The sequence below is a fragment of the Labeo rohita genome, chromosome 20, assembly GCF_022985175.1.
Source record: "Labeo rohita strain BAU-BD-2019 chromosome 20, IGBB_LRoh.1.0, whole genome shotgun sequence".
Lineage (NCBI taxonomy): Eukaryota > Metazoa > Chordata > Actinopteri > Cypriniformes > Cyprinidae > Labeo > Labeo rohita.
Window position 1 is genome coordinate 18,763,389 of NC_066888.1, and position 72,089 is coordinate 18,835,477.

General features: G+C 36.3%; 1 protein-coding gene across 2 annotated transcripts; it reads right to left on the reverse strand.

Annotated features, from left to right (window-relative positions):
* Positions 1-276: 276 nt before the first annotated feature.
* thbs1b (thrombospondin 1b) lies at positions 277-11,809 on the reverse strand. Of its 2 annotated transcripts, none has more exons than XM_051138718.1 (23): positions 11,635-11,809; positions 11,470-11,552; positions 10,516-11,075; positions 10,357-10,432; positions 9,929-10,015; positions 9,726-9,835; positions 9,492-9,617; positions 8,833-8,929; positions 7,559-7,732; positions 7,295-7,471; positions 7,037-7,210; positions 6,827-6,954; positions 6,578-6,730; positions 6,277-6,495; positions 6,070-6,177; positions 5,499-5,658; positions 5,050-5,168; positions 4,215-4,449; positions 3,906-4,133; positions 2,452-2,723; positions 2,264-2,361; positions 2,043-2,182; positions 277-1,947 (listed from the first exon to the last, which is right to left on the reverse strand). In XM_051138718.1, exons 2-23 carry the CDS (start codon positions 11,531-11,533, stop codon positions 1,940-1,942), a joined length of 3,513 nt encoding a protein of 1,170 aa, XP_050994675.1. In that variant the 5' UTR covers positions 11,534-11,552; positions 11,635-11,809; the 3' UTR covers positions 277-1,939. The 2 variants fall into 2 exon arrangements, with proteins under 2 accessions (XP_050994675.1, XP_050994674.1); XM_051138717.1 differs by having other exon boundaries at positions 9,929-10,018; positions 11,635-11,808.
* Positions 11,810-72,089: the final 60,280 nt, after the last annotated feature.

Sequence of the window (72,089 nt, forward strand, 5' to 3'; positions counted from 1 at the left end):
GTCCTGAAGACATGCGTGCCTGTCTTTAGAAAAAGAAGTGGACTTGTCTCAGCCTTTAACTTGGAACTAACATTGACCTTGGTCTAGAATATCTATTTTTAGTGTCTTTTAAGGCATTTATGCTATGTAGCAGTTTGCTTTCAAGCACATGTTGGGGAACGTTTTATAATTGCTTTGACCTTTCGTGCCACGCACTGAAAATTTCAGTCATTTAGACTTGCCGTTGCACAACAACAAATCTCAGCGGTAATAAAAAGCAACCAAAGCCAGTAAACATCAGTTCTATCATCTGTTTATTATTCTGAAGTATGTACCAAAATAATCGCTATACGTAAAAATAGCATTTGCATTGTGGAGCTAAGTAAAAATGTTTACAGTCAAGCATCACTAAATGTACAAAAATAACAACACAATAAAGATACAAACAATTAAGAACAGAACATCCTCACGTCAGTGTGCAAACTGTTTATACAGATGGAAATGCCTCAGGTGGCACTCCATGATAAATTATTTAAATAGCATTTATCTACACACACATATGAAACAGTCTTAGACAACAAATAAAGCAATAATTTATCAAGTTTAAAAAAAAAAAAAAAAGTACTGGACATTTGAGGCACTGGCAAATGTATTCCTTAAAAAAACAAAAAACAAAAACGTGTCGTTTACTCTATCCATTGGGATTTGGGGCTGGCTGTTCGTTCTATATACTATTTACAACTTGTGCTACAGTAGCAATAAAGCGACCAATTTGTTTTCTTGAAGCAAAGGAAAAAGTACTTAAAAGCTTTGCTTGATCAAATTACAAAACAGCAATGAGGTAATATTTGTACATTAAAGTTTCCTTTATCTCTCTCTCTCTACAGAAAAGGCAAACAGGTCAGAAGATCATCTCCTTTTGGAAATGACGGATGAACGGTTTGTGACTGAAAAGGTTTGGATGAGTAGTACTAGACAGAACCTTGCTTACAGAAGATTAGTTAAACATTAAAATGTTTTTAGTGAGGGCGATCTTTAGAAACACCCTCCTGAGGCAAAATCCCAGACTCAAAAAGTGTTTTGTAAGTGCTACATATATAGAAAACACTAAAAACTCGACTTTCCCTTAAAAATTAGCATTTGAAATAAAACCTCACACTAGAGTACTTGGTAATCTAGTATCCGCATGTGGCTAAGTCTGTCTAATTCCTCTTCATACAACCTTTCATTTTGCCATTTCTAATGAATATGTTAGAATGGTTTAACCATCTAGCCCTGAGAAAACTATGCCCGCTAAACCAAAGTTATCTCCCGCCAGAACTTAATGGATGTTTGTGATACTTAAGATGCGAAAACCGAAATTTAGATAAAAGTCAATACATGACGGATTTGTCTTAAAATCACCTGCTTAGACTGTCAGCAAAAACGTTGTTGTTGCTTTGATATCTTAAACATTCACAATGCGTTGTTTCTAGTCAAGAAAACGTTTTGATAGGTTTTAATAAAATACTGAATATTATAAAAGCAATCTTATAAAAGGGTTGCGCTCTCTCTAATGTAGCCATAACTTGGACATCTTGTCAGGAAGAGAGCGTGAAAACACACGAGAGAGAGTAAAGGTTTTGAAGTGCATAGCTGTCTGTTGGGAGCTCTTCCCACACAGAGCCGAATGAGGTTTTTCAGAGAGAGATCTCAGTCTTCCCAATGAAGCAAAGCGAGGGAGACTTTTCTTCTGCTCTACCTGCTAATGGCGGAGGAGTCCAGATTGTGAATCGGAAGCCACTTGGTTTCTATCCCAACCGGTTTGGCTGTTACATTGAAATTGACTACCTGCTTTCTCACTCCACCAGCGTGTGAGCGGCAGCAGAAAAAAGTAGCGTCAAATCTGTCCCTGGACTTTGCCTGGAATACATATTTATATGGAAAGGTGCATTCTTTGATCAGCATCCTGCCTGTGCAATTATCCATCTGAAAAAAAGAACAGAAAGACGGAAAGTGTTAATGCTGAATGTGAATAATAGCAGGAAGGCTTTTTATTTGGATGCCTATGTGTTGACGCTCACCTCTGCATTCATATTTGAGGTCTGAGAAGTACACCATCTCTTGTGAGAAGACAAAGAGACCCAGTCTTCCTCCTGCGTATGTTTTGTCATAAATTCTTCCAGAATCCGCCATGATCTTTTTGCCTTCATACATGACCACTCTGAAACATACACATATATGAATGATTACTAAAATACGTATAAATAAGTATTCTTTTTTAGAATGATCGTTTTGGTCATACCTTATGTGTCCAGTTCTTGGTCTATGAGTCAAGTGCCATCTGTAAGCAGTGAAGTCCTTCCATCCCACGTTCTTTGGGTCGTGCCACAGTGTGCGCACCTAAAACGGATCACGTACAGAAATGTTGGTATTTGTATGAAGAGTTTCAAACCTGATTTTATCACAGTGGCCTTGGTGAAACATTGGTACCTGTCCTGGAGTGTCTCCGGTGTGCCAGAGGGCGTTCCTCAGATGTTCGCCAGGCCCTGTGGTGGAGTTAACCACTTTGATTGACAGCCCTGAGTAACCCTGTGCCTTGGTAGGTGTGCTGGACCAGTAGGTCTGTGTGATCTGCTTCCACATGACCACGTAGAAGCGAGAGCTGGACTGGTATCCGAAAACGAAGCCGGCGTAGTCGTCGTCTCTGTCCGTGTTGATGAAGAACGTTCCGCTGAAGTCGACTGAATTGAACTCATCGAAACCTTTAAAGAAATTAGGCAAAAAAGTCAGAATTTATGTAAGTATACATATTTTAAATTAATTGCCTATACTAGTTTTGTTTTTATGACAGCGTTTAAGTGCCAAGTTTACGATATTAAAGTTGTAATATTTCAAGAATAAAGTCGAAATATTTTGAGAATAAAGTCAACATTACGAGAATAAAATCGAAATCATGAGAATAAAGTCTAAATGGTTCGAGGACAAAGTCGAAATATTTCAAGAATAAAGACAAAATATTTCAAGAATAAAGTAAAAAAAATTGAGAATAAAGTCGAAATTACGAGAATATAACGAGAATCTCATAATTTCGACCTTATTCCTGAAACATTTCAACTTTACTCTCATAATTTTGACTTTATTCTCGTGATTTCAACTTTATTCTTAAAACATTTGTACTTTATTCTTGAAATTCTCTGAATTTCGACTTTATTCTTGAAAAATTTCGATTTTATTCTCAACATTTCGACTTTATTCTCAGAATTTCAACTTTATTCTCAGAATTTCGACTTTACTCTTGAAACATTTCGACTTTCCTCTCGAAATATTTCGACTTTATCATTGAAATTCTCATAATTTCGACTTTATTCTTGAAAAATGACTTTATTCTGTAAATATTTAGTCTTTATTCTCAAAACCTTTTATGACTATTCTCTTAAATTTGACTTTATTCTTGAAACATATCAACTTTATTCTTGAAACATTTCGACTATTCTCTTAAATTCGACTTGATTCTTCAAATATTTCAACTTTAATCTTGTTATTTTCAAAACAATTCAACTTTATTTTTTTGGAATTCTTGAAATATTTTGGAAATATTTTTCTCGTATTAGTTTAAGTTTTTTCCATGTTATATTAATTTGTATTTTTATGACCAAAAAGTTGTATTAAATATTGTCTGTTTCTGCAAGCTAAGGTATTGGGCAGGATTTCCTACTTACTTTATGATATTAATTAATATTTTACCCACTACTTAGTATTTTTACATGTGTGCAAAGTATTTCTGCCCTGTTGAAAAAAACCAGCATATGCTAGCTAGGTATGATTTAAAGCATGGAGGCTGGTTTGAGCTGGTTTAAGCTGGTCCTGAGCAGGAGCTAAAAAAGGGTTTTTTTCTTGCTTAGGTGAAACTTAATTCTCAGGGTTTTTTTAAAGATTGAACTTACCAACAGCAATGCCAGGGTCGCAGTTGACTGTCTGAACCAGTTCCTTTCCTTGGTGACGAACCACCCAGTTGGGGTCGATCTGAGAAGTGCCCTTGGGATCCAGAGGAACCATCTGGAACTTGCGGAAGTCTGTTTCACTAATGTCAAAGTTCTCAGGACAGACGTCATAGATATCTAGAACATTATCCTGGTCGAAGTCATCTTTACAGGCATCTCCACGTCCATCGCCTACAAATGGAAGAATTTAAACCGGTAAGTATAAATCTTTACATTAATGAGTGCAATAGAACATTCAGATGTAAAACTGACCATCAGAATCCAGTTGATCCGCATTGGGAACCAATCTGCAGTTGTCTTTGTCATCAGGAATGCCATCATTGTCGTCATCATAGTCGCAAGCATCCCCTTTACCATCCTTGTCGTGATCAGCCTGGTTAGCATTAGGGATGTACGGGCAGTTGTCCAGGTTGTTCTGGTGACCGTCCTCATCGATATCCTGGTTGCTGTCACATTTGTCTCCGACACGGTCAGAATCAGAGTCAAGCTGTTGAAGAGAAAGTGTAGAATCAGTGAAGTAAATCAAAAGTCTTTGGCTTTCTTAATTAAAATATTCCCTCTAGTATGGGTCTTGTTCGAAAAGGCACAAACTTCTGTTCTAGTTGGCCTATCCGTGCAGGCTTTTACAGAAAGCAATCTCATGTTCCTGAAGCTTGGCACTACCACAGTCACATTTCAGCGTCTAATGAGGAAAGGAGGGGTGCATTCCTTCTCTTCAGTTAACCATGGCACAGGTGTGATCCGCAGGGATTGAGTGCCGACAGGGCATGCATAAACCCACCGGCAAATCTCTCGCTCCTCACTAATAACCATTCTTTACCTCTACATATCCTCTGGGTTAATTGAACACTAGTGAGTGTCCCTGAAAAGCCTCCTAGTGCTTTATTGTGTGGCTTTGGCTTCGAGGTGAAGAGGATTTACTCCTCCCATACATAGCTTAGTAAAGACTCTGACTACCCTCTGGGTATTTTTTTTAGCAAATAGCTTTGCAACTGAACTGAACAGCTCATAGATCTCAGTGGATTGTATAATGGTTTGAAAACACCTGCGGTATTCACTCGCTCGTTTAAGGCTAACATTTACATACCTGGTCAGGGTTGTGCTCCAGAGGGCAGTTGTCACACTGGTCACCAACTCCATCGAAATCAGTGTCTTTCTGGTCAACGTTGTACAGATACGGGCAGTTGTCGTTCTCATTCAAAATACCTGTCAAAAGTAATGACATAATGGTGAAGACTGATTGAAAACAGACTGGGAAGAGTCAAGGTGATTCTCACGAAACCTGTCAAGAAAATATCCAGGTCATAATTTACTTCACAATCAAAATAAAATGATTACAAATGTAAAATAATGAGAGTATTAACAGTATCATAGTACTGAGAAAATGTGGTAATGCCAAAAAAGCTTCTTTTTCTTTATACAAAATAAAATTTCACATATTTCTTTTGATTATAGAGTAAAATATGGATATTTTCTTGGCAGGTTTATCAAGAAATGGCCCATGTATGGATAAACAAACTTCGCACAACTTCGTACCATCTCCATCAATGTCCACAGCACAGGCGTCACCTTCCCCATTGTTGTCAGTGTCGGTCTGGTCTGGGTTGCTGTTGTACGGACAGTTATCGCAGCGGTCTCCCACATCATCGCGATCATAGTCGTACTGTCTTGGGTTGAAGATGAGTGGGCAGTTGTCCTATTTTAAATCAGACCACAGTTCAGATGTAGAAACATATGGCAAATAACAGTCAAGCAAATCTCTACAGGGCCCGCTCACATGAAGGTTATTACTTTTAGATGTTAGGCTTGTAATTTGGCTGCGGCTCTGTAGGTCTATTTAGAGGAACGCGACGATAAAAGCGAGCCTTATTTTAGGAATTGGACCAAGGATAATATTGGATTAGCGAGATACACTGCAGGTCTTTCAGAAAGGTACTTCTTTGGTGGAATTTGAGGTTTGTCTCCAAGAGAAACTGAGTTTATTTACACAGCACACCACAAAATTTGGGCGGCGTTACTTTCTTCATTCATAAGTGCTGTGAAATGTACAAAAAGTCACTTGACTGGAATGAGCACCTGTGTAGACTGTAATGTAACTACATTTTACCCTGTCATCAGGAATGCCATCGTCGTCATCATCATCATCACAAGCATCGCCGATTCCGTCCTTGTCATAGTCCTCTTGCCCAGAGTTGGGAAGATTGGGGCAGTTGTCCTTAAAATAAAAAAAGACACGTAGTTGTATATTAATACAAACAATAGCCACAAATACGTTATTTGTATTTTAGAATGAATAAACCCAATGTATGCCAACCTTCTTGCAGTGATAGGTTGCGTTCTCGACACACACAAGATCAGCATTGGGCCAGCCATCAAGATCAGTGTCTTCTCCACAGATGTGGCCATTTCCAGCAAAGCCAGGTCTGCACTCACAGCGGTACATGGGGTCTGCGAAATGACCCAGGTAGTTGCAGCGAGCGTTCTTATTGCAGTCGTGGCTTCCGTCGAGACAGGGATTGCGAGGCGTGCACACCTGCACCGAAAGACAAATCAGTCAGCGCACAATGGTTTGTGAACAAGTGCACGCTGGTAATCTGTCAGTGTTCTTTATTTACCTGTTTCTTAGAAGCTGCGTCTTCCACTCCTCGACCGAACGGCTGTGGGCCTGTGTAGCGAGAGGGGCATGGCAGACAGTTGTAGCCTGGCACTGTGTTCTCACACCTGTGGACTCCATTAAATTCAAAGCAGGCATCTGGGACCTCCTTACACTGTAATAGAAAAAAACAGATTTTTAAAAATAATTATTGTCAGTATCATCCAGGGTTTTAATATCAGTTCATTCTTAAAAAAGCAGTACACTGCACCTCATTGATATCCTTGCAGTTGATTCCATTGCCAGTGTATCCTGTAGGGCATTTTCCACATTTCCAAGAGCCATCTGGAAAGCTTGTACACTGGGCGCCCTCAAAGCATGGGTTTGAAAGGCATCCATCTGCGAAAAAAACGAAAATAAGTGAATGATTTATTTCAGAAACACAGACTCATCTGAAGGGTTGAGTGATATTATAACTCACCGATTGGACAGGCTTGTTTGTTGCAAAGCTGGCTGGCTTTTGCGTCTCCCACACAGTCTTTGCCGCCATGCATGGGTACTGGATTGTTACAAAGACGTTTGCGGTTTTGGATGCCACCGCCGCATGTAACAGAGCAAGCATCCCAAGGTGACCATGGTCCCCAGCCACCATTGACTGAAAAAGTACACAAAAAAATTAAAATTGCACATTTTCATAAAACAAAAGAAAAATGGATGAATGCATAGGGTGTTCACTTACTCGGACATGGTGATTTCTGACACCTCTCAGTTTGCCGACCTTCGCCCTGGCAGTCTTTTCCTTCCATTTGAGGTGTTGGGGAGTTGCAGAGACGGATGCGCGTAATAACGCCAGCACCGCAGGTGACCGAACAGGAAGACCAGGGTGACCAGTGACTCCAGCTGCCATCCTGCTTAACTGTAAAACAATAGATGCAGGTTGTTACTTTTCTCCTCTAGTGTGATGAGAAACCATATACACTTTTCTCCATTGGGCATCACTTACAGCGCTTGTCGCACTCCTGAAGGTAGCAGTCTCTGGTCTGCACCGATGTGCCCTCGCAGTTGTTATTGATGCGGTCGCAGGAGCGGCCGCGCTGCTGAATGCCCCTTCCACAGGACACAGAACAATGAGTCCATTCAGACCAGGGGGACCAGCCATCCTCAGCGGAGTCGCTCGCTGTCGAGAGAGCAAAATGAGACAATGGCAGGGCTATTCCTTCTTTCTAAAGCAGCAAAATGGAGAAAAGCTTTTAATACTGGGTCTTAATGGACTCAATTTAGCCTGGGCAGCTCGAGACAGAGCACTCCAGGGAACCCTGGCATGAACCAAGCACTTGGAATGCCCGGGAAATGTCAGTGTTTAATGCACAAGGATACCTTTCTCCAAATGGTATTTGTAAACACCCTTGTTTATGCCATAAATTCAAACACATGAGGTTGATATTAATTGAAATCCTTGCTATGCATGGCGACTCCTCAAAACGTGAGGAGCCTGCTGTTTTGCTTTTGAGTCTCTGCCAAACAGCACCAATTTTCCACCTCCCTTTAACTAGTTTAGACAATTATGGCCATTTAGCGATTCAGTGATGCACAAAGCTCTAGTGTTCCTTTCATTAGTTAAACTTCAGTTGAAGTCTATTGTGTGATGCAGGAATGACTGGATGTTTGGACAGCGTTTTCAACACAAAAGCTTTTAAAAGTCAAAATGTTGCCTGGATAACAATTTAAGTTGACACTAAAGTATTTTTTCACTTGTACATTTGCTATTAGTCTGTGGGTGAGTCTCTAAAGTTCACCAAGGCTGATCAAAAATACGGTATAAAGAGTGATATTGTGAAAAATTATTACAATTTTTAAAAAGTGTTTTTATTTTTAAATGTAATCCATTTTGGTAATGGCAAAGCTGAATTTTCAGAATCCATTACTGTTGTCTTTAGTGACACATGATCCTTCAGAAATCATTCTAATATGCTGATTTGGTGCTATCAGTGTTGATAAATTGTTGACGATATTCAAGATTCTTTGATAAATACAAACCACCATATTTATTTGAAATAGAAATCTTTTGCAACATTATAAATTTCTCTAATGTCACTTTTGATCAATTTAATGTAAAGATTTTAATTGAAAACTAATTTTACCAACCCCAAACTTGTGTATATATAACATATAGTGTATAAAGAACAAATATATAAATTGTTCTTAAAAAATGATTACAATGACTCTAAGTGTCTAAACTTCTAAGTTTACAGTATACAGTTGTTTAGTTGCACTTACGGGTTCCACATCGGGGGCAGCACTCCCCATCAGGCACTGTGGCGTTTGCGCATGGGATTATGGGACATGAAATCTTGCGGCACACCGTTGCAGAGTTCTGCGGTTAACACAATGACTCTCATTAAACATTTGTTAAAGGACATGCCATGACTGGTGCATTTGTTATGAAAAACCATAGCCTCTTGATGTGGTGTAACACCACATTCAAAATTACAGTCTTCATTCAAGTAATCTTTGAAACTCTGAATGCTGTGAAATTAAATATCCTTGTGGTGTTTAAGTCTGTGTAATAAGGCTTGTAAATATTTCTCATTATTGATATGATGTGGCACGTTAAAGAAAATAGGCTGGAGGCATTTACTGTATGCATTCTAACACAGATACCATAGATTTTGTTTAAAAGGTTTGGGTTAGTTGATTGTATTCTCGAGTTACCTCCATTTCACACTTTTAATTAGAGGCTAGGTAGTTTAGGGAAATGGATACACTCTGGCTTAAGTCTGCCACAATGGACAAGAATAAGAGCAGCACTGTGTATCATAGCACCTACATGACATGGCTCCCGTCTCGCTAGCACACAAATTAGTGACTTAATGACAGAGCAGGCTGCTCTTAGAGTCTAACAGGTACATGTCTGCAGGTTATTTGGTTCTTCTTACCTGGCAAGTGCACTCCGTGCAATCGTCCACTGTCCACTCCTCCTTGTTTTTGTGCATAATTCCATTGTGAAGACAGACACCACCATGAATGCCCATGCGACTCATGAACACGTTTTTCTCGTCCGTCTAGAAAACAGAGCAAAAGTTAATTTTTGATTATGTGGATGGAGTGTGTTAAGCTGCAGTACATGCCCACTACACAAGCATGTTTATGTGCTACAACTTTTTGCTCACCACTTTGCGGAGTTCATTGGACAGCTCTTGCACCACCACACCAAGACCTTTCAGTTCTTTGAACATGGCAGCCAGGTCCTCACACGAAAAGCCACAAATCATCTGCAGATCTACATAGAAGAAATATACAGTTTGTAAATTGTATTTGCATGCTCAGCATATGTATATTTTATTTGTAAGGATCACTGAAAACGAAGAATTACCTTTTGTTTTGTGTCCAGTGTAATCAGTCCTGATTGCAGGTCTGGATCCATTCATGGGATTGTCAAGGGTGATGATATCAGTCATAGCTGCTGCAAAAGGAAAGGGCATTCAGATGACTTAAAGTTTATTATGAAAATGATTGAGCTAAAGGAAAAGTTAAGTGAAAAAGGCTGATGACAGTTTAAAATTTTGCAGTTCATTCGATGGCACAGAAGTGATGCTCTTTTCTATTTTATGCGATTTAAAATACAATTAACTCAGACTCTTGGAAAAAACAATGCAATTAGTACTTATTTAAAAAATTGTGAAGAATAAAAAAGTTTATCCATTGAATCAAAAACAGTGCGGCATAATCAAAATGCAAGAAGCAATTTTGTCATCATCTTTTCTTATTTGGTCATAAGCATGTGTTCTGCATTACACTTACAGTTTTGGCATCCTTTGTTCCTCAGAATTGCTTCCAGTGTGGTTCCGAACACAAATCGCACGTTTTGCAACACCCCCTACAAAAAACCCACAAGTGATTAATGTTTCTCACTGTATTTGGCATGGAACAGCATTCATAGACAGCGAACCGGTCACTCACCATGAACCTGTCCTTCACTGCGCCCTTGCCAATCCTCAGGTTCGCCACACCGGGGGTCTCCTGAGTGAGGATAGTCTGGATAGAAGCATCGAGCTCCGCTGTATTCACCTCCTCACATCCCACATAGAACTGAACCCTGTCCTCCTGCACGAAAAGAGTGATGTTTTTCCAGTGTCCCACCGCCAAATCCGCCTCCTCGATGGAGACGATCTGCTGCTTGTTTTCGGTGGAAAAAACAATGTCCAGAGTGTTGGCTTTCCCGTTCGAAGTGATTTCGAAAATGGGTCCTGAGCCATCTTTCTTTTCTACGGTCAGAAGGCTTCCCCTCGTGTGTTTGAACTGCTTGAAATTGACCAGGAGCAGAAATCCTCGCTCAGCGTGAATGGAATCGATTAGGTCCCTGAAGGCGTTCTCGGGAACCGGGGGGATCAGGTCGGGGTTCAGGATCTTGTAGGCGGGGCTGTACGGGTCGTCGCCTTTCACCAGAGTCACCCCGTGGTTTTTCCTCGGCACTTGGACGAGCTCAAACAGATCGTAAACGCTGTTGTCGTCTCGACTTTCTGCCAGGAATTCAGAAGTTAAAGAAAACTCATTATGATGCACTAAATATTAACGGAGCGTTTGAATGTATTCCACTGCGTTCTAGAATACTTGATTTTGATTGGTCAAATCAGCGGTTGATTCTGTTAATAAATTGAATGAAGCTAAAATTATAGATTTTTGATAACACTGTAATAAGTGGAATAATGCACGGAAAGCCAGTTATTATTGCAAAATAAACCCATTCATAAACCCTTCACCTTTCTGCAGTTTATTTTGCGGTAATTACCAAATGACTGTCAAGTAGTCCTATAATATTTAACATCTAGTTACACTTTAAACCACAACAGCATTCATTCACAAAGGCTGAACGCCATCAGTTACATATTAGTTCGTTCAAGTATCATCGCTCACCTGCGACTCTGGCGCTCTCGCAGTTCCAAAGCATCAGTAGCAAAAAGATTGCAGTTGACTTCATTTTATCACTTATTCTTTACCTATTGGAGATCACAAATAAACGTGTAAGTAATTGAAAATTCATGCAGAACTTAACCTTATTCAACAATGAGAAAAACGCACCTTCCAAGCGTTTAAAACAGCAGCAAATCCAGGGAAGAGTGATATAATTCCTAAAATGAGTCAATCAAAGGTAGTTTCAAAACAAAGAAATTATTTTTCTCTTTAACCGCGGTCTACAGCACTCGGTGTTTCTTTGCTGTAGTTACAGTGCCCAATCTAACTTTTACCAAAGAGAACAAAGTGCTATTTAAATAGTTTCATGACATTCCTGAGCGCTCGTCTCCTCCAATCAGATGCTGGAAGGGAAAAGGGACGAGCTTGCGTTACCTCACAGAGCGTTTGTCTGGGTTACACACGAGCGGAAAAACGCACCAAATTCCAACGAACACATTCCATAAACATACTTTTGCTTTTCATGACCACGGCTTCCGTTTAGTGCCTTTTTATTTGCCGCGCTCCTGATTAATTTGTGTATCCACGTACTGCTGTTGTGTTGTCATTTAGTGATTCTAGCTATTTCTCGTCTCTGAAGTCTCTACCTTGCCTTTCCGTGTACATACTGTTTTATTTCACTATATCTTTAATGAAAGGCTAAAACGTTTTCACGTTTTCTAAGCGGCTGCTTTAGAGTAAGTGTTTTCTTTTAACGAGTACGCTTTATTTGGGTGCTCGGTGCCATCCACAGCATCTTACGGGATGCTGGTGAAGAAAGTGTAGCAGTGACACGTCTCTCCGCTAGAGGCCGTTCTGTGGTTATTTGAACACCTGGGTCTCCGAAATGATTTCTAATGTTGATTTTTGTAACTCATAAGCTACTTTATAGCAGCTTATAAATTTATTAACAAAAATTCACATTAAGCCAACGTGCTAGGTTGCCATAAAGCACTACACTTTGAATGCTGGGTTAAAACAACCCAGCACTGTGTGAAATATGGACAGAACTCAAAATATATGACCTTGGGGCACAAAACCAGTGATAAGGGTCATTTTTTTAAAATTGAGATTTTGAAAGCTAAATGAATAATGTTTTTGTTGATGTATGGTTTGTTAAGATAGGACAATATTTGGCCGAGATACAACTATTTGAAAATCTGGAATCTGAGGGTGCAAAGAAAACAAAATATTGAGAAAATCGACTTTAAAGTTGTCCAAATGAAGTTCTTAGCAATGCATATTACTAATCAAAAATTAAGTTTTGATTATTTATTTTGAAATTTACAAAATGTCTTCTTGGAACATGATCTTTACTTAACATTTTAATCATTTTTGGCATAAAAGAAAAGTTGATCATTTTGACCCATACAATGTATTATTGGCTATTGCTTCAAATATACCCATGCTACTTAAGATTTTGTGGTCCATGCTTACATATAGAGTTTTTTTGACCAGGTGGATAGATTAAAAGTTTAACCCAACCTTCTGAGTTGTTTTATTTAACTCAACTATTGCTTAAAAGTTACTGTATTTCTTGCTTAAAATGAACCCAAAATAGGTTGGAAATTAATATTTATTAAAATGTTTAATAAATTAGTACATTTAGTAATAGGTTGAATAAATAATAATTAAAGAATAAACATTTTTAAATTGCTTATTAATAAATATTGCTGATGCATATAGTAATTATGTGTCTGATTTTTAATTTACCACCTATTTTAGGTTCATTTTAAGCAGGCATATAGTCATTTTTAATTTTTAACCCAGAGGGTTAGGTTAAACATTTAACCAAACCACTGGGTTTGCGCTGGGTTGTAAATTGGTCCAGTTTTTATTGCAAAAACACAAAAACAATTCTAAAACAAAATTCACAAAATAATAGAAAAATTTAACATTAATAATCTGAAACTATTGTTTTGGAAAACTAAAATTGTAAATAATAAATGTAATAAAGATTTATACAATTTAAAACACATATGACAATTTGCCCCAGCCTGACAGTTATGAAAAATCAAACCCACAAATGTAGCTGACACGTGTCTGAATCATGGTCTTTGTATCATGTTCATTTCTTACCCCAAAATGTGGATATAAGTCAATTTTAATTAATAATTTTAATTTAAGACATTTTTAATGTTTGAAACCTGCATAAAACTTTGTATTCAAAATGTATGAGAATCCATACTGAAAGTTAAATTATTTTAATAAACATTTATTATTATTTAAAAAATTGTTTTGTTTTTTAATATAATTTCTGATTAAGGGGATAGTTCACCCAAAAATAAAAATTCACGTTGTTCCAAACCTGTTGTTTGTTTTTTTCTTCTGCTGAGCATAAAATAAGATATTCTGAAGAATATTGGTAACCAAACAGTTAACGGTAACCATTTTTGTCCAGATGTCAGTGGCTACCGTCAACTATTTGGTTACCAACATTCTCAAAATATTTTGTTTTGTGTTTAACAGAATAAAGAAACTGGTTTGGAACAAGTAGAGGGTGAGTAAATAAGGACAGAATTTTCATTTTGGGGTGAACTGTCCCTTTAAGGTTTGCATCTTTGGCTGGCCCAGTTAAGATGATTAAAAGGAGATCAGCCAACCATTTCCTATTCCTACTTAAAACAGTCTGTTTGTATTATCCCAGGATTTGCGAGAGGAAATATGCAGACTTCAATTGCTTAAACCTGACGCCCACCTTGGTGGTTGTTGATTTTTCAGTGGAACATAACAGGAACGAAGACACTTCTTTAAGTGAATGTGCATTTTTGCTTTTCACAGTGATGAATGTCTCATTTGTGAGCAGCTGTAGGAGTCAGCTGAAGTTTAATCTGTCTGATCCTGGGAGACGTCAGACACGGGTGGTAGCTATATTGTTTGGAGGGTCAGAGTGATAAAGCTCACCTCAGAGACCTCTCTGGACAGATGTAACTGATGATACAAGAGGTTATACGTCAGCCATCATTGCTTTGTGTTTACTCTCTACGCCCCGTGGCCGTGCAGGCCTATTGTGCTCACAAATATGGCACCAGGTCTCAAGAGATGCTGTCAGTCTGTGCGTCTGTGACATCACTTGGCTAAACGGCTTCCAAAGCTCTGTCATGGAAACCGTGCTTTCGCTCAATGACGCACATGAGCTTCTCAAAGTTAAGCGGTCCTGTGAAACTTGAGTTGACCGGTTGTAAAGGTGAAGGAGAAAATATTTCAGTTATGGGACGGCTGCTTACATTTGGTGTCAGACATAAATATTTATCATAAATAAAAAGATGACCTGAAAAAATCTTGCACATTTTCAAAGTTTATGCACATTTTCTGCATTCTTTTTAAGCTTTTTTGTAAGCAATACCCATCAGATGTGTAGCTGATGTGTGAGCTGTCATGGCATGCACAACTCCAGGAGATAAGTGAGTAAGAAATGATCCATCTGACTGAGTAAATATCTACTCACTGCTCTATAAATGTGGGAGGGGCAGGCCATTTCAGTCCTGTTATTACTTATCAGGTCCTCCGGATTTAAAAACAACCTTGCACACCCATCATTTTAATGAACTTCTTTTTTTGTTGGTCTCTTTGCAAAAAGTGCTATGGGAGTTATTTGTAAGCTTGTATGGGCTTTTACATGCACAATAACTTCTAATTAATTTTTGTAAACTGGGTGTAGGAGTGTTACAGAAGTCTTTAAGAGGTTTATTTCAGACAGAATAAACTAAGTTTTTTGTGTACAAATAAAGCATGTTTTCTTCTCTGAAAATTACCTCAGAATTCATAAGTAGATAAACCCATTGACCAATAAATAGTTTGTGAGTTGAGAAAAACGATCCAGTCTGTGATCCGATCTGTGAGTGGCAGAAGTATGTGAATCTATTGTGACCCCTTTTGCAGCAATAAACAGTTCTTGCAACTGCTAATCAGTCCTGCACAGCTTGTAGGAACTTTAGTTCATTCTTCAGTGCGGAAACGCTTCAACTCTGTGAAGGTGGTGGGATTCCTTCTATGAACTGCTTGCTTCAAGTCTTTCCACAATATTTCAATTGGATTAAGGTTTGGATTTTGACTCGGCCATTCCAAAACATTAACTTTGTTCTTCTCTGACCATTCTTTGGTAGAATGACATGTTTGCTTCGGGTTGTTGTCTTGCTGCATGACCCATTTTCTCTTGAGACTCAGTTTAGAATTCAGAATTCATTGTTCCATCAATGATGGCAAGCCATCCTGCTTCAGATGCAGTAAAACAGGCCCAAACCATGATACTACTACCGCTATGTTTCACAGATGGGATAAGGTTCTTATGCTGGAATGCAGTGTTTTCTTCTTCCAAACATTCTTATTTAAACCCAAAATTTCTATTTTGGTCTCATCCATCTATTAAACCTTTCTCCAATAGTCCTCATGTTTGTGATCTTAAACTGATCTTTAGCAAACTGCAGATGGGCAACATTGTTCTTTTTGGAGAGCAGTGGCTTTCTTCTTGCAACACTGCTATGCACACCATGTGGTTCAGTGTTTTTTCTGATGGTGGACGTGTGAACATTAGACAATGTGAGAAAGGCCTTTAGTTGCTTGGAAGCTACCCTGGGGTTCTTTGCAACCTCATGAACTATTACACTTGCTTTGGGTGTGATCTTTGTTGGTCAAACACTCCTGGGGAGGGTAACAATGGTCTTGAATTTCTGCCATTTTTACACAATCTGCCTTACTGTAGATTTGTGGAGTCCAAACTCCACACTTACTTAGAACTTAGAAAACGATTTTGCAACCTTTTCCAGCCTGATGAGCAACAACAGCTTTCTGTTTGTGCCATGATTCACTTCCACAAACATGATCAGACTTTGACAGATCTCTAATAAAACAGGACAGGCACTGACGCATGATAGTCATCCCACTGATTGAAAACACCTCTGAAATCTGGACTCTAAGCAGAAGTCAAAGAAATAGTCAAAGAAACTGAAGTCAAAGAAATCAGAAGCTGAAAAACAGAAATCGGAAGAAGTTGAAGCAGCTGAAGTCAAAGAAAATTAGAAGAAGCAGAAGTCGAAGAAGAAGTTGAAGAAGCAGAAATCAGAAGTTGAAGCAGCTGAAGTCGAAGAAATTGAAGAAGCAGAAGTCAAAAAAAAAGTTGAAATAAAGTCGAAGAAAAAGTTGAAGAAGGCAAATTTGGAGAAATTGAAGAAGCAGAAGTCAAAGAAAAAGTTGAAGAAGTTGAAGAAGCAGAAGTCGAAGGAAAAGTCGAAGAAGCAGAAATCAGAAGTCAAAGCAGCCAAAGTCAAAGAAAATCTGAAGAAGCAGAAGTCGAAGAAAAAGTTGAAGAAGCCGAAGAAGTAGAAGTCAAAGAAAAAGTTGAAGAAGCAGAAATCAGAAAGAGTCGAAGAAGCAGCCAAAGTCGAAGAAAAGTGGAAGAAGCAGAAGTCAAAGAAAAAGTTGAAGAGGCCAAAGAAGTAGAAGTCAAAGAAAAAGTTGAAGAAGCTGAAGAAGTAGAAGTCAAAGAAAAAGATGAAGAAGCCGAAGAAGTAGAAGTCAAAGAAAAAAAATCAGAAAGAGTCAAAGAAGCAGACAAAGTCAAAGAAAAGTGGAAGAAGTAGAAGTCAAAGAAAAAGTTGAAGAAGCAGAAATCGGAAGAAGTCGAAGAAGCAGAAGTCGAAGAAAAGTTGAAGAAGCAAAATTCAAAGTAAAAGTCGAAATCCAGAAAAAACAAATGACAAAGTAGATATTTTTGAATTGTTTGATTGGGTTCTCTTTGTCAGCTTACAGGATTTGCGTGAAAATCTAATGATATTTTGGGTCATATTTATGCAGAAATATAAAAAATTCTAAGGGTTCACATTTTTTTACATTTTCATAAAATATATTAATTAATATATTAATGCTATTAATTTATACAAATATTATGAAAAATGCAGGAATTAAAGTATATACTACTACAAAGTGTTTATATTGGCAATAAGTATAAATACTGGCAAAAAAAAAAAAAAAAAAAACTGTCTGGATAATTCTCTCTCCCTCTACAATTTTAAATATTGAGAAAAGATATGCCAGTAAATTAAAATAAATAAATAAATAAACAATGTAGCCAAAGAGCTCTGATGTCTGAAAGTCTGTGGCTAGATCATTCCAAATCATTCACAGTACTGAACAGAAAGATTTTATTATTTTTCAGGATAAGCTTAAGCCCCACTGTTTTAGAATGTCCCAAAGAAACCTAATAGACAGGAATACCTTTCCATACTGAACCAAAACAACCTCTCTGTCTGAGACCAACCAAGCATCGGAGTGTTGATTCAAAGACACTTAAGCATCTTGTTTATGTCTCTCAGCAAGTTATGAGCAAGAAAGGCTTTATTGAAGAGCATTAAATCAGCAGAATGGCATGTTCATCTGAATTCATCGCTAACCGAGGTCACAGGCCACACAGGATCATTAAGTATCCTAAGAGGCAGATTTGGTCTGCATATTTTGTCATGGACAATTTTGTATGACTGTTTTGAGTCTGAATGTAGTAATTCAGCCTTGAATTAGAACAAAACAGCTGTACCGTTTCAGATGTAGGATTAGAACGGACTGTGACCACCTGTGCAGCTGTTTCGGTAATCCACTCTTCACCTGTAATATCAGAGTTAGAGCCATTCGTCCCGAGAGACTGAGTGAGCGTGCCGGGGATCATGACCAGCAGATCTCTCCGATGAAAAGAGATTTGTTTCCACAGGTCTCTGTATTATGCAAGGTACTAAATATCTTTCAATGTCAGAGAATGTTTTCCGAGTCCTTTCCGTCATCTTTCTAGCAGAAGGTCATGGTGTGCCAGCTTCCTTTTAATGTGTTTCCATGCACAATGTAACTTGCATTCCTGAGTCTAGTTAGCGGTAAAAAAGAAACACATAGTGTTCTGTATTATTTTGCAGTGGTTGCCTGAGAGCAAGCCACTTCATTCCACTCCTGAAGATTCACACCATATTTGGCCAGTCTGAACATCAGGTTCTTCGATGTAGGGAACATTGTGTGAAATAACAGTCGTCATTGTTAATTGCACAGTAGCCTGATTGGCACCTCAGATTTGCATTTACTCAAACTGAATAGTATGAAGCTGTTTCCTGGCAGATATTGTTAAATATAAATTCAGAATTCTTCATTTGTTTTCTCAAGATGAATGAAGGTCTTATGGGTTTGAAACAGCATGAGGGTGACTAATTAATGACAGAATTTTCGTTTTTGGGTGAAATACCCCTTTAAAGAAATAAAATCAAAGCTTATGTTTGTAGATCTTGTTTTAATTTTATTCAATTTAGTAGAATGCTGAGAACTTGAGGAAAGTGGTACTAATGCCACAATACAATTAATGTTGCCTTTCTTCAGATAATTAAATTAAATGAACTTTTAAATGAATTTAAACTGATCAAAAGATTTCTATTTAAAAAAAAAAAACTGTTCTTTTGAACTTTCTATTCAACTGAGAATACGTGATTTTTAAAATAATATTAAGCAGAAAAAAATAGTTTTCAACATTAGTAATAATAAGAACCATATCAGTAATTGAGCATCAATAATAATTTTTCATTTTTGAGCACCAAATCGACATATGTGACCCTGGACCACAAAACCAGTCATAAGGATCAATTTTTTTTAAATTGATATTTATACATCATCTGAATAATGAACGATGAATAAATAAGCTCTCCACTGATGTATGGTTTCTTATGATATGACAATATTTGTCCAAGATACAACTATTTGAAAATCTGGAATCTGAGGGTGCAAAAATAATTAAAAAAATCAAAATCGCCTTTAAAGTTGTCAAAATGAAGTTCTTAGCAATGCTTATTACTAATCAAAAATTAAGTTTTGATATATTTATGAAAGGAAATTTACAAAATATCTTCATGGAACATGATTTTTACTTTATATCCTAATGATTTTTGGCATACAAAAAAAAAAAAAAAAAAAAAAAAAATCATTAATTTTGTCTCATACAATGTGTGCAACCTGTGCTACTTATGACTGGTTTTGTGTTCCAGGATCACATATTAGAATGATTTCTGAAGGACCATGTGTAATGTCTGAAAATTTGTTTGCCAACACAGTACTTTTTAAAAAATAAATTAAAATTTAAAAAGTTCTTTTCCATTGTAATAATATTTCACAATATTGCTCTTTTTAAAAAAAAAAAAAAAAAAAAATTTTGGTTAAATAAATGCAATCTTGTCATGTCTATAACATTACTTCTACATTTATTGATGAGAAAAAATTATTATTGTTTTTTTAAGAAAACCAAATCGCACCATCTTGGTAATTTCATAACCAGACATTTATTAACCACAGTGGTGTTGTGGTATGTTCTCAGGATGTAGTTAAAATTCAGTCTTGCTCACGGCGTTCTTTTTCTCGTGTAACTTAAAAATGGACTTGACATCATTGCACTCTGGCAAACTGATTAATTCTCATCTGTTAGTTGCTTATCACAGAAGTGGAAACATCTGTACACTTTCTACAGAAGCACGGCCTTGTTGACCCAGGCGGCAGGAGCCCGTCCACATGCCGTCGTTATTCCTGAGAGCTTTCACCATTATGTTGTCAATGATCTTATCACGACTAAAGCAGACACACGGCAACACTGATGCGTTTACTCACATGGACAGCCATCACTTGACTCCATCAAACGAGACAGAAGCAAATGGTGCTTTCTAAAAGCCTTTTACCCTAAACAATCAATCAGTGCATCATTTGTTTTTTGCTGAGTTTTAATATTGTAATTCAACAGGATCTTCATGATTTTTTTTTATTAATATTATAAACTCTCATGTTTCCTTTTTATTATTTGTAGATCAGATAGAACATGTACATGGTGTACTAAAATAGAAGTTGACTCCAGTTTCTATTATTTGAACTATTGTTAAAACAAATGATTCACATTAGTGATGATGACTAATTGACATGAATCAACAAGAATGCTAAGCCGAAATCCCAATGAACATTCCACCTACACATACAAAAACACTCCAATCCCAAAGTTCCAGTTGTAATAAACATGACTGCACCACCCATATTTGGGGATACTGGATGTTCACCTGCCATGCCCACATTCCTGACATTGTTGCGTACTATAGGAAAATATCCCAAGAGACATTTACACACTGAGTCATTCCAAGCCAAAGGAAAAGAACTTCTATTTATCCTGTTTTACTCAGCCGACGGGATGTTATAAAAGTGCTAGTTTGGAAGGTAGTTGTTCAATGGGGTGGTGGTTTCGCGTCACTTCTGTAATTGCCCCTGGGTTCATACTTACTCAGAACTGTGTTGTCCTGCTAAGTGTTTTCTGGAAGAACTGGCCCAGACGTGCTTGACATCCCAAAGCTCAGCCATTGTGCATCAACAAACACGCAATTAGTCAGAAATCTTTCTTATTTCTTGCACAGACATAGGCGTAAAGGGGTGTCAACTTCGTTCCTGGTAATCGTACATGGATGCAGTTTACTCAGGTACACACTTGTGCTTTATTCTTCTGTTTTTCAAGATGTGTTGCTAAGTTAGAGCTGCTAATTTATTAAATGTGTATGTGCTTGATGACTAATGCACAGAATCCCTGCCCTCTCCTCTGATAATTATATCTGCTTACATTGTTGTTTTTATAACCTTTGTTTCTTTGTGTGTCTAGCATTAACTGTATTTCTCAGTGCTTGAATATAGTTGCTGAAAGATGTGACGTGGGATCTTTTTGGGATCACATCACTTATAAAAATCACAAAGTCTTTACAGCTCAGAGGTTGGCCGTAAAGAAATGGAACAACACTATATTTTTCAAGAAATGGAAAGACAGTCACATAAAATGGGATATTTTAGTGACATGATTGAGACATTTTTATTAATGTTAGTAAGTTAATTTTGGAAACACGATACTTTACGGTTTCTTGTAAGGCAATAAAGCACTTTTTCCAGTAACCTATAACTACTAAAGCCAAGTCATTGATAATGTGTAGACAGTTTTTAGCTTTGAAATGGAATACTGAAAGATCTAAACGTATAGTCATAAGTTTTTGAACAGTAAGATTTTTAATGTTTTTCAAAGAAGTCTCTTCTGCTCACCAAGCCTGCATTTATCTGATCCAAAATACAGCAAAAACAGTAAAATTCTAAACATTTTTACTATTTAATATAACTGTTTCCTATTTGAATATATTTTAAAATGTCATTTATTCCTGTGAACAAAGCTATCATTAATCCAATCTTCAGTGTCACATGATCCTTCAGAAATCATTCTAATATGCTGATTTGCTGTTCAAGAACCATTTATTATTATTTTTATTATGATCAATATTTAAAACAGTTAAGTACATTTTTTCAGGATTCTTTGATGAATATAAAGATCCAAAGATCAGCGTTTATCTGAAATAAAAAGCTTTTGAAACATTTTACACTATACCATTGAAACGCTTGGAGGTGGGGGGCAAGGATTTATTGAAGAAAGATTTTTTTCTATTCATCAAAGACACCTGAAAAAATTTTAATTGAATAAAAATAATAAATGTTTTTTTGAGCAGCAAATCAGAATATTTTAATGATCACGTGACTGGAGTAATGATGCTAAAAATTCAGCTTTGAAATTACATTTTAAAATATATTCAAATAGAAAACAGTTATTTTAAATAGTAAAAATATTGTAATTTTTTTTTTTTTTACTGTTTTGCTGTATTCTTGCTTTGGATCCAGTAGAGACGTCTTTAAAAAACATTAAAAATCTTACTGTTCAAAAACATTTGACTGGTATGGCATTACTCACCGCCATAATATCAACAGCATTTTAGAACTCTGCAGCTTTTGGTTAGGATGACCTTTGTTTTGTGATATCATTGCACTGTCAAAACTTACATTGTTTTCTGGCTACACACTATGTGTAATGGAAGAAAGTTGTTATATTTATCGGACTTGTTGACATAAGTCATTTGGCAAACCGTGGGAGTATTTATGCTGTTGCTAAGTGCTACTGTCACTTGAAGATCTAATATTGTGAGATACCTGGCACAACAGAGACATCCTGGAGACCACGGCAAGGTCATGAGATAAGAACACTAGCAACTGTGAAAATGAAGTGAAAATTTTATATAGCTTTTAAAGGATATTGGCTATTTAATACATACAAATATTTATTTTTCTTGTCTTCTCGACCTGCATGTGCTGTGGTTATCTTATGAAATTGTTGAATAAATCTTTTTTGTTTGTTTTGTTTGCACACTAAAGGTATTCTTGTAGCTTCATAACATTACAGTTGAACCACTGATGTCACATGGACTATTTTAACAATGTCCTTACTACCTTTCTGGACCTTGAACTAGTTGCAGTGCTGTCTATGCAGGGTCAGAAAGCTCTTGGATTTCATCAGAAATATCTTTATTTGTGTTCCAAAGATGAACAAAGGTAAAGGTGAGTAATTAATAACAGAATTTTCATTTTTGGGTGAACTGTCCCTTTAAGGCCGATGCGGTCTATGTGATGTGTTGCATACATATGATTTAATTTGGTTCTGAATGTTATTGTAAATTACAATTCAGATTTTGACTATTCAGCATTAGACTCTGTAAGAACGAAGCAAGCTCATCCATAAAACTCACTTTCTAAACATCTGTCCTGCTTCAGTAAGATAAAAGATTCTGAAGAATAACACCCCCCCATGCTAAGTAGTGTTGTCTCACTTGCGGTTTTCCCGCTGTCAAACTATCTTTTTCTTTTATCCTTCCTGCTGTGTCTGTGAGGAAACGATGAGCTGTGGGACGGGGGTGTAATGAATAATGCGTGAGAAAACATTTTTAAAGCACATGTGCTGTCACGACAGGTTTAGATCAAACTGTTGTTTTTTGGACAACGAGCGTCACTCTACACAACAACAGACAAAACAACAGTTAGTGTGAATATATTCAGGTCTTCACTGAGGATATAGCATTTTTTCCCCGAAGGCATGCATCCTTCAACATGTTGATTCTTGGGGCAGCCAAGCTTTCATCAGCTTTATTAAAGACATTTTGATGAAAAAAGTGGCCCCACCCTTCGAGAGCGAAAGCACAGCTGGAGCATTGTGTCTGTCCATGAGGGGTCTTCCTGAAGATTTAATCCAAAATAGGCATTCGTCTCAGTGAATGAACTCAGCACACTGTGTTTTCATGCTTACCATCTGTATTCTATGAAAGACAGCATGTTTGAGTTACGCTTTTGTATATACAGTTGCAACCAAGGATGCAGTGGTTTTGTCTGCAGAAAATGGAGAATACTAAAGTTTTCACTGATAGCAAGCCATGTCACTCCTGTGACCTTTGCTAATGAGTCTTGAGATCATTTACTCCATTGGAATTCTTTAAGAGGCCTTACATCCATTCACACATTCCTTGATATTCAGGTCAGGCAAATACAAGTCACACCTTTCTGGATTTGTGAACTGTGGTGTCAACAAGGTCATATTAATAAGCATTAAAGTATTAAAGAAAAATGTTTCTGAATTAAATTAGGATGTAAATTGGTGAAAGGTTGGCTTCATTTGGGATTTAATTAAAAAAAAAAAAAAAAAATTGTGCATTTTATTATTTAAATCCAGGTTTATTATTATTCTTACTTAAAGAGATAGTTCACCCAAAAATGAACATTTTGTCATTAATTACTCACCCTCATGTCGCTATAAACCCATAAGACCTTTGTTCGTCTTCGGAAAACAAATGAAAATATTTTTGATGAAATCGAAGTGCTTTCTGACCCTGCATAGAAAGCAATGCAACTGGCACGTTCAAGGCCCAGAAAGGTAGTAAGGACATCGATAAAATAGTCCATGTGGTTCAACTGTAATATTATGAAGCTATGAGAATACTTTTTGTGCACAAAGCAAACAAAAATAACAACTTTATTCAACAATCCTCAATATACATGGACTGTTTGAACAATGTCCTTACTGCCTTTCTGGGCCTTGAACGTGTCAGTGTCTATGCAGGGTCAGAAAGCTTTTGGATTTCATCAAAAATATCTTAATTTGTGTTCTGAAGATGAACAAAGGACTTGCAGGTTTGGAACGACAAGAGAGTGAGTAAATAATGACAGAATTTTTATTTTGGTGAACTATCCCTTTAAATTTTTCTTTTTAAATTGTATTTTTGTCTTTGTATAAGTCGCGATGTGAAGTCCCGTGGAGTCTTCATCTGATCATAGATGACTTGTGCATACCTTGTATGTGTGCTCCGGAAATGTGAAAGAAGTGACACATATTTTTAATCAATAACATTTAGTTTCCAATAATGAGTGTAATTCACTGTGATCAAAAAGACAGATGGTTTATTACTACAATGCTTTTTTTATATGATTAGAGGTTCAGCTAAAGTAGATGAGTCATTCGATTCTTATCAACGTAATTAAAAACCTGCTTTTGGTACGTTTTTTTTGAATTCTTGTGGTTATTTTGAAAAGCCTTTGTCTTATAAATGCTAAATTACTCATGTTACTCAGAAGTCTTGACAGAATGTGAAACTGTGCAAAATTTCCGAGGACATCCTTGGAGAGACTAAATGTGTTAGGAATTACGGAAAAATCCACTCTTTCATGTTTTTTGCTTTGGTGTCATAGTCATACTAGCTTTTTGGAGCCTTTTCTAATACATCACATTGTGGCGCATCAATGCATTCACGCATTGCAAGTCTAATAGTCCATTCCCAGTGGATGTCATTGGCATGCTTCATTGGGTCTCTCTTCAGCGGTGCACTCAGCTGGATCTTGTTTTCGTTCACTTAATTGATGTATTGTGCAGAAAACAAACATGTCTGCTGCTTTCAGAATGCTTTGCATAAAGCAGATGACCATCCACATATTTTGGAAATGGCTAAACTCTTTTAACCTATTATTGTAAGTCCTGGTACAGAGCATAATGAGCAAAAAATCATGTTCAGTGTGTATCACAGTGTTCTCTGTTGAGTACAGACAACTAACCAGTCATGAATGTTTTAGCAGGGAGACTATACATTCTCCTTTTCTCGGATGTGTTCTGGTCAGGATTTCTAAATTGCCTAAAATGTCCAGGTTTTGGCTTCGTTTGCCTGCTGTTTTCATTATTGAAGATAATGACTAAGCAAAGCAGTTTGACTAAAAGCATGCAGGCATTGTTTATAATTGAACAATCGTGGTTTGCGACAAGGTGGGATCTACAGAAAATGATCAAAACAATCCAAATATCCGTATGCAGTGTGTAAGGACTGTAGAACATGTCAGTAGGAAAACAAACATTGATATTTTAGGCAATTTAGAGATTCCATTCAGAATGTGTACAGGGATTTTCAGAAAAGTTCAAGGGAAAAATCATAAAAATAAATTAATATAAACTGTAAAATAAAACATAAATTAAAGAGCATAAATAAAATGATTAATCAATTATTTTATTCGTTTGACAACCAGAATTTTATATAGGGGCCATTCTAATGGTGCAAACTGATGTCCCGCAACCAAAAAACACATTTAAAAAGTATTTAAATCTTAGATGTTTATTAAGATCCTTCTATCTATTGAAACCCACAATAATATTTAAAATATTAGTAAACTTAATACATATAAAATCATCATTTATTGGATGCTTTCATTTAGGAGGTGGCTGTCCCAAACCATAACCCCTAAATTTCAACTTATGAAAATGATATTGAAATAATTTTTGTATTTTTTTTCCCATTGTTGTTTTTAAAAGTATCGTTTTGATTCTTTTAAAAAGTGAAGTTCAAAAACATATATTTTATATTTAGACTTTGTGTAAAAAAACGCGGCCCACATTTTTCATGTCACTACCAAAACAGTGTATGTTTTAGTCTATTTGCCGAACTAAACCCATAAATTTATGATCAGGAAATATTCCTGTGTCCCTCTCTCATAGCTACAAGATGTGAGTAGATAAGTCGCATCATTTTGAGGTAAATGTGTTCAAAAGTCTGAAAAATCTGTGTAACTGTGTAACTTAAAGGAAAGTCCCAAACACCTTTTTGCCTGCAATTAAGCACACTTTTTTTGGAAGTTATGCTATAACATTTAGTTTTTATGTGTATACCACTATTCGGAACTGTGCTAGTTAACCATCTGCTGATTAGCACTATCTAGTATCTAAAATTGTCACTACCGAAACAGTCACTACTGAAACATTTGGTGGAGTTTCGGTAGTGATCTTTGTTTTCCCATTCCCATTGGAATTGTCACTACTGAAACAGTGACGACCGAAACATGTCATCATTGTTTCAGTAGTGACAAAAGGGAACACAGAATCCTCATATCTGGGGAAATAAACTAAATTTTAGTATATTTCTGCCATTTTTTTTTGTATTTTAGTATGTTTTAGTCATGTTTAGTATGCAATTTAAAAGTCTGTAATATGATGTGGTCGCTACCAAAGCATTACTGTCACTACAGAAAATGTGCAGTCACTACTGAAACATAGGATGTTTTGTCAAAAATAAACTGAATTATCAACTAAGATGTTATGATAGTATTTGGTTCAATGTATACTAAAACTAATAAATCCTTAAGTCTTTTACCTTTTACAAAGAAAAACTGAATTCAAAATACAACAAATATCATAAATTACACTTGAAATATTGTTAAAAATGTAATTGTTATGGATTTACCTCTGAATTTTTTTAGTGTAATAGCAAAAATGTACAATCTAGATGTAAGCAAATCTTAATAGGCAAATATAACCCTTCTAAATAAATTATTATTACAGTGTTTCTGTAGTGACAAATATTACAAAACTTTCTGAAAATACAATATGAGAATTAACTGCACAATTACTAAAAGTGTGTACCTTGGATATTATACAATTTGCATACATACAATTTTTTTTGGAAAAAGACATTTTTTTTTCCCTGTAGAATAGCCCCAATAAATAGTGAATATTCTTAAAACAGTATTTTCGCACATAATGAAAATATCTAAAGAGCAATCTTATTTCTGGTGGTCCACGGCATTTAAAAACCCTATTCTAGTGAGTATGCCGAGGCCCAAACTAGGCTGTATCAAGTGGGCCCTCTTCAGCATTTTCTTTAACTTCGCTAGGATACCAATCAGAGGAATGCATCTCGTTTAGGAACACAAAGCTGTAATAAATTAGTCTTTTTTTACGACTGTAGTAATTCTTGACTGAGGCTGTTATTTCTGTTGCCTGTAATCTGACCTTGCCAAGCACATAATCTTGGCTTTTTTCCATGTGCTCATGCCTCTGGTCACACCATGTACCCAAGGACCCATTATCACGCTCATCACAAATAATAAGTCTGTATTCACTTAAGCTGATTTTCAGTTGTGCATCAGTGACTTCCTCAACACGGCCATTTGTAGTATTACATTCTGGCCACATTTTATCACTTCATTTATTTATGGGATTAAATAACATTTAAGAATGGATTTTCAATGTAGCCGTCTGGATATTTTTGGTACAATGGATAATGTTTTATACAGGTGCTCTTGATATGCTATTAGAATGGTCGTGGGTGTAAGTATGAATGTGAAACTCACAGCGCAGTGGGATACAGCAGCAAATATTACAACATTGCTAAGTGATTATTATATAAACATGATTTGACATAATGCAGAACATCTTGATAAAATCCTCACAGAGCCTAGATTAGCTATGAGGAAGAGTAAGCTCCAGATACGGTTCTGTCCTTCTCACCGATTGTTTGTAGTGGTCAAAATACTGGGAATGTTTTGTTGCCAAGCGATAAAACAACCACAGCATATGATCTTGTGTCTAACTGGTCTCTGATATCTCCAAATACTTCTCCAGGCTCACTTCCCAAGGAAAACAAACAGGAAATTAAAAAAAGGCTGTCCTGATATAAGGAGACCACAGAAGACAGCTGACATATTGGACATGTTGCTCATTATACATGAAGTTGCTTTTGAACACTCTAAGATGCCTGTTATAAAACCCTTCAAATTGAATTCTTATTTGGAAACTTTTGATCTTCTCCTCTCTTATTTTCTTGAGCCAGAACCTTAAAACTGTCAGCATGATTGGCTGGCAGGATTTTTAGATTACATAATCCTATTGTCTATCCTGGCTGTAATAGCAGACTTGCCACCGCTGTAACAAATTGAGACCATTCTGTAAAACCCCTCTTTAGCTACAAATTAGTTTCATTTTCCTGCCTGCAGGAGCAAGGGTAACATGCCAGATTATCACTTTATATGGAAATCTGGACATTCTCCAAGACTCTTAATGGAGTCATAAACGGACAAGGGGTCCCTTCCCTCTCTCCTGTGGTGTGTGGAGTCACAGAGGTCATGTTTGCTTGGGTTTCCAAGCACAAAAGCAGTCAAGGTCTGTGCTTCACTTACAAACTTTGACACTTAAATACACGTCAGTTTGTTTGAGAATGACCGTCGTGGGTTTGATCATGCCGATGAATAAAATTTAGTTCTAAACAAGAAATTAGAAGATTAAATGCACTGAACGAGAAGTAATAGTGTGAATTAGTTTGCTTCTTTCAAAATGCACTTTTTTACACAGTAAGCACAAAACCAAAAATATCATAAAAAGATGACTAGGACTGTTCCTCGAAAAAGCCTGTGTTCAATATCAACTACGAGCTGAAGTAAAAACAAATCACAATGTACTTGAAGTACTATGATGTAATCACAATGGATGCCCACAAGTGTATGAAGCTGGACATTTTGTTTTCAGTTTATATGATTAGGAAATTCGCTGTGGCAGTCACTGAGTTATAAAATCCATTTGTTTAATAACGCTAGAAGTAATCATTTATACTTAAGCCGAGGAGCCTGCAGAGTGCCCTGTTTTATGCAAACACCTAATAACTTTATACAATAAAATTCCATTGTATTACATTCCTGGATGTAGTAACAATTTCCTCTATGGTTTCTAACATCTGTAATTTTCACTTAGGTTTTGATGCTGGGCAGTAAAATACTCTGGACAGTTCCAGAGCCTTATGTTGGTTGGACACTTTATCGAGAAGCGCAGCACATGCACATGTGCACCATCTGGGCGTATTTATGAGAGGAATAGCTGTCTTGTTCCTCGTTCTTTCCTGTTTGCCATTGACTCAACAAGGTCATCCTTCAAGATCTGCTCACTTTGTCATCTCAATGGTCAGTCACATGGCTCCCCTAAATCGCCTATATAGTTTCCTATTTTGCCTCTCTGTATGTGGAAGAAAAGCTCTAGTACCTACTTATTAACAGTAAAATATCCTAAATTCTTCATTAAAGAAGGCAAAAAGAGGGAAGGCCTAGGCAGAAACTGAATAATGTTGCCATTCTGTTAGTGACGACTTGGCTCTTTAGTGCTTTATATGGATAATTGCTGATTTCTTTTAAATAAAATGTATTTGATTTCAATCAAATGTATTCGTTTCCTTCTGTATATTTTATTTAGTTTATTAAGAAGATTTTAGGAGTGTTTTTATTGATTAGCATTTGCGTCTGTGATGATGTCATCATCAACAAACCTCCGGTTTGCAAGTGAGATAGGAAGAAACTCTCTTTATTTGTTATTGAGAATATTGATAAAGATTTTTCTTAACTTTGGGAAAATGTCTTGTTTGGTTTTGTTAATTTAAAAAAAGTGCATTTACAGGAAAACAAATTGTATGTACTTAATCTCCTCTCTTGTTAACAAAATTTTATATACATAAATGTACATTTTCTTGTCAGAAGCCACTGTTTCATGTTTTGCTTGTTGAAATACAACATTACTTTAAGACTATTTCTAACTCGTCATTATATATAGATCAGTGGTCATAATTTAATCACGTCCTTCAAAATACTGAATTCGCTTGTATCTTAAAAGTTTTTGCACGTTTTATTAAAGTTATTCTGCCATAAAAACAAAAAACAACGGATTTAATTAGTTGTTCAGTCCAAATCATGGCTGTCCGAATCTTTTAAATCAGTTTTGTAACAAGTTCAGATAATTTACTGAAAAGACACGTCTACATCGAACGATTTCAGGTCTTCTGAAAGGTAAGCATGCAGTCTTCCGTGCATAAAAACGTTTAAAAACTGGCACAGTTTTGGTCAAAACATTAAGTAACATTTGTTGGTAATTACACCTTGCATATTGCGTAATCGGTTTTATAATCTTTAGGTACAGCAGCTGTTTTTTCTATACCTAGTCAGTGTTTCTGTTTCAAATCAGTCTCTCCGTCGTGCAGGTAAATGCATGTGAAGGACAGAACTTTTTAATAACGTGCTGTGCTTTGTTTATTTTCTACAGTCCAAAAAACGCCTCCAAATGGAGCTGTGAGGAGTGTTTCAACATTGTTTTTACGACAACAGAATGGCAAGTAACAGCAGTAAGTTCAGACTAGTTATTTGAGGCTTTATTTTCCATAATTGATGTCTTGGGCTTGCTCACTGAGGGACTAAGCCTCTAAAATGCCATGGTATACTATTGTGCTAACTGCTGTGAAGTTTATAAGCCCTGGTAACTAAGTATTGTTTGTCTGGCAGCCATGTACACATTATGCCATTGAACCTGTCATTCACACCCAAAGCAGATAAGTACTTTGACTATGTGGAAAATGTGTTACACAGGCAAGACAATCAAAGCTGATTTCAGAAATCTCACAGGAAATATTGTAGGCTTAACCAATTTTGCTATGATATTTAAAAGAGCAGTTTTTCCCAAAATGAAAACATGTGCCATTCCTGTTTACTCCAAGGTGAATGTTTGGTGTAAATGATGACAAAACGTTCATTTTTGGGGTGAACTGTCCCACTGCGGTCAGCGTCTGAAATGGCCAACAAAGCACAATAAAAGAGTTGCACTTTAACCCACATTTTCTGAAGTTGGTAATATGGACTATGTTTATGAATCATGGTCATTGTTTTTGTCTTTCTAGCCACCTTTATGAAAACTGAGGCAGCAGAATTACAGTAAGGATTGTCTTTTCCATTGATGTGAAGAGCATTTTGGAGAGCATGGTCTGTTTATTAGAAGACTAATATTTAGATAACATTAACAGCCAGATCTCTGTTTGAGCTTGTTTAGGAAGTGATTAAAAGCTGGCGAGTAGCAGAGATGCACAAGCCGCACATGTGGCCCACATGTGTCTGTGCAAATGAGAGCTTCTATTGTTATGTGCTTTTTGCATACAAATGGACAGATGAAAGTCAGCAGTGTGAACAAACACATAATAAATATCCCAGAAGACACTTGAGAGTGTTTAGAGTAAAAAGGCCAACACAAGCAAAATAATACGGGGTTTGGACACTGAAAGAGTATCTGCTGGCATGGCCAGGAATGTCAGGAATGTCTGCCGTCTGTGTTCGTCCTTGTCTAAAGGTGATTTTACCGTGTGAGCTAGACAATGTCTTTGTCTTCAGTGTTTTGTATCTTGCTAAGGTTGCTGGGAATCCCCTCCCTCCCACCTGTCTGCCAGTATCTGCCTCCCTCGACTGCAGGTGAGTCAGCCTCCAGCTGGTATGGACGGAGGTCAGGGAGTGTGCTGGAAATAGCAGTGAATGGGAACATTGCGAGTCAGGTGGGGTGGATGTCGGTTATGAAACGTTAAGCCCGCCCCTCTCACTATTTCACAGAAATGCTCTCATCTGGATACCATGCGTACTACTGACCACATGCCTCCAGTCTTTTTTGTTAATACTGCACATGTGATAGTATTCATGGTTCTGTTCAAATGATAAAGAAAAATCAGGCTGATCTTAATAGTGTTCACTGGGATTTGTACTTAACGCTTACATTTAGAGGCATATACAAGAAATATACACTACTGTTCAAAGTTTTAATGTCAGTAAGATTTTTGTTTTTGAAACATTTTGCTCACTAAAACATTTATTTGATTTAAAAAGTGTAAAAGCTAGATTGTTGTGAAATATTATTACATTATAAAATAACTGTTTTCTATTGTAGTATACAGTTAAGATCAAAAGTTTACATACACCTGCAGAATCTGCAAAATGTTAATTATTTTACCAAAATAAGAAGGATCATACAAAATGCATGTTATTTTTATTTAGAACTGACCTGAGTAAGATATTTCTGATATTTCCACAGCTGTTTTTGTTTGTTCTGAACAGTTAAACTGCCTGCTGTTCTTCAGAAAAATCTTTCAGGTCCCACAAATTGTGTATTTGAACCCTTTTCAACAATGACTATAATTTTGAGATGCACCTTTTGACACTGAGGACAACCGAGGGACTCATATGCAACTCTTACAGAAGGTTCAAACGTTCACTGATGCTTCAGAAGGAGAAACATTGCATTAAGAGCGGGGGTGTAAACTTTTGAACAGAATAAAGATGCATATATTTTTCTTATTTTGCCTAAATATCATATTTTTTTCATTTAGTACTGCCCTTCAGAAGCTACAGAAGATACTTTCCCAGAAGACAAAGTAAGTTATATTTACCCTGATCTTCAAATTAAAAAAGTTTTCACCCCACGACTCTTAATGCAGTGTGTTTCCTTCTGAAGCATAAGTGAGTGTTTGAAACTTCTGTAATAGTTGCATATGAGTTCTTCAGATGTCCTCAGTGTGAAAGACGGATCTCAAAATCATACAGTCATTGTTGGAAAGGGAAAGGGAAAAACCAAAGAATCTGTGGGACCTGAAGGATTTTTCTGAAGAACAGCAGGCAGTTTAACTGTTCAGGACAATCAAGGGACTCATGAACAACTATCACTAAACAAAAAAAAACACAGCTGTGGATCATTCAGGTAACAACACAGCATTAAGAATCAAGTGTATGTAAACTTTTAAACGGGGTCATTATAAATTCAACTATTATTTTCTCTTTTGGACGTATATGTAAATGTCTTTTATGTGAAGTATTTTATTCAGGTCAGTACTAATTAAAAAATAACATGCATTTTGTATGATCCCTCTTAGTTTTGGTAAAATAATTAACATTTCGCAGATTCTGCAAGGTGTATGTAAACTTTTGACCTTAACTGTATATTATAAATATATTCCTATTGTTATATTTTTCTTTTGTATACCAACTAAGCCCATCCTACACAAAAATTTGGTCTTTTCTGGTCATTTTATTAGCCACAGCTGTTCCAAATTATACAACGATTAATTAATTATTCAATAATAGCAAAATTCTCACTCAGTATTGCAATTAAAGTGTCGGATTGAGTTAAATGATTTAATCCTTTAAACCGTGTTGAATACTAGAAATCATACAGCACAGTTAATAATAGTGTTGCCACTGAACATATTTAATTAACCTCATTGATTAAATAAAATCAACCTATTCCATGACTTCAGTATTCTGTGAACCTTGCTTACATTTTTGATACTGTCAGTAATGTACATTTCAGAGTCTGCATACAACAAACAAACAAACAAAAAAAAAAAAACATTAAATAGTATTGAAAAAATATACAAGGAAAGTAACAAAGGACAGCAAAAAAAAAGTTAAAATTAACTGTGAAAAACAGTATTATTCACAAAATGTTTTATATTACTACCATCCTGGATTAAAACAGAGAGATCAAAAGGCTAGTGTTCACCCATTGAACTTGGACTTGCATCGCTGCTTGTGTTTTGAATGTTCATTTCTCATCAAAATACTTTAACCGCTGACCCCTAACCGTGAGCATTTATCTGTGCCGTTCAACTATTTCCTTTTTGAGTTAGTGGAGTCCACCAGAATTAAGCAATAAGTCAAGCTTGAAGGACCACCAGCTTTCACTTGGCTTTGAATCAGCCAGAGAAACTCACAGGTGTCCTGGTACATCACACAGGCCAATGTTTCTTTTCAGTGATTGGATAACTTGCTGTGTCAGAAAGAACCATGCAAATACATTAGTCATCATCATCATCATCATCACCACCATCACTGCCAGTGTGGACAAGTCGGCTTTGAGGTTTTGGTGGTTTTAATGAGCGAGTAAAACATGCCTTCAGGCTTGTTTGCTTGAAATGTTTTGGTGCTTCAGGAAGCATAGTAGTCACGATGCTTGCCTATTACATAAAACTAGGATACTAATACCAGCTGCTAGCACAGTTAAAGTTGTTGAAAAGTTTGTTTAGCTCTGTTGTGAGCAACTGTGATGCCTGACTCATGTTATATGCAAATTCTGCATGTAGCAGCAAGCAAACTAAACATTTTGAGAGCAGTTTACATATTACATACTATTCTAAAAGTGTAAAAAGATTTGAAGTCATTTAGGCGTCCAAACAAAGCGCGGATGGAAGTTTGCAGGTGAGAGGCTCATGCACATCACTGGAGGGGGGAGAGTGACTCAGGAATGAACCCATTAGGTATTTTCATGGTCATTTTCACAGTCTTAATGATTAATTTTACTGCCGCATGCCAGGAGTACTCGACCCCATAGGGCTCATCACAGAACACGTGATGACAGTAACTTCAAGGCATCTCTGATATACATTTTTGTAATATTAAGCCATGTTTGACAGAACAGATGTAAAGAGCGGTCTTTTAGTGATTTATTGTCAATGTCTGCCATTTAAGGAGATGCAGTGCCTGAGAGGATGGAGTACTTTTCTGTGCCATAGATCATTGCCTTGGGTGGATATACAGTAGAGAACTAAATGTTCTTTGAAGAAAAAATCAAAAAGAAGTAGAGGAGAGATATTTTTGACATTGATTTGTTGGGTTATGTTCAGAGTTGTTTCCTAAGGCCTGGATTTGAGTCGACATAAAGGGTCAAGATCTGTAGTCTGTTGCAGCTTGGAGTCAGTGAACCGGCCCTCATTATCATCAATAAGTATGACAAGACATGGTGTTGGCAGCTTCTCTTTCCACTTGAACACATGATTGCACACTGACTAATGGCCTTCCTGGCAAACGTCTCCCTTGTTACTTCTCATATCTATGAGTATTTGCAGATGAAATTGTTTCCCAGTTTCACAAGAAAATATATGACCTTTGTTCAAGGCACGGAATGAACATTTTAATATAATTGTTTAAATAATATTTAGTCTTGTGTAATTATTCCTGGCTATTTATTGTGGTTTTATACATTAACAATGCAAACAAGTATATATGTATGTGTGTGTGTGTGTGTGTGTATATATATGTATATATCTATATACAACAGTTCTTTCTGGTGCTGAAATTTGATAAGCTAATAAGAATGCAATATTAGAGTCCAACAAAACTCTAACAGTCGTTTGTAATTGTATCACTCCTCTTGTGGTACTTCTCACAGTGAGTGTCATGGTGGACATGCAAATCCAACATAATTTCATAAATAATACTGTTTTTATGTCGCGGAATGTAGTTTTAAGAGGTTTTCAGGTGAGAATGTAGTTGTTTAGAGTTCAAATTTGCAGTTTTCAATTAATCAACTCAATGTTCCTTTGTTACTAGTTCTAAAGTGACATTTTCAAATTAGTAACAGAGGCTTTGGGATTTAAATCCGTCATGGAAGAAAGTAGTTCTGCACTACTTTTGTGGGTTGTTAAAGACACTCCGTTGTTGTTTCTTATGTATTTACACACTGGTGCCATCAAACTGTTGTATAAATGCAATAGCACACATGTAGATGTGAGATATGGCTGTATATTGGCATGCTGTGATTACCTATGGCATATATATATATATATATATATTTTCTGTATTTATTTTATAGAAGAGTAGAGAGCAGATAGGAAAGCACTGGGTGGAGAGAGAGGGGTAGAATCAACATAGGACCTCGAGACGGGAATCGAACTTGGGTTGCCGCAAGCACAGTTGCGCTATATGTCGGCACACTAACCACTAACCTATCGGTGACGACAAATGCATTCAATTTTATTAAATTTAATAGTTCATGATTATTAAAAACTACTGTTATAAGTAGTAATAATTCATTGTATGAAAAATATATATTTTGAAAAATATATCAATATTATAATTAAAATATTAAATTTTTCCTTTTTTGTTTACAACAAAAGAAAGTCAAACACGGGTTTGGAAACAACATGAGGTACATGAGGAACATGATGACAGATTTTTAAAATTTTGGGTGATATATTCCTCAATAAAAGGATAGTTTGCACAAAAATGAAAATTACCCCATGATTTATTCACCCTCAAGCCATCCTAGGTGTATATGATGTCTTTTAGACTAATACAGTCAGAGTTATATTAAAAAAAGTCCTGGCTCTTCCAAGCTTTGTAACTGCAGTGAATGGGCGTTGAGATTTTGAAACAAAATTTAAGTGCATAAATTCATCATAAAAAGTACTAAGTGTAAGAAAAATATGCCTGTTTAAAATTTATAAACTTTATAAACACTAACTGCTGTATGTATGTTAACGAGAGAGTGGTGTTCCAGCAGATGACAGATGCTCCTGTGAGAATATGCTAGTCTCGTGAGAACCATTTTGTTTACAGCGAAGAAAAAACAGTCTACTCTTAGCTTACTTTAAAAATCCTTCAACTTTTTTTTTTTTTTTTTTTTTTTAGAATGCAAAAGTATTATTTATTACATAAACCTGGTTTTGTACTTCACTTGCATTCCAATATTCACATAAAACAAATTGTTTGGCATAATATCACGCAGTATGTTGATAACGATGAAGCAGTGTGATTTTTTTTTTTTTTTCCCATATGTTTGGCTGACTGTATTTTATTATGATAACAGAAAGGCCACATTGTCAAATTAGCAATGCTTAACTGTGTGTGTGCGTGTGCGGCGCCAGTGCAATCACTTGATTTTTTTTTTTTTTTTTCCTTCTAACACTGGAAACAACTCCTTTTAGTCATATGGATAATCAAAACTGTAACCGTTAGCTTTTATTTGTGTACATTCACAATAAACACAAATCTTTGTGCTTTTGTAAAATAAAGAAAAATAGGATACTGCTTTCAGCCGTCTTCCTTTCGCACAGCACAAAAATGAACCAAACTCTGGATACTAACTACTTGTTCCACAGTTTTTTCTTTCGTTTTGTTAATTAAGTAGAAATATTTATTGTATAGGCCTATTCATTCATTATATATAGCCTAGCTTTATTATGTTTTTCTCTATTTGCAGAAGCACTGTAGGTGCGTGATGTGACCGTGTCAATCCTCATGTTCTGTTGTTTGCTGCTTTTTGCGCATGTAAAATTTATCCCTGGAAAACAAGTTTTGGTATTTTTAATGGGGCACAGACACTTATCCTTTCTAAAATAATTAAATTCTAATTTAAAATAATCTTGTCAGTTAACGGTTAATAATCAGTTAACAAGTGTCTACTGATGGTTAGGAAAAACAACTGAAATGAACATCCCTGCATTCATCACTTCTCACCAGAGCTTACGTCCTGTGTCATCTGCTGGAATGCCACTCTCAGTTAGTGGAAGCTAAAGATTATGGTTTATGAAGTTCTAATTATGTATGTTTATTAAGTTTAATTATGTATATTTTTCTTACACAAATGCATCAATCTGCTTATAAGAAGGCCTTTATTATTCCCCCGGAGCCATGTGGAGTACTTTTTATGATAGATGGATGCACTTTATTTTGCTTTAAAATCTCAACACCCATTTACTGCCATTATAAAGCTTGAAAGAGCCAGGATATTTTTTAATATAACTCTAGTTGTATTAATCTGAAAGAAGAAAGTCCTATACACCTAGGATGGCTTGAGAGTGAGTAAGTCATCAGGTCATTTTCATTTTTGGGTGAACTATCCCTTCAGTATGGAATATAAATCTGATAAAAGCTATTAGTTTTATTGAGAAGTGACCAGGTATAGCAGATTTCCCCTGAGTAACTTAAACCAGAGTAGTGACAGACGTAAGAGGTCAGATTACATCTGTCTGCATCCACTGTTTTCTTAAACTTTGTCTGCCATGAGGATTAAGGCCGTTTCTGTGAAACCTTTACGATTTTTCAGTGGACACGTGTTTTGTCTCTATCTTTGTTTCCTCAGTCTCTCACTGCCGGGATTGTTAAAGACATCAGTATGAGCGTGATGGAGAAAGACTCTGTGGTTCAGGCTAAACAGATTCTGATTAGAGACCCTAAAAGGCCCAGAAGAGCAATAGCTTGCCTTCTATACAAAACACATGATGTAGCCTCTCAGCAGCACACCACAGTACAGCAGCGGTTCAAATGGAAGGGTTTGCTAATGAGATGAACCTTGCGTGTCTGCAGTGAAAGTGGCATGGAGAACCACAGTTCGTAACAGACGTTTAGGCAGAAACAGATTTATTTCCACCAAACATAAACGTTTTCATTCAGCTTTCTATATTTTGGTGTGGCTTAAACTGCCCACATTAAGCTGAGTAATCAGTAGCACTGATTTGCTCTTGGGGTTCAGTTTTGAAAGTTTTTGTGATGTGCTCACTATATTCCTGGAGACAGTTGCTAGAAAACAGTTTTCAAGTTCAAGAATGAGAGCTGCAGGACACAATAACAATCTTGTCATCCAGCACGTGGGTTTCAAGCTAAGCTTTTTTTAAAACAACAGGCATTATTAAGGTTGTTGGTGTATACTGGATGCTTTTTATACAAAGCTTACCTACAGTTCTTTTAGAGCAGGGGTGTCAAACTCCAGTTTCTGGAGGGTCATAGCCTTGCAGAGTTTAGTTCCAACACAAAAACCATGTAGTCTTCAAATAAGCCTGAAGGACTTCATGAAAATAAGCTTGAAGGACTTTTTGCTGGATCAGGTATGTTTAAATTAGGGCCTGAGCACCGGTGGTGCAAGGACCCTATTGGAATTGCTCAGGTTCATCTTCTCCAAAATTAATTACATTTTTGAAGGCCTAAACATTCTCAAACTTATGAAACTTTGCTGTGTGCTGGAGGTGGTGAAAATTGACATCTGATATGGGTTTTAGAAGTGGGTGTGGCAAAATGGCTTGATAGCACCACCTATAAAATTTTAACGAAGTGCCACTCGAGCTGCATTACACATACATGTACGAAATTCATTAGGCACATGTAACACACCAATACCTTCCAAAAAATCTCCTGGTATGAAGTCTGAAACCCAACAGTAAGTCTGTTATTGTGAATTTTCTCTGCAAGTTTTGTGCCTTTTTTACCATTTCCAGGCATGGTATTTAAATTTCTACTAGTGATTTAAATAGATAAACACCAAATTTGGTCAGTGTAAACTAAAGGCCTTTATGACATTAAATTGCGAAGATCTTGAGTTTTCGTTAAACGGTGTGTTCGCGGCGGACTGACAAAATTTGATGTTTCTAAAAGGAAGTTGTTGTAACTCAGCCATACAATGTCCGATCTGTCCCACACTTCACATGTTTGGTAAGAGTCCTGGCCTGAGCACACCTAAAGGTCAATATTCAGTTATAATCATAGCACCACCTGTTGGAAACAGGATATGTCATGTTTTACACTACTCACTAATAAGGATGTCATAAGTCTCAATATAATATCGAACCGTTCGGTACGACATCCACAGTTCAATACGTGCTTGTGAATTGCGGTTTTTCGGTTTTGCACTTAAATAATTTCGTTGTTTTATTTCTCACAGAATTTGCTGTGTGCACCCGTGATTTCACATGCTGAGATGAGGAAACGCTTCCCCGCTTATATTTGAAAAAGCAAAACATGTAGAGCATCTTCCATTCTAAAGACCTGCAATGATAAGCCTTTCTAAACCTGTCGTCCAACAAAAGAGTTATAAAAACAAAAGTTATAAAAAACGTTATAACTTGTTAATAATTCACAGTGTCAGTCGAGTGTTTAAAAAAACTTTCTTATGTGACCTGATGTGGCTTCGTTTCACAGAATGAGGCAGACAATACTCATATTCTATGTATGTTGATTAGCAAAGGCTTACAAATATACTTAATCATTATGAAGATACACGAGATGGCTTGAAGAACACAGATAAACCATTTAACGTTATATCTTTTTATTCAGTTGCTACTTCTTTGACGCATATGTGGATTTGCACAAGGCCGCCCTCTGACGTCCAGTATGAATGAAACCCATCCTATTTTGCGTAAAAATCGAAAAAATAATACCTCTTTCAAAAGAAATATTAAGCAGACATATAATAATCCACACTTTTTTCAGATGTTTACAGGAGTATTTTGTTGCAAAAGACACACTGATGTGGCAAGCTATTAGAACTGAACCGAACCGAAAACCGTGGTTAAAAACCGAGGTACGTATTGAACCGTGGACTAACCGTATTGTTGCATCTCTACTCGCTAACCAGATGCCGGTGAGCGTGGATGCGAAGGCCATTTCAACGCTGCTTGCAGCTTCAATTAGTGTTGAGTCTAAACTTTGCAGGGCTGTTGCCCTCCAGGAACTGAGTTTGACACCTGTGTTTTAGAGGATCAATTGTTCAACTTGGTGTTAATCACTTATTTAATGAAGAGCACAATGGTGATAAAGGATCTTAAACTTTCCATTACATTGACCAAACGCACATCTGAGAGAAACACATGGGATTGCATAACAGAGAGTCACAGAACTGCACTGCAGAGCTGTGCATTCCAGACAAAATGTCTTACTCTAGCCCTAGTCCCAGCTGACAGGGAAACGTTTTTATTAGCCAACTTGTAAGAATAGTTGCTTTTCAAAGATGTTAAACTGGATTAATAGAATAAGCTATTTCGATAAAGAACTTGATGTGCTGCATTTATTGGGTAAAAAAATACTGTGAAACATAATTGCAATTTCTAATATCTGTTTTCTATAATGTTGAAAACAGTTGTGCAGCTCAATATTTTTTGTGGAAAAAAACCTTTTTTCCAGGATTTTTTATTAAAATGAAAGTTCAAAAGAACAGCATTTATTTGAAAAATAAATCCTTTGTAACAAATTTAATGTATGCTTTTTTTGAAAGAACTTGCTGACCCCAAGCTTTGAACATTAGTGTATATTATAATACAGAACAAACAAATACATCATTACATTAAATAAATGCATTATATTTGTGATTTAAAATGGATGCATTCAAGCACTCAAGTCCCACACATAAAATAAGCTCATAGTGAGTAATATAACAATCATTTATAGGGCGAATTCAGGTAACTTGGCCACTGTTTTGCCATTCATCTCTTTTACAACAAATAGCTCAATTTTTGTGAATTAATTTTCTTCCTTGTAGTCTCAAACTCGTTACATTTACCATAATGGTCTTCCAATTGCATGTAAAGAAACAATGCTCAAGTCATTAGTCAGCATTTTGCATACCAATAACTTCAAAGAGATGGAAAACAAGTGCCGGAGCCTCATTAGTAGCGCTGATACTGTCAAAGTTTGTTCATGGAATGTTCCAAATAACAGGAAGCCAGGAGAAATTAGAGTCTGATAGTATTTTTTTTCCATGACACACGTCTGACACACGAAGGTCAAACGGGTGCTCAAAGAAAGGAATGCTATGCTAAAAACGCTAATCGGATGAGAGAGGGGATATGAGGTTGATTGCAAGTTATTCAGAATTTCCTGTCTGAGGTCTGTTTCCCTTTACAAATCTCTAAAATCCATATTTACACAGGGAGTGACTTTTCTCAGTGGTCCTGCACTCGAACAGCGAGGGGTCTCTGGAAAACAGAGCTGTGCTGACAGACGAGCTGTTGGCAGGTCTGTTTCGCTGTTGTTCAGGCGGGCAGTGAGAAAACTCCAGCTGCGCTCAGCTAAGCGCCGGCTTGTGGACACGGTTCTCCGTTGGCCTCTTGGTCCGGGACCGAGTCGAAATGAAAACAGAGAGGGTTAGACAGGAAGAAGCAAGAACATGTGACACAGTGTGTTTACTGCTTGTGCTCTCTCACCTTTAAGTCTGGCAGTCTGGAATGTTCCACTTTCACTCAACCACGATGAAAGGAAATAAGATTTGGGGTTGTGGGTGTGTTAGCGCTCCAGGCTAAGGATTGGCCTCGCCCTTATGCACACGATGAAACTTTGTCTGTGTCATGAGTGCAATTCTTGAGATTTCAGGCTTACAGAAAAGGCAGATGCTCGAGACTGCCGTAATGAGAGATGCTCAAGATTGTCAGTCATTCACAAAATATCTGGTGAGCTCAATGAGCTAGACGCATCCACCTGCTGCGGTTTTACTCGTGGAGCAAACATAGTCGCTCTGAAATCGGATGTTTAACATGTGCTTGTCTTCAACATTGTCTGCTACTGTTTTAGCCAAACTAAATGTTTACATGAATGCTCAAGGCTTTTCAAGTCAGGCCAAAAGGATTGCATGTGAGAGATTTTCAGCAAAAATTAACATTCTGTCAGCAATTAATCATCCTCATATTTTTTAAACCCATCTGACGACTTCTTTTAAGAAGTTTAAAAAGGACTCAAAAGCACTATAAAAGTATCATAAAAGTATCTCATTTAACTTGCGCTATGTTATGGGTTTTCTACAAAAAGAAGCTATACAACAAGAGCTGAAAAAAGCCAGTCGTTCTCTCTTTACTTCCAGCATCCTGATTTTTGAAAATTGTTAAAAACAGAGTTATCTGTTTTTGCAAATGAACTCTTCATATGTATTCCTACAGTCAAAGGGCTTCCACAAACTAACACTTTCAATTTGTGTGAAAGATCTCAGGCTGCTTTAAAGAGCTCAGGGCCTCTGCAAAGTTCTGATGTAAGACATTATGTCACAGATCAGACCATGTGAGAAGCCCCACTGAGAAATGAAACATCTGATTTTAGATGCATACACTTAAGCAGAGTTTTCCACAACTCATTTGGCTTCTGTGGAATGAGCATCTGCAGCCGCTATATTTGGTCAACTCAAAAAATAGTTTTAATGTAACTGTGATATTTTAAAAATGAAATACTGATATCATGTTAATGCTACACCTATGTAAGGAATAATTTGACAACGGGCCGTTGAATTATTAGAAAATAATACAAACCCATGGTAGTGATGCAGTCATGACACAAAGCGGAGTTTTTTTTTGCCGTAAGAATGGCCATGGCTATTTGTAAATTTTATGTGTGGCTTTCGGTCTCATCCGCGTCCAGTTTTTTAGAAAATATAGAAAAATTTAGTTTGCCAACATCTGAGTTTTTGGGATGGGATGTTAGACACTTCAGTCTGCAGGAAGTGCTGATCAATAGTAAGTTCTTTTTGTACACTTTTGCACAGTTATAGTTACAAACTCTGTTTGTGCCTCCCTACACTATTAAAATGAAAATTCTATGGATATTGCATAAAATTGATATTGTGACAGCCCTAGTCTACATATTATAAATTCAGATTAAATGTGAAGTATTTAAAGTAACTATACTTGCTTTGACATTGACTAGTTTTATACTATCCAAGATGTTCATGTTGCAAAGAAATTAAGGTTTTTGAGGAAAACAGTGCAGGATTTTTCTCCATATAGTGGACTTCAATGGTGGCCAACGGGTTGAAGGTCCAAATTGCAGTTTCAGTGCAGCTTTAAAAAAGGCTCTACACAATCCCAGCTGAGAAATAAGTGTCTTATCTAGTGAAACGATCCAAAACTTTCTTTAAAAAAAAAAAAAATGTATATATACTTTTTAACCACAACCACACATGCTCGTCTTGCACTAGCTCTGCAATGTGCATGCGCGTCTTCACGCATTACGTGAAGACATTGGAAATGTTGGAAAGTTCACGTGCGTTAGTCCATTGTCTGTGCACTTTGTTTAAAAAAGCTAGGGCAGGGCGGAAAACTTTAAAATCGTCCAACATCGTTGTTCTACATTATTTTTGCAAAGGGCGTTTGACTTTTTTTGCATGTTCGCTTTGTAAACACTGAATCGACACTTCTGCCTGTGTTCCATGCGAACCCTTCTAACATGACTACGTTATGCGTGAAGTTGATCTATAGTGAAAGATGAGCATTAGTAGTTAAAAAGCATATAAACTTGTATTTTTCTTAAAAAATGACTAATCGTTTCGCTAGATAAGACACTTATTCCTCAGCTGGGATTGTGTAGAGCCCTTTGAAGCATGCACTTGAAACCGCAGTTTGGACCTACAACTCTTTGGCCGCCACTGAAGTCCACTATGTGGAGAAAAATCCTGGAATGTTTTCCTCAAAAACCTTAATTTCTTTTCGAAGAAAGAAAGACATGAACTTTTTGGATGACATAGGGGGTGAGTAAATGATAAAGTAATTTTCATTCCAGAAGTGAACTACACTATTAAAAATTCAGGTGCTTTAAAAGGTTCTTCACAGCGATGCCATAGAAGATCCATTTTTGGTTTCGCAAAGAACCATTCAGTCAAAAAAGGTTCTTTAAAGGACCATGTCTTTCTTACCTTTTTATAATCTAAAGAACCTTTCACCACAAAGAACATTTTGTGAAACAGAAAGGTTCTTCAGGTGTTAAAGGTTCTTTATGGAACCATTTAAACAAAAAAGGTGCTTCTATGGCATCGTGAAGCACCTTTATTTTTAAGACTGTAATCTTTTAAACCAGTCTATCTTTGAATAACGGAAGTGGCTAGATATGCAGCTGTTATGCTGTTAGCGTTCAAAGGATAGCTTTGTCTATTTAAAAATGAACAACTTTCTCCATACTGTTGCATAAAAGGTATTTTGCTCATCTATGTCTATAAAAGGTTTGCACACTTTCGAAAAGAAACAGACCTATAGAAAAAAACACTTGTACAGTAAATAAGGATAATAGCAGTTCATAGCATACAGTAAAGTTGGTATAAGCTTCAGCTTTCCATTCCTCAGACAAAGAACAATGAAACAATGAGAGCAGTTGAAGTCCTGCGACTGTAGGGATGTGTGGACAGGTGTAACCCAAGCCCATGTGAGTGAAGTGATGAGCGGGTACAAAGCTACAGTTACTGACATTGAGCCCTGGGAAAGTTTAGCTGAGTTGGTACTGTTGGGTGGGTTTGTGGCTCTGTACTCAGTATGGAGGTGGACGTATGGTCTGATACTAAGCTCTCAACACTTATCAAGCTTGTTTTGACATAGGTAAGATCCTGTGACCCTCTCCCCTCCATTTCTCTCAGATGAAATCTTTCTCTGCCTTTGTTTGAAATATTGAGCTGGATTAGAGCAGCCGAGGCTGAGCCGCTTTCTTTTAGTCTGTTCCGGGATCAAAATAAAATGTCACATATGAGTCTCGTATTGGTCGCACGACTCCATGTGATGAAAATTCGCAGGTCAGTTATAGAGTCACAAATAATTATAGTTAGAAAGCACAACTTTATAGAAACATCTAAAGGAAGAGTTAAACCCCACAGCTGATTTGTACTTGCAGGCCACCCACATGATTTACTAATTGCTGTTATTGTGCCATGCCAATCAAGGTTCTTAGACAGGAGCTTGTTAAAATAAACTGAAGCCCGCTGCGCACAAGACCCTGCGGTGAAGTAGCACAGATGTTACATAACGCACATGCAATGGAAGAACCCCTTTTTTTAAGGTTCATTCCATTCAAAGTGGTTGGGAGGTCCACCAGACGGTCCTTTGTTTCTCTCATTCATGCGGTTAAGCAAGTCTGAATGTGGAACAGTGTTAAGTTATTGGGTCATCTGCCAGTCACAACTTTTATAGATGAGATTATGTTGAGCTGATTTAGAATTCAAACTTCACAATGGATTTAAGGTTGCTGCAATTAACATTAGGGTTTGGTAAGAAGAGGTACATGCAGCATTACCCGCCAAGATTAGTGAAGAGAACAAGGCGTGTATCTGATGAAAGTTATGGACTTAATGTTCCCTGTTATTAAGCCATGTAGATTTACTGTACATAAACAAGGTACCATTGACTTTTAGACTCTGCCCTCTGTCTTTACTGTCATTTTTAATTTAAAGCATACTTGGAGAACAATCTTTTTGAACTAAACTTGGTTCAAAGAGTGGTAGTGTGTTTATGTATGTTTATGTTGCTTATTTATTCATATAATTTTTTTTTTTATTTTTACAAACGTTTCTTGCTGGCATATAATACATAAGTTGGCTGCTTTACTATTCAGTTTAAAGGCATAGTTCACCCAAAAATGAAAATTGTGTCATTAATTACTCGTTCCAAAACCGTGAGACCTTCGTTCATCTTCAGAACACAAGTTAAGATTTTTTTTTTGATGAAATCCAAGAGCTTTCTGACGCTCCATAGATAGCAATGTAACTGAAATGTTCCCAGCGGACAGAGAAAAGTATTCTTGTAGCTTTGTAAAATTACAGTTGAACCACTGACGTCACTTGGACTGTTTTATCAATGTTCTCACTACATTTCTGGGCCTGGGAACATTTCAGTCACATTGCTGTTTATGGAGGGTCAGGAAGTTCGTGGACTTCATTCAAAATATCTTAATTTGTGTTCCAAAGATGAACAAAAGTCTTACGGGTTTGGGACGACATGAGGGTGAGTAATTAATGACAGAATTTTCAATTTTGGGTGAACTATGCCATTAACTTGTTAAAGAAAAATTGTCACTTTCTTGTCACGTCAATAGTTTGATCCAGGTGCTAACCTACAGAAGGAGATCCAAAACTAGCTTCAGATACTATCGCCATTCAGACCTTTTTTTTTTTTTTTTTTTTTTAAATCAACGTCAGTTATGTGAGGAGTGAATTTTTTTATTCTCTCTCATTGTTTTTCCCTTTAAAACCTGTCCAGGCTCAAGCAATTTGCTGCTGTCCACTTCTTTGTTAGTAATATTGACTGTGAAATTTAAAACATTTAGAACTTCTGTTTTAATTCCAAGTAATTTCCTGTGTGCCTGACATTCCAGACATTGTGTGTTCAATAAGGCATTAGACATCACCAAACACTCCAAATCACACTTCCATACACACGGTTAAGGAGCTTTTTTTGTTTTGTTGTTTCCAAGCAAACAGTCGAAGACTGACATGAAAGAGAAGAAACTGTTGAATAAAGTCATTATTTTTGTTTTGTTTGTGCACAAAAAGTATTCTTGTAACTTCAAAAAATTAAGGTTGAACCTCTGATGACACATAGACTATTTTAATGATGTCCTTACCACCTTTCTGGGCCTTGAATGTGTCGCATTGCTGTCTATGCAGGTTCAGAAAGCCCTCGTGAGTAAAAATGTTCATATTTGGGTGAAATAACCCTTTAAATATTTTTTTTTGTGTATTAATTGCTAACTAGGTTGAATTCTGAATTAATCATTATTTACAGTTGAGGTCAAAAGTTTACATACACCCTGCAGATTCTGCAAAATCAGGGGGATCTTACAAAATGCATGTAAATTTTTATTTAGTACTGACCTGAATAAGATGTTTCACATAAAAGAGTCCACAAGAGAAGGTTCAAACACTCACTGATGTTTCAGAAGGAAACACGATGCATTAAGAGCCGAGGGGTGAACACTTTTGAACAGAATAAAGATTACATTTTTCTTATTTTGCCTAAATATCTTTTTTTTCATTTAGTACTGCCCTTCAGAAGGTACAGAAAATACATACATGTTTCCCAGAAGAGAAAATAAGTTAAATTTACCCTGATCTTCAGATTCAAAAAGTTTTCACCACCCCGGTCTTAATGCATTGTATTTTCTTCTGGAGCATCAGTGAGTGTTTGAACCTTCTGCAATAGTTGCATATGAGTCCCTCAGTTGTCCTCAGTGTGAAAAGATGGATCTCAAAATCATACAGTCATTGTTGGAAAGGGTTCAAATACACAAAAATGCCGGAAAACCAAAAAAGTTTTGAAGAACAGCGAGCAGTTTAACTGTTCGGGACAAACAACTATAAATTAAAAAAAAAATAAAAAACAGCTGTGGGTCATTCAGGTAACAACACAGTATTAAGAATCTGAACATTTTTATAAATTCAGCTATTATTTTTTTCTTGTGGACTTTATGTGAACATCCTTTATGTAAAATGTCTTATTCAGGTCAGTACTAAATAAAAAAAGACTTTTTATTGCTTTTGTGCTTGTTTTCCGTGTCCTGCTCTCTTATGGATAGCCAAAGGTATAATCAGCTCAACGTATTACATGAACAAACACACAAGAATTTTCTGCAGAAATCCGTGGATGTTTTTTGAGCTTTGCTGGCATAGTTTCCGCATAGACCTGTTTATTATTCCGAACTCTTCCTTGACAGTATTCCAGGCCCTGCTGATAAGGCCAGTGACACAGTTCGCATAGACCTTTTATAAAGTACCTTTTATCCTGAACTCCTCCTAGACAGTATTTCCGGTCCTGCTGATAAGGCCAGTGACACAGTTTGATGTCTGGAGTGTCAGCACCACACCTCTGCATGTGAACATTTATTTTAATATGCCAGGTATGTTTTTAAAGTTGTTAGTGAGGAAACATCTAAAAATCTCTAGCAGCTTGTACAGATGTGTTCAGACCTGAACATCACTGAGGATTTTAACTCATAATATTGGCTAAATTTGCCAGTGCTCTTACCACACCCGACTATTCAGTATGGTATGAAAACATACGCAATTAAAGGGTCACAGGTACTGCATTACAATAAGGTACAGCTCATTTATTGTTAGTTCGTGTATGAGGTATCGTGAACTAACATGAACCGCAGAATTCATTTTTTTGTATGGATAATTAATATTTGTTCATAATACATACACGTTCACTTTGTAAACACTGAATCGGCACTTCTGCCTGTGTTGCACGTGAACCTTTCCAATATGACTGCGTGATACGTGAAGTTGATCTAGTGCAAGATGAGCATTAATAGTTAAAAAGCATATAAACTTGTATGTTCTTAAAAAATGACTGATCATTTCTCTAGATAAGACACTTATTCCTCGGTTGGGATTGTGTAGAGCCCTTTGAAGCTGCACTGAAACTGCAATTTGGACCTTCAACTCGTTGGCCACCACTGAAGTCCACTATGTGGAGAAAAATCCTGGAATGTTTTCCTCAAAAACCTTTCAAAGAAAGAAAGACATGAAATGAAATGTTCCCAGGGGACGGAGAAAAGTATTCTCGTAGCTTTGTAAAATTACAGTTGAACCATTGACGTCACATGGACTATTTTATCAATGTTCTTACCATGTTTCTGGGCCTGGGAACATTTCAGTTACATTGCTGTCTATGGAGGATCAGGAAATTCTTGGATTTCATTAAAAATGTCTTAATTTGTGTTCTGAAGATGAACAAAGGTCTTACGGATTTGGGACGACATGAGGGTGAGTAATTAATGACAGAATTTTCATTTTTGGGTGAACTATTCCATTAACTTGTCAGAGAAAAATTGTCACTTTTTTGTCACTTCAATAGTTTGATCCAGGTGCTAACTTACAGAAGGAGATCCAAAGCTACCTTTTTTTTAGATCAACGTCAGTTATGTGAGGAATGAGATTTTAATTGGGTAACTTTTCTATTCTCTCTCATTGTTTTTCCATTTAAAACCTGTCCAGCCTCAAGCAAGTACAAAAAGGGGAAGACAAGGTTGTCAGATTTCATATTTGGGCTTTAGTCACAGCTCTGTTGCCCTGTTATTGCCTACTTTTGATGATTTTATCAGTTCCTCCCAAAGCCAAGTTGATATAAAATGACACATCAATATAAAATTAAGTCTCTAAAGAGTACATGCAGACATCAATAAAATTTATTACTGATTTTAGTTTCCTTAAAGGGAAACATAAAGCTGTTTATGACTTTATTGTAGTGCGTGTTGGTCCTCAACTGCTACAAAATATCTGATTGCGTCCTGCTTCTTGTTAGTAATACTGACTGTGAAATTTAAAACATTTAGAACTTCTGTTTTAATTCCAAGGAATTTCCCGTGTGCCTGACATTCCAGACATTGTGTGCTTAAGAAAGCATTAGACATCACCAAACACTCCAAGTCACACTTCCATACGCATGGTTAAGGAGCTTTTTTTGTTTTGTTTTTTCCAAGCAAACAGAAGCAGCTTTTGTTTTGTATGGAGCAACAGGAAGTAAACGTAAAACAAAGAATCATGACTAACTGTATTGATATGTTTTATTGAAAGGTTTGTTTGCCCAAAAATGGAAATTCTGTCATGAATTAATCATGTCGTGCCAAACTTGTAAGACCTTCGTTCATCTTCAGGACAAAAATTAGGATATTTTTGATGAAATCTGAGCGCTTTCTGACCCTGCATAGACAGCAACGCAACTGACGCATTCAAGGCCAAGAAAGGCAGTAAGCTATGCTGTACATAAAACAGTCTTCGTAAACATGTCTGAAGATTTCGACAGAGAGGATGACTTGCAATTTTTTGCCCTGCCTTACTTATTTGAACCAGAATGTACAGACAATGAGCTAAGAGAGATGGACATTCTACGTCAGAACGCCGTCTCCTGCATCAGCAGCACCACACGCATGCTTCGTGGTACTCTCGTAACACGAGTCGAAGACTGACATGGAAGAGAAGAAACTGTTGAATAAAGTCATTATTTTTGTTTTGTGCACAAAAAGTATTCTTGTAGCTTCATAAAATTAAGGTTGAACCACTGATGACACATAGACTATTTTAATGATGTCCTTACCACCTTTCTGGGCTTTGAATGTGTTCACATTGCTGTCTATGCAGGTTGATAAAAATGTTCATATTTCGGTGAAATAACCCTGTTTTTTTGGAGCTGTGCTGGCATAGTTTCCGCGTAGACCTGTTTATAAAGCACCTTTTATTTGCTCTCCTTGACAGTATTCCAGGCCCTGCTGATAAGGCCAGTGACACAGTTTGATGTCCTGAGTGTCAGCACCGCACCTCTGCATGTGAACCTTATTGTAATATGCCAGGTATGTTTTTAAAGCTGTTCGTGAGGTGACATCTAAAAATCTCTAGCAGCTTGTACAGATGTGTTCAGACCTGAACATCACAGAGGATTTTAACTCATAATGTTGGCTAAATTTGCCAGTGCTCTTACCACACCCCGACTATTCAGTATGGTATGAAAACATATACGCAATTAAAGGGATTATCACGAGGTCATGATCCAAGGGTCACAGGTACCGCATTACAATAAGGTACAGTTCTTTAATGTTAGTTCATGTATGAGGTATCATGAACTAACATGAACTGCAGAATTCATTTTTTTGCATGGATAATTAATGTTTGTTCATAATACATAACCGTTTAATTAATTATAAAAACACAATTTAAATGTTTTATTATTTATGCTTCTTTTTAGAATGAATAGTTGAGTCTGGAGAACCAGGTTCGTTTTTCTTTTGGCTTGTAAAGTAAAGTCTGTTTCTAAACCAACACTAGTTAACATGATTAACGTCTAAAGACCAACATGTACATGTCGTACCGTGATCTATGCCAAGTAGGGAGAAAAAGAGTTCACGTTTTAACCACAAATGGGCCCAAAAGGCAGATCATGACCTGTTCACGACCGTTGCCTTGTAGGCCTACAAGGCAATGGTATTGACATGCAGGAAAACATGACTGGCAAAAAAGAACAGACGTTACAGTTTAGTGCAAAACCTTGTGGTTGGATAGTACTACACCATTGTCTCAAGCAGTTGGAAGTGTTTCTGCTAAGTAAATAAAAGGTTCATGTCTAAAAATATAGTCTGAACTACTGCTTTGATTTTCACTGGTTCACTGCATAACAACTGAAATTCTCATTTGGAAAGAGTTACAGTACTAGTTCTTAAAATACCATTCCAGTGAATTGATTGACAGGATTTCGATCTCTGTTGTATTTCTGCTATTGGAACATAGTATTCCCAACCTGAGCCAGAAGCAGCACTTATGTGTTAGCCTTGAAAGCCCCGTCACTCGAGCCTCTAATGTGGCCGCACTCACTGCAGGGTTAATTAGGTCCAGATGCTATCGCAGAATTATCCCTAAGGGCATTGTGAGCGAAATATTTCAGTGGCAGCTCCGGCACAGATAAAGTTAATAACAGAAGGCTCTGGACTAATCGCGGAGAGCGGCTCTTCAGTTCACCCTTGGTGAGACCTGCTGGAATGTGTCCCTTTCAACACTCCTGGTGTGACCCGATCAAAATCAAAATAGCGGCACATGTGGATGGAGAGAAGCGCTTTCTCCTCACCCACCTCCTTTTCCTGCTACTATGTAATAGATCTAATGGTATAAAAATGAGCAGATGGTCTGGATACGACTTTTTCTGGATACGAATTAAAAAGCAATGAAAGATATCAAATTTTGTTTTTCCTTCTGATTTCACTTTTTTTTTGTGCGAACAAAACGTTCTAATGTGAGTTTAGATGTGTTCCTGATTAAACTTAAGTTACATAAAACCAATCTCAACCACTGGCAACAAATTTTGAAGAAACTTTGTTTTGGTTCAACACAACTTTTTTTCGTTCGCTTTGTTCCCCCGCAACTTGTCCACAGGCATAAATGTTACCATGTTGTCTTGACAGTCTCATAGTTGGTACATTCTCTTGGCAAATATTTTTTCAGTTTTCACTCTCATCTGTCTAATGTCCTCCAGTCTCCCATACCAGAAGATTGGCCGAAAAGATCTAAAAACAACAGGTGCTGTTTTAGAGGATAGGCATGGTAACACTGAATCCCTTTCTTAGACTGGAGACAGTGTGTGCAAAAAAAAAAACTGTTAAAGGCATCACTAATCTGTGCTAATAGCATTATACATTGACGTTTAAAAGTTTGAGATCTCTAACTTTTGAAGTATGTGTCTCTGGACCACAAAACCAGTCTTTAGTAGCACAGGTATATTTGTAGCAATAGCAAAAAAAAAAACATTGTAAGGGTCAAATTTATCAAATTTAAGGGTCAAGTTTGTTTTTATGGCAAAAATCATTAGGATATTAAGTAAAGATCATGTTCCATGAAGTTATTTTGTATATTTCCTACCGTAAATGTATCAAAACTTAATTTTTAATTAGTAATATGCATTGCTAAGAACTTCATTTGGACAACTTTAAAGGTAAATTTCTCAATATTTTGATTTTTTTTTTTTTTGCATCCTCAGATTCCAGATTTTTTCAAATAGTTGTATCTCAGGCAAATATTGTATTATCCTAAGAAACCATACATCAATGGAAAGCGTATTTAATCGCCATCTTTCAGATAATGTATAATCTCAATTTCGAAAAATTTACCCTTATGGGTCACATATGTGAGATATGCAATAGGGTCCAAAAGGTCTAATGAAAATGCTTATATTGTGCATTGTTCTGATTTTATTTGATATTTTTCTCATCTTATTAAATTATATCAGCATTTAGGTTTTTTTTTTAGGTGAAATCTTTGAAATTTGAGTTGAAATTGAAATGTAAACACTGAGCAAGAAATTCTGAAATAAGTGTTTTGTATAAAAGGGGTTCAGATGGTCATATGTCATATTCATTTTGCATTATAATTTTTGGTCAAAACATTAACTTCAAGAAAAGTCACACTCTAAAAAGTGCTGGGTTAAGAACAACTTAACTTGGGTTGAGCGCTGGGTAAATATTGGACAAAACACATGCTGCGTTATTTTGACTGGTTGTTTTTACCAAACGTGCTGGGTTATTTAATGTAAGGCAACTATTGTTTAAAAATGATTTTATCGCTGACTTAAAATGGACTGGAACTCAGTGTTTCCCCTGCCATTATATTAGGGGGGCGGCCCGCAGTGAGAGCCAGCCTGCTGTGAGAGTCACTTCATATAAATTTTACCGTTTCATTTGAGAAAATTAGCATCATACCATAGTGTATACACCCAAAAACTGGCAACCTGTCAAAAGTACGGTTTAACATGTAACAGAAAGGTATTAGTCTTGTTTTACTTTTGTAGAGTATAATGAAGGTGTTTAAATATTCCTATTTCTGGCAAATTTAAATAAAACAATTAAATGCAGAAATTATAATAATAACAGAAATAACAGAAAAAAACTCTGTTTGGCAGATATGCTGGCAACAAATAAAAAGGTTTAATTTTAGCAAGTTTTAATTTAATTAAAAAAAAAAATGCCTGTATTTGATTATCAGAAAAATTAAAACAGAAGAATTTCTGAAAAAAAAGAAAAGAAAAAGATCGTATGGCCCTATTGTTCAAAATGTTGAAATTGAGATTTTTAGACTTATTTTTTTAACACTGGAACTTACAAAAAAAACACACAGAATTACTAGAGGCAACAACAATAGCCAAAAGATGAACATTTATTACTAAGCAAGAACACATGGACAAAATACAAGACAAACTGAATTTATCTGGGTAAATACAGCATATTTTACAATATTACATACATGTAAACTCATTTAACAAGCATTTAAGACATAAAAAATGTAACATTTGATGGTAGTATTTTAATTTTAGTGTATTCAACTATTCTCTGTAATCACTTTTTACTGAAATATAATATAATATAATTTCGAATATAATATAATCCGAATATAATTCTTGTGCCAGTGTGTTGCCGAAATCTGAGCTATTGAAGGGCTGCTGTTCGGTGGGGTAACTGCGAACTTCAAACCGCGGCCTCGCGTTTCGTTAGCTGAAAGATGCTATGACTGACTCCAAAAACTGCCCGTAAATAAACAGTACTGAGATTAGAGAACATATTTTAATATCAAACTAAATTAAACGCACTACAATAACGAATAAATTACGCAATTTATTTTACGCAAGGCAAAAGGCGTTTCGATCCTGCAAAACAACCTCTGCTGACGCAGCTGACTGACATCTCATCCTTGTATGTTGCGTTGTGTAAAATAACACAATTTGCAACACAGTAAAGACTTTATAAATGAAATAAATTGTATACAAAGCTTTATTGAAAGGTGCAACAAATCGGTGGCAATGAGAACCTGTCTCTCCTGTAGAGGACTCAAAAAGCCTGCACTCTGACTGTAACTCAGCAACTGGGTTGACCCAACAGGCTGAACCCAGCATTTAAAAAAATATATATATTCATACAATTTAAGGATTATCACCAACGTGCTGTTTTACTGTTATTTGCTTAGCAGAATCATTAAGATTGTGTGTTAAAATACAGCCTAAGGTCCATTTCCTGAGAAGGTGGTAGCATAATGATAAATAGACTTAAAATCTGCTTTCACAAGCAGTATGAAAATATATGGAGTCATCAAGTCTGTGTTCATATTCTGAAACATCCTGTCTATTCAGATCTTGTAGTTGTGTCCTTCATGCTGGGTGACCCAGCAGTTGGGTTAAATGTTTAACACAACCTTCGGGGTAGTTTTATTTCATTCAACTATTACTTAAAAATAACTATATGGCTAGTTTAAAATGAACCCAAAATAGGTTGTAAATTAAAAGCATAATTACTAGAGGCATCAGCAACAATAATAAATAAGCAATTAAAAATATATATTATTTATTCTGCATATTAATGAATGTTAATTTATTGAACATATTAATAAATATTAATTTCCAACCTATTTGGGGTTCTTTTTATAGTCATTTTAAGCAATAGTTGAGCTAAATAAAACTACCTAGAAGGCTGGGTTAAACATTTAAACATTTTAAACATTTAACCCAACCGCTAGGTTTGTCTACCCAGTGCTGGGTTGTTTTTAACCCAATATTTTTTAGTGTATGATATCCCATAAAACTGTGTGTTGATCTGCTACTGGTAAAAAAAATGAAATAGTGTCTAAAGGAGTAAATTAATTCATAAATGATCATTTTTCATTTTTTTCAGTCTAATTCAGAAAGTATTTGCTGCTAAGTCAATGACTGATTGAGCAAAGAGGCAGCTGTCTTTGATTTCGGACACAGTCCCTGGAAAGCAGACAAGACCAGCCGACCTTCATCAGCAGACGTTTTGTGCTTGGAGATCGAACAACATACTTTAAAGTGTAGTCCAAAACTGACACTTAAGTAAGGACATATCTTTAAGCCTTATGTAACTGAACCTTTGACATTGATTGGAGCAGCATTTGTGTTAAAAGCCACCTAAAATTTACTGGCGATTTACCTTGATTTGAGACGTGGCTGTAATTGAGCTTTAGAAACTGCTTCTCAGATATGCTCTAGGAACTGCTGGAAGTCATTTTTCTGTAAATAACTGCAAATTACCCTGAAGTATAGACTCTAGCAATTTTCTTTTTGTGTGTTTGTTTTGGCTTTCGATGTAAATGTGAGGCTATAAATGAAAATGTGTTTCAGAGAGTCCAGTGGCATCGGTTCTCGGCGAAACAAAGACTTATTTTTTCTCATTTTGAATTTCATCAACTCAGAGTTTACAAGTAATGGATGAACGATCAAGTGAAAAGCTCTCTGTATTAGTTACTTTACATGGACATTTAAGATCACTGTGCACACGTGCAGTATGTTTGCAACTTCACCTACGAGTTTGTGGTTCCCAGCGAGTCTATGAATAGCAACATAAGTTTCCACATGTATTGTGTGCTCTTTGTGGTAAGGAACATGTGAATAGAAGCAATGGCTCACTTTGTGTTTTTTGGAGCGCGTGTATGCAACCCCTGCAGGTCCCTGGATTGGCAGTTTTATTATGTGTTTTACTCAGAATATCATCTGTTTGAAGATCTAAACCCCCAGAATGCCATTAAAGACCATAAATCCACAATGTACACTTGGCTGTGTTTAATGGAATCACAGTACAGTATATCCTGGGAGGCCTGATGTTTCGGAAGAAGACCAAACAGACATGTTATACAGTGACAGTTCATTCAGAAGTCATGTGGAACACAGGAACAATGCAGCACCGGAGGTGCATTTGAACCTGTAAGAGACAACAGGTTTTCCTGTTTATCTAGTGCTGCTTCGATGAAGCTATTGGATATAACATATTTAAATGTACACAGATTATCCTGTTCAGAATGTACCATTGGTCCTCACTTGTATGCATGTAATTGTTATCTTTTGTAATATTATAAATGGCTTAATGAGTTAAGTAAATGCTGTTCTGACAGTGAATGAAGACTGGAGTAATGGATATGCCAACACAGGTATACATTACATTACATTACATTACATAAAAAAAATGTTTTAATGTTTTACGTAATAAATTGTAAAAATATTTCACAATATTACTATTTTTACTGCATTTTGATCACGTGAATGCAGCCTGGGTATGGAAGCCGGTTTCCGCCACTGAATAATTTTTTTTTTAAGAAGGTCATTGCAATTTTTATCTCACAATTCTGACTTTTTTTCTCAGAATTGTGATTAAAGCTCGCAGTTGAGCAATTGAGTTGGAATTGCGGAATTCTGGCAATTTTGAGAAATTAAGTTGGAATTGCGAGTTTTTTACTTTTTTAGAATTGCGTGATATAACTCACAATCGCAAGTTATAAAGTCAGAATAGTGGGATATAAACTTGCAGTTGCAAGAAATAAAGTAAATTGAGAGATAAAGACTTTTTTCTTTGTATCTTTTTTCTTTGTATCTTGCAACTGTGACTTTTTTTTCTCTAATTCAGTTTTTTTTCTCAGAATTGTGAGAAATAAACTCACAATTGCGAGTTATAAAGTGCTAAACACTGATATTTTCTCTGAATTGCAAGTTCATATCTCACAATTCTGACTTAACTCACAATTACATATTGTAAAGTCAGAATTGTGAGATATAAGCTTGCAATTCTGAGAAAAAGTCAGAATTGTGAGTTTATATCTCGCAATTCTGACTTTATTTCTCAGTATTGCAAGTTTATATTATGCAATTCTGACTTTATAACTCACAATTGTGAGTTTATATCTCACAACTCTAAGAAAAATAGTCTGAATTGTGAGATGTAAATTTGCATTTGCAAGAAAATGTAAGAATTGTGAGATAAGTTGCAATTACCTTTAATAATTTAATTTAATTTTAATAGTTTAATTTTTTTATTCAGCGGTGGAATGCCTAATGGAAAGCATAAGAGATTTTCAAAAACATTAAAAATCTTACCAACACCAAACTTGTAAACCTTATTGGTCAATATTGTATGTTTATTTGTTCATTCACATTTTGTCTGTCCTTTACATTTCAGTGACTTTTGCCTTCATCTAAAGTAAATATTTCACAACACTAATAATTTAATAACACTGTTAAATGTAATCTGTACCAGATCTCAGAATGATAAGTTTTTTATCATAATGTTGTCATGTATAAATTCACTTGTGTTTTATTTTTCTAAATGTATTTAGTCTGAATAGTATAGAATTATAATATTATTAAATGTAGCTTCAAGACGGTTACTGTAGGTGGTACCATACTGTAGAGTTTGGGTGGTCGGAAGCACAACGGTTGTAGTTTTCAACTAATAGGAGCGTTTTACCACAGGCTGTTCGTTTTTTCCACAGTATCCCACACCTTTCCAGCTGGTAGACTTTGAACTCAGCACTCAGTACCGCTGATTGCAAATTCACATGGTTGAAGCTGGCACCTGTCTGTGTAGTACTCCTCAGCGGTACACTTCATGTAATAGCAGCCATATGTTTGTGTTATACATTTTTGCCATACCTGTCTGTTTCTGTCTGGCCTGCCCTCTAAACCGCTCCTTGCTGGACCATTTAGCTTGATATTCACAGCACTGAAAAACCATTGACTGTACTCTATGAAAGACAAATCCCACCTATGCTCTTGTTGATGGAAAAGATGTCTAAATTTGAATACTTTTTTATGTTTTCTGTAATAAATGATTGATGTCATGTGTATGTTGGGCTTAATAGGAGACATTGTGTGTTGACAATGTAAAACCTGTCTTGAGCTAGGTTTTGTCTGAAATCTTAGCAACTTTTGTGACCTCAAATTGGCTGAGACATGTCCCGTCTCATACCCAGTACTGAAGCATCGTATTGTTTCTGTTTGTGCTCATTGATTCATGGAAGTAAAAGATGCAGTGGGGGTGAGTTGACTTCACAATGCAGATCTATTACCATGTTTAAAAGGACAGTTTAGTTTAAAATTAAATACTTATGCCTTAGCTTAATCAGCAACCAGTTTTCTGGCAAATCACAAGCTAACATCATATCAGAGAGTTTAAAATTAATATTTACCCAATTTTACCACCTGTGGAGGATCATTTCAGGTCAGCTAAGTGTAACCTTGACCTGCTTTTCCAGTCTATTTTTAAAAGTCTGAGGTTTGCATATAAACTTCCTTACAAGACCTTATTCCTGACAGTAAAAATCCTGCAGTGAGCTTGGTGTTGGCCTAAGGCAAAACCATTCAGGTTTATAGCTGAAAAGACTGGCTACCATACATCTTTTTCCCCTCATATATAATACTGAATCTGAAATGCAGAACTGTTCTGTGATTTGTTTTATTGACAGGACGCATAGATCTGTTCAAGTCTCCACATGTTCATCAGTGCTTAGCTTGCTCTCTAACCACAAGTGTTTCTTTTTTAAAATCATTATAGAAAAAGCTGAGTTAAGTCTTTAAATGCTTTGTTTCCTCGTAAACAAAGGATCTTTTTTTCCAGTATGGGGACCTCTTCTTTGGAGCTGCACATACTTCTGGCCTATTGTGACCAGATGTCCATGACAGATTAAGCAATAACTCATAACTGGGTGTAAAAAGTAGTGGAGCAGTTTCAGTCTTTATTTTGGGCATCTATCATCATGTGACTGTATGCCAATACATTTACTTACAAATATATTTCATGGAAGGACAAGTTACCAGTTTTTACATTTGACATGTTATTGACCTGTAAGGGATAGGAAATGTCTGATTACATTTCACATTATTTTTTTAAACAAAAAAAAAATGTTTGGTTTATTGGATGGCTTAAAAGGAACCCTTGGTATTAAGACTTGTATGGCTTAATTTTATGTAAATTATGCCTCTTACTGAAAAATGTAGTAGAAAACCCATGACATATTTGCTTTAATTAAAAAATCCACATCATTATATACATATTTTGGACTATAGGGGGCGCCAATATGTTCATGAAAATCATGAAAAAAAGAATTCAACATTTATAAAAATAGGAAATGTTTCTTGAGCACCAAATTACCCTATGAGAATGAAGCAGTGGTTGCTGAAAATTCAGCTTTGCCATCACAGGAATAAGTTTAAATATATTTAAAATATATTTAAATAGAAAACAGTAATATTAATTCACAATTTTACTGTTTTACTTTGTTTTTGACTGATTAAACTCATTTCAAAACATAAAAAATGTAACTGACCCCAAACGTTTGAACGGCAGCCTATGGACCCTATCGTACATCTGATGCCTCGCGCCGCAATTAATTTTTGCTTGTTTTAGCCCGACGCAGTTATCATTTTCACGTCCTGCACCACGTTGTTTAAATAGCAAATGCATTTGCGCCCATTTGTGCGCCCGTGGGCATGCTGGTCTGAAAACAAGGTGTGTTCAGGCACATTGTTAGCACGTTGCTATTTTGAGGCAACTGAAATAGACTGTGCCATTGACCAAATTAAAACCTGGTCTAAAGTCAGTAGCGCAATATTTTTCTTGTTATTTAAAGTGTGCGTTAGTTAACAATGTTTCACTTTCACTTTAGAAAACGATCACGTTCAGCAAGGAGGGGAGAGTTTTGAAAGGGGATGCACAGTAACTCATTTGAGTGGGCTCGGCCCGTGAATGCCCCCCTTTGCGCCGGCCCTGCTTTTTGGAGAAGCATTCAGCCTTTGTTCTTCCGCCATGTAAATAGTGAATCCACCATGGCACCTTGAAGGGAATGGAAGATGAGACTCTGATTGGTGTAATGCACGTTACGCCCAAAACACACCCACGACTCATTAAGAGAATAGGGACAACCCTTTTAGACTATGCGCCTTAAAATAGCAAAAGTGGATTCTGACACGCCCCAAGTACATCTCCGCCGTGCGCTTTAGACTATGCGCTTAGATCGTTAAAATAGGGCCCAATATATTGCAGAACTTTGCTTTGATATAAAAATCATTTTACAGTTTTAACTGATCTTGCAGGCTTTCTGTTAACTTCAGGGTTGAACATATTGCAGTAACAAACAGAAGACCTCATGCTTGTATGTTTCTCCTTAGAGGATTAGCTGCAAAATGGTCCATTTTATCACTGAAATGTCCTTGGCGCTTCTTTTACATTTCCACACTGCTGGTTGAAGGCCCACAAATGAGCAGCTTTTTGAAGGTGTCACTAAAATATGGAACATCTTGTTTGGAATAATCATGGTGTTTAAGGGATTGTGCCAAGTTCATGGTTTGCGCCTGTTGGTTCTCTTGACTCATACAGTATGTGCAGACATTGTACCGTGCCTTTCTGCACCTTTTGTCCTTTCCTTGATCTTGTTCTGCTGGCGTTAGTCAAGCTGATGACTGGAATGAGTCTATGATTTATTACCCTGTATGAGTGGCCTTTCGTAAGGAGAAGCGAAGACAGTGGCTACCAATATAATGGTTCCCTTTGCATCTTCCGCATCTTCCATACCAACATCAGACGTAAAGCTGGAAAAGTTCCACACAAGTCATTGTTTTGGGCATTTCTTTTGAATGTTTCATTTGAACTCTTGAATATCCTTGTAACTTGAGCATGGTGTGATATAATGTAGTGTTTTGGTGTTTGTTAAGTGGAGTTTATTGCTGTTATTGCTGCTGCAAAGCAAATACAGGAACTGCCAATGCATACCAAAATACGCTGCTGTGAGTATTTAAGACATACTGCTGGTGCACAGATTGCATATAATAACCCGTAGCAGATGGAACTTGGAAAGAGTGCTGCAAAATGTTTTAGTGAATGCTAACCAGCAATTAAAATGTAAAGCAGCAAGCTTATTGGCTGCATATGCAACATAATCCAATCATCTTGAGCCAAATAGTTTAACGCTGTGAACATCATCAGTTTGTGTTAACGACATCAGCCTGCACCATCTAGAGATTCATGACAGAACTTGGCATTTAATGATATTCAGTGACTTAGTTACTGAATTCATGTATATTCTTTTTATTTTGAAAGAACTTGACCATCTTACTAAATCTCATACAGCCCATTCTCCAGAAATCTATGGTCTGTGTATGTGAGTGAGAGAGTATGTGTCTGATACTCATGGGAACGGCTGAGGCGATGGGTATGGGCTCAGTCAAATAGTGCAGACGGACTGGCGCTGTTTTTGTCCTGGTGACTCCATGACAGAAGTTGAGAGCTCACCAAGACCGTCTGGGATGCCAGCCAAAAATGGCCAGAGTGAGATACACTGTCAGCACTGGATTAAACGTTTAGTCCCCGTCCAACAATAAACTCATCTGCTTTCCCTCTCCATGACTACAGAGATACATCTTGACTGAAATAAAAAAATATAATGAAGGGAAGAAAATAATAATAATATTTCTCCTAATATTTTTGTCTGTTTAAAACAAGATCAGTTTATCCTAATAAGCAACACTGCATAAGATATTTAGAGCTTCTTTCAGAGAATAAATCTTGAATTTTTGTTTAATCATAAATGCCTTTTATTTTCAGTTTTCCTTCTTTATTTGTTTGAGGTTCATGTAGCGCTGAAACTCTATTTAAATTTTTTGTATGGTCACAGATTAGAGATCTCCACATAAAAACTGATCGTGCAGACCAAACCGTAAGTCGTAGAGACTTGAAACTTGAAGGGATAGTAGTGCTCACACCACTGACAACGTGACCAAGGCTCACCCCAATCGGCCTGACGGGGGAGCTACAGTGCTCAAAAGTACGAAATTGCTCATAACTCCTAAACTGTCAGTCGCAGACTCAAGTGTCTTAAGTCATTGGAATTCTTGGCTTGTGCCGGACTAGACGCATGTCTCCGATTGTCTCAGACAGACAAAATTTTCGGGCATTTTGCATTTTTTGTAAAACCTACTTTTGCGAGCTAGCCGATTGGAACCAAACCAGTGCAGAAAGATTCTCTGGAGAGTGAATATCAATAATTATTAAAAATTAGTTGAACTTTCGACTCATCATCCTCAAGGGGTGCCAAAACATTCGAAAGGGGCAGGGCGAGTTTTAGTAAAAGTATCAACATGAAAATCAGTGTACACGTTCCTGGTCCAAAGTGCCACAAGTGTCTACAAGGACATTTGTGTATCTCAAAAAACATGGCTGCTATTGGACAACGAATTTGAATACCTGTTAGACAAGGTTAACGGAGGCCGAGCATAACGAAACTCGGCACGCCTCTTCGACTCATGGCCTCAAAGGTCTGAGAGAAATTTGAAAGAAAGAAAGATATCAGCACTGGAGGGCCATATCGCACATCGCATATCGCATAGGGCATAAACGATTGTACGTTTGTGCGTTTTTTTTTTTTTTTTTGCATTCGGATCATACGATAGAACCTACTTTTGCAAACTAGTCCTAGGTTTTTCACTTCATCTGGAAAAAAAACACTCCAGTATAATTCTCTGGACTCCCCAGTTCAATAATTATCAAACAATGTTGAAATTTACCTTTTGGGAAGCTATAACGGGCAAAAGGGGTCTGTCCAAACTGACCAAAAATCCTCTTGAAGCCTAAAGGAAAACTCAAAACTTTGTGAAACCTAGAGAGCACATACGACACATGATTCTAAACAATCATGCACATTTTTAAGGAGATAGGACCACAGATGGCGCTATAACAGTCATAAACATTAAAAAGCATAATATTTCTATGGTAAATTACCTGGATTTGCCAAAAAATATTCATATGTGCTTAAATGCCTTAAAGCACTTGAACCCTGGTAATTGCTGCTTGCAGCTATATTTTATATTTATTTCCTTCTTTTTAAAAATAATATCATATTTTTGTCTGTTGAGAGCATATCGAAAACCGAAATCAACACTCAAGATTTTCTGGTTCCATTGAATGATTAGTAATTTGGCATGACCTGTCATGTGTTTCTCTGATCTTCCTTCCTCCTTGCTGTCTAGACCACGAAAGCTTCAGCATGCCAGTTCTCACAGCTCCGTTACTCCAGCAACAAACCCTCAACATGTTTGTTTGTCAGAAACACTGAAGTCAAACAAGGTCAACGCATGCCTTCACCCCTGTCAAACGCACAGGGCCAATCCTCTCCTGTCAATGTATCGCAGTAAAGCGTCACAGACTAGGTAAGCTATGCATTTAAAAAAGCACATTCTCATCTGCCTAAAGAAATTGTTTGGGGCATGGTGGTGAGTAGCGTTTTTTTTTTTTTTCATTGCAAGATATGATGAATTATCTTGTCAAGCACATGAGTAAGACCTGGCTTCTGTTTATGCTCCCGGCCTCGTTTATAAAGCACACGTACAATCAGATCCATGTTTTTGAGTCTGTATGAAAAGTAAGCAGCAAATCATAGCTTTTAAAGGCATCAAAGTATGCGTGCAAACATTTTGTGGCTTGATGTACTGCTCATTGTGTAACTAATAAATTAATGAAAAATAGACATTTGGTTTCATACCAAAATAATTTTGTGCATGCAAATGTGGTCACTTGTTTATTTTCAGTAATACATTTGTATATGTAGGTTAGTTATAATAAACTATCATTCAAATATTTAGTGTTGAATTATTAATGTTTTTGAAAGAAGTCTTATGCTCAACAAGACTGCATTTATTTTGTCCAATATACAGTAAAAACAGTTTTCTATTTCAATACATGCTAAAATTAAATTAAATACATGCTAAAAATTAAATAAAATTACTATGTCAAAGCCATTTTCAACTTAAGTTATTACTTAAGTTGAAAAGTGTCACATGAACCTTCAGAAATAATTCTAATATGCTTATTAGATGATCAAGAAACATTTCTTTATTATTAAAGTTGAAAACAGACATTTTTGTGATTGTGATATTCCGTGATAAATATAAAGTCCTATTTATAAAGAATATTTATTTATTAATGCTTTCCTTTATATTTATTATTTATTTTGTTTTATTTCTGATTATGTCCTTCAAAAAAAAAAAATTGTTAATGTTTTTAAAGTTTCTCATGCTCATCAATGCTGAATTTATTAAAATCAAAAACACAGGAAATACTGTAAACCATTCTAACATGCTGATTTATAATCAATGTTGGAAACTGTTGTGCTGCTTAATATTTTTGCAGACCTGTGATACTTTTAAGGATACTTTGATAATTAAAAAGTTAAATAGAACAGTGTTTATTTAAAATAGAAATATTGCTACAAAATACACCACTTTTTTTTTTTCTTTCTTTTATTCAGCAAGGATGTGTTAAATGGGTAGAAAGTGATAGCAAAGACTTATATTGTTATGAAAGATTTCTATTTTGAATAAATGCTGTTCTTTTTAACTTTATTCATCAAAGAATCAAAGAAAAAAGTATTACAGGTTCCAAAAAATATTAAGCAGGACAACAGTTTCAAAACTGATAATAAATCAGCATATTAGAATGATTTCTGAAGGATCATGTGACAATGAAGTCTGGAGTAATGGCTGATGCCATTACCAATATTAGAAATCGCAATAATATTTCACAATATTACTGTTTTTTCTGTCTTTTTGATCAGCCTTTGAGCATAAGAAACTCTTAATGATCTCAAACTTTTGAATGGCAGTGTATTATCTGTAGGCTTGTGAGATCAGTTGAACTTTCTGTTACAAATATTCAAAGGAATTCTTATAAATATACATGTACAGACAGACGGAAATGCTATAATATTCCAGCCTCTTGTTTGTTCTTCTAAATTCTTCTGAATCATTCACAGGAGCATTAAGGAAACTATCGACAGATAGTGCTTGCACACGTGTCTTTATAAATGACCTGCTTCTGTTATTCAATAACAAATCCAGCATCCACTCGGAAAATGAGTGTTTTCTTTTTCTGCCCACACCTTTTCCTTTTTCTGCTAGAAGTGCTGTTTTGGCTTAGACCCTGAATAATCACTTATGTCTTTAGATTTACCTATAGAGAAAATTAAACTCATAACTTACACCTGAACGCTCAAAGCATCTCACAGGACTCCAAATCTGATCAAATAAATGTTGTCTGGCATCTCCGGGAGCTCGTGCATTGGTTAATGGTGTTGCAGATGTTGGATCAGGCAAGACTGCTTAACCTACTTTGATAAGTCTCAAGCTTACAAGCTTCCTGAACTTGTCACACTGCCTCCGTGAGCTTCACACGCGTGCCGTTCTTATCTCCTGTGCCATGACAGCCTTCAAATTATTAAAAAGCATGAGCTGTCACCGAAAGGTAGCACACAGATTTTGTAGGAACTAAACCAAACTATTGATCAGCTAATACGGTTTATACAGTATCTCATGTCTTTCTCGTATACGTTTCTGTTGAAAGCTGATTGATTTTGTTGTAATAATATTTAATACAGCAGATCTAATCTTACACTCTGTAATAAATTGTGGAAAAGTGTCTGTCTCCCTCAAAATATGTTCTCTCAGTTCCTAGGTGTATCTTGGGGAACTTCTGAAGAATTTAGCTAATGAAGATTAAAGTAGTTTCCTCCTAGGATTGTTAAGAAAACAAAGCTTGTGAAAGCTGGATGCTGTCCAGTCTGAACTTTTTTGCTGGACAAAAAGTCTTTTTTCATCTTTGAAAACACAGGAAAAACTGTAAATTTGTGACATATTATTGCAATAAAAAAAAAAAAAACAGTTTTCTGTTTTAATACACTTTAAAAATGTAATTTATTTCAGTGATGCAGCGCTGAATTTTCAGCATCATTACTCCAGTCTTCAGTGTCACATGATCCTTAAGAAATCATTCTAATATGCTGATCTATAATCAATGTTGGAAACTGTTGTGCTGCTTAATATTTTTGCAGACCTGTGATACTTTTAAGGATACTTTGATAAATAAAAAGTTAAAAAGAACAGTGTTTATTTAACCCTTTATCTGTCACTCCCATTTTTGAACACAGACATAAAAATGCACTATCCAGACTTAAATTTTTATAATTCATGAATGAAAACATTTTGTAATATGATTTTGATGTACATTTTCCATGGTAATTCAGTGTCTTATTTTAAAATGCCTTTCAAACGATGAATTTTGAGATTATAAATTTTGAACTAATGTATAATTTCTTACGATTTTGAAATTGTAATAGGGGAAAAAGGCAAACGAAGAAAGATCTCATGTTATGATGTAGATTTTTTAAGTTGCACTCTTGACATATATTAATCTATTACTTTTCCTACATGATTTGTAACACAAAAATATGGTAAAATATCTATTTAGGAGTCTTAGACCTTTCCAACGATGTATAGTTTGTCATGATTAGATTAGGATTTATTTGTAAAATGGTGAAGCAAACTTAGGTGTCCCACAGAGGAGACGGTGACAGTTAAAGAGTTAAAATAGAAATATTTCTACAATATACAACACTTTTTTGTTGTTGTTTTTTGAAAGAAATTAATACTTTTATTCAGCAAGGATGTGTTAAATGGAAAGAAAGTGATAGCAAAGACTTGTATTGTTATGAAAGATTTCTATTTTGAATAAACGCTGTTCTTTTTTAACTTTTTATTCATCAAAGAATCAAAGAAAAAAGTATTACAGTTTCCAAAAAATATTAAGCAGCACAACAGTTTCAAAACTGATAATAAATCAGCATATTAGAATGATTTCTGAAGGATCATGTGACAGTGAAGACTGGAGTAATGGCTGATGAAAATTCAGCGCTGTGTCATAGAAATAATTAATATTTCAAAGTATATTAAAATAGAAAACCAATATTAGAAATCGCAATAATATTTCACAATATTGCTGTTTTTTCTGTCTTTTTGATCAGACTTAGAGCATAAGAGACTCTTAATGATCTCAAACTTTTGAATGGCAGTGTATTATCTGTAGGCTTGTGAGATCAGTTGAACTTTCTGTTAAAAATATTCAACGGAATTCTTATAAATATATGTACAGACAGACGGAAATGCTATAATATTCCAGCCTCTTGTTTGTTCTTCTAAATTCATCTGAATCATTCATAGGAGCATTAAGGAAACTATCGACAGATAGTGCTTGCACACGTGTCTTTATAAATGACCTGCTTCTGTTATTCAATAACAAGTCCAACATCCACTCAGAAAATTAGTGTTTTCTTTTTCTACCCACACCTTTTCCTTTTTCTGCTAGAAGTGCTGTTTTGGCTTAGGCCCTGAATAATCACTTATGTCCTTACACTTACCTATAGAGAAAATTAAACTCATAACTTACACCTGAACGCTCAAAGCATCTCACAGGACTCCAAATCTGATCAAATAAATGTTGTCTGGCATCTCCGGGAGCTCGTGCATTGGTTAATGGTGTTGCAGATGTTGGATCAGGCTAGACTGCTTAACCTACTTTGATAAGTCTCAAGCTTACAAGCTTCCTGAACTTGTCACACTGCCTCCGTGAACTTCACACGCGTGCCGTTCTTATCTCCTGTGCCATGACAGCCTTCAAATGATTAAAAGCTTAAACTGTCACCGAAAGGAAGCACACAGATTTTGTAGGGCCTGAACCAAACTATCAGTCAGCTAACAGGGTTTATGCAGTATCTCATGTCTTTCTCGTATAAGTTTCTGTTGAAAGCTGATTGATTTTGTTGTAATAATATTTAATACAGCAGATCTAATCTTACACTCTGTAATAAATTGTGGAAAAGTGTTTGTCTCCCTCAAAATATTTTCCCTCAGTTCCTAGGCGTATCTTGGGGAACTTCTGAAGAATTTAGCTAATGAAGATTGAAGTAGTTTCCTTTAAAGATTGTTAAGAAAACAAAGCTTGTGAAAGCTGGATGCTGTCCAGTCTGAACTTTTTTGCTGGACAAAAAGACCTTTTTCATCTTTGATTGTGTTTATGTATGTATAATATTTCTGCGTAGTCTCATATTTTCAGAATTTCTCATTCGCTACTGTCTGGTAAAAAATCGAGGCCTCCAGCCATCAGGCCTATTATGTTACCTGATATATGACTATAGCACTATTGTATGGTTATCATTATGATAGGGGTGCAAGAAAGTCTAAAGAACTGAAGATTGATGAGAAAGGAAGGGGAAATGTATACCTGTGGATCTAGATCTATTGTGCCATTTAAATGCAGTGTGTAGCACCATTATGTCAATGTCCTAGTATATAATGGCAGCTGCATAAATCACAAAAAGGTCATTATGAATGACTTTGATCTGCCAGTGCAAGGCAGATTTTAGTCTAAAATCAACATTTAGTACTTAGACATCAGAGAAAATCTTTACATTATCACAGACCTTATGGAGGAAGTAGATTTGCTGGGATTGTGTTCTTTTCAGTGTCTAATGACTTTTCTTTTCAGTATGTCAAATGTATTCTTTTGGCTGGCGACTATGAATTAAACCACTTAATAATAGCTGAATTGATCTAATCTTATGCGATTACCGCTGACTGGTCCTTTCATTCATGCTTACTGTAAGAACGGGGTGAAGACTACTAGCAAATTAACTGCAATCCACATTAATCACTTGTGAGCCACCATGTGAGGTCCACAGTCAGCTGATAGGACTCAAACTATATTGTTGGTTTTATATTTTCAACTTGACTCAGATTATTCCTTAATCCTTGCACAATCACTTGACAGAGAAAAACAATTAAGGCAGTTAAAGGGGATAGTTCGCCTAAAAACGAAAATTATCCCATGATTTACTCACCCTCAAGCCATCCTAGGTGTGTATGACTTTCTTCTTTCAGACGAATACAATCTGAGTTATATAAAAATGTCTTTGCTCTCTCAAGCTTTATAATGTCAGTGAATGGCTGTTGAGATTTTGAAGTCTAATAAAGTGCATCCATTCATCATTAAAGGCGAAGTCCACTTCCAGAACAAAAATTGACAGATAATGTACTCACCCTATTGTCATCCAAAATGTTCATGTCTTTCTTTCTTCAGTCGTAAGGAAATTGTGGTTTTTGGTTCTCGCTAGACTAGTATATTTTCACCGGAGCTTATGCTGCATCTACATCCCATGTTATCTGCTGGAACGACACTCGAGTCTGGTGAACACAAGTGCGACAGTTAGCATAAGCTAGTTTATAAAGTTTTGAAAAAATCTATATTTTTCTTACAAAAACGTATCAAATCGCTTCAGGTGCCTTTATTAAAGGAGAAGTCCACTTACAGAGCAACAATTTACAAATAATTTACTCACCCCCTTGTCATCCAAAATGTTCTTGTCTTTCTGTCTTCAGTCATGAAGAAATTATGTTTTTGAGGAAAACATTTCAGGATTTTTCTCCATATAATGGACTTCATTGGTGCCCTGGTTTTGAACTTCCAAAATGCAGTTTAAATGCAGCTTCAAAGTGCTCTAAACGATCCCAGACAGGGAAGAAGGGTCTTATCTAGTGAAACGATCTGTCATTTTTTTCAGAAAATAAAGTTTTTAATACTTTTTAAGCACAAAAGCACAGGCTTTGGGATGCGCATCCACGATGCTACGAATTAGTAATGGGTCGTTCTTGAACGATTCTTTCATTTTGAACGAATCTTTAATGTGATTCGGGAAGAACGAGTCGTCTCAGGGAGTGACCCGTTCAGTCGCGCATGCGCAACATCCCATTAGGTTCTGTAATGGAATTAGTTTATCTTATGGGGCTGTCTCGTGATGAACAAATGACTCAAACCCTAAAACTTGTCAGATAAGAGGTGAGGTGAACCAATCATAGACTAAAGACCCAGGTAAACAATGAATTAAACTTTTCTGTTTCTTATAGCATTATAGTTTTGTCTTGTTTGTAGTGTGATCAACGTTTGTGTAAGCAGTAGATGTGTTAGGAAAGTAACACGTAACATTTTAATTATATTTTACTAAAATTAACGAAATGACTCAGAAAAAAGATTTGCTCAATTTGCTGAATGAGACTCAAAGGTCCGAGTCGGTAAAATGATCCAAACTTCCCATCACTACTACGAATTACGTGCAAGTTCATCGTCTGTGTACTGAGTATGGCGAAAAACTCAAGTTCATCTTATTTTCTCCTACAACTTGAAAGGAGGACATCGTTGTACCTTTTTGCATTTACAAACTTACTTGCACTTTCTTAGTCTTTGCACGTTCGCTTTGTAAACACTGGGTCTGTGGTTCCGCCTACGTTCCGCATGACCTTTCGACGTGATTCAATAGTACGTAGCGTCGTGGACGCGATTCCCAGAACCTGTGCTACACCAACTTTTGTGCTTAAAAAATATTAAAAATGTTATTTTCCAAAAAAAAATGACAGATCGTTTCGGTTCTTCCCCAGCTGGGATCATTTAGAGCCCTTTGAAGCTGCATTTAAACCACATTTTGGAAGTTCAAAATCGGGGGAACCAATGAAGTCCATTATATAGAGAAAAATCCTGAAATATTTTCCTCAAAAACCATAATTTCTTCACAACTGAAGACAGAAAGACATGAACATCTTGGATCACAAAGGGGTGAGTAAATTATTTGTGAATTGTTGTTCTGGAAGTAGAGTTCTCCTTTAACCCTTTTGAGCCATGTGAAGTACTTTTTATGATGGCTGGATGCACTTTATTGAATCTTAACACCCATTCACTGCCATTATAGAGCTTGGAAGAGCCAGGATATTTTTTTAATATAACTCCAATTATATTTGTCTAAAAGAAGACAGTCATGGTTTGAGTGTGAGTAAATCATGGGGTAATTTTCATTTTTGTGTGAACTATCCCTTTAAGATTGGTCATACAAGAGGAAACTGAAATTGAATGTGGGTGTCTGTGCATATGCACACATAAGTGAATACAGTTCTTGTGGTCACAGATGATGTAAAGGCTTTCTGTCATAATTTATTCACTCTCATGTCATTCTAAAGCTGTATGCTTTACTTTCTTTTCTAAAAAAATGTTTTTTTTTTATTCTTGAAAACAATGGTGTCCAATCTTGGTTAGAATAAGCTGAGTGTGAGTAAATAATGACAGAATTTATATTTTTGGGTGAACTATTGCTTTAAGCATGAAACCCTGTTAAACTATTACGTTGGGTTGCATTGTGTTCCATT

Excerpts from the sequence above, each read along its gene's own strand:
- thbs1b (XM_051138717.1), bottom strand. The coding sequence starts at position 11,533 with ATGAAGTCAACTGCAATCTTTTTGCTACTGATGCTTTGGAACTGCGAG. Across the intron at positions 11,076-11,469 it reads CGAGAGCGCCAGAGTCGCAG|AAAGTCGAGACGACAACAGC; the intron begins GTGAGCGATGAT and ends AATTCCTGGCAG. Across the intron at positions 10,433-10,515 it reads CAGTGAAGGACAGGTTCATG|GGGGTGTTGCAAAACGTGCG; the intron begins GTGAGTGACCGG and ends GGTTTTTTGTAG.